Consider the following 70026-nt stretch of genomic DNA (forward strand, 5'->3'; position numbering starts at 1 on the left):
AGGGCAGCATGATGATGGCAGACCACTTCCTGGCACCCGTCTCTCCAATGATGAAAAAAAAAACCCAGTTAAAGGACAGCTTGAGTATTATTCTCAAATACCATTCAGATTGGGTGTATGAGCGGATGCAGAAGTAAATGTGGTTCTGTGACGTGATACTTTAACAGACCTTTAAATGCTTTATTCACCATCGTCATGCTTCAAAGCATTTAACAACGATCAAATAAAGTAGCCCACATCTTTCTTGTACTCTGGTGGATATAATGTTACCGAGGATATCTTTAAAAGTTGTTAAAGGGTTCTGATGAATTTCCTGGAGGGGTGGATGATGGAGGGCCAAAGATTATTCAAGGCCAATTTAACCATTCATTATTTTGATAACGGAGAGGGTTGCAGATGTGACACTTCCACCGACATGCAGATTTATACGACCTTTGTGTTTCTGTGGGAGTAAAAAAACCCAGATCCATTATAATGAGGATTTTTAACGAAATTGTGCTGATAATTCATAAAATACTTATGATAAATGCGTAACGTAAAAAGTTATGCGGTGTCAAGGATGAAGGAATTAGGTAGATTTACTTCTGTAAAGTTCTCCTTCTGGGTGATTTCACCAAGCATCAGTAACAAGAATGTCCAGGATCCAACTTCCCCCCCACCTGAGAACTTTTCTACTTGTGCAGACATCATTGGGCAAAGTCTTCAAACTGCATTTGTGGGTCCATTCTGTCTGTGAGGAAACTTGAGATGATTTTTTTTTTTCAAACCAAAGGGACCAACAGAAAACTTGATTCATATCCAACACAACCGTGAGAACAGACGATCGGACTAAAGGGTTGAAGCTTTGACGCACCACCCTCACTTCCCCACCACTTCCTTTTATTTCTATCTCGCAATGAGAAGTCATCTGCGGCGGAATTGTCTTGCATGATCCCCCCCTTCCCTCCAAATGCAGGCTATTTCTGTCTCCCAGCCTTCATCATATCCTGTAATCATTCTTCCCATCTCCTGCAAAGTGCAGTGGGATTGTAGTTGGACCTGCTTTGTTGTCTGTGTCACTTTTCCATTTTTATTTAAAATTGCATTTTGTTTGTGGCGTTGGAAGCAGGCCATTCATTTGTCTTGTCATCCATGTGGGCACATGAATCAGACGGTCCCAGGACGTGTTTATATATACATAGACGTGCGCAAACATGCGTGCAAGCATCAAGGCTGGGACAGGTTGACAGGACATGACTCACTCAGCCACAACACAACCCCAGCAACAATTATCTTCCAAAGCCTTGCTCACATCTTGAATTTCTTGCATGCGTGTCAGTCCAGTTTGCCCACTGCAGTCAGCACTAAAGGGTTCTGGATGTAGTTTGGATGCAGCAAAGTAGCTCAGTCCTTAACAGAATTAAAAATATTTCTGTGACACACTGGTGAAGCTGACAAAAATTTGCAAGTATGGGTAATATAATTGGAGCAGGCAGAAGAGGCGACAGGAGCAGTTTTCACCCATGTCTGTCACCAGGATAATGAAAAAGTCATTGGACAGAACTCCACAAAAAATGGAAAGGATGAGCCAGGAAAAACTTAAAGGAGAGGGTAAAAGCACAGATCCAAGATTTCTTTTTTCCCTACTGTCTTTAACGTTGCTAGAAATGGTCTATATTCGCAATGTTTTCCCAAATTAACCCCCCCCCCCCCCCAAAAAAAAATGACTGACTTGGTTTCCAAAAAAATAAGCTGTCAGGTGAGACAGGGGTCAGCAACATGAACAGACATGATTGTTTAGACTTGGTGGAAATATGAACTCCCACAGCATCCCATGACAATTTCAGAAACATTTTGTTCACGATGGTCTCCATGATTTTGGGAAAATGCGCGACTACAGCTGCTACAGGTTAAACCCTACATGCAAAACCGAAATGACATCTAATAAAAGCAAGGTACTGTGGGACACATCATACTATACATACTACGACACAATTCATGTTCAGTATGAAGGAACTTTCTTTTTTGTGGTCGGTTCCTAGACTCTTCCTGTCACGTTTCAAATGCTCACGTGTGAATCGATTTTAAACAGGATCTTGTTTCATTATATGAACACATTTTTTAGAATATTTCTTTCATGCAGCTGAACTGTTACTAAGTGGATGTTTAAATTATGTTGCCATTCTTTTTTAGTTAATTTCATCTTTAACTACTTATTTCGAAGTGTACCCACAACTTTAAGCCACTCATCGGAACCATTTCGCCTCAACTTTTGGCTCGACTATATCAATAATTTTAAGCTTGACGTAGACCAATGATAGGACAGATTTGAGGAAGCCTTTTTTTCCTCGCTTTAGACTGGTTTAATTCTTCTGGTCATGGTGTTTTTTGTGAATCGTCTTCAATCTGAAACAAAATTCTGACAATTATCCATGCTGCATTTATCCAAACACTTCCAGATGACCACACCCTAGTTAAATCAACCCACTTTTATACAATGCATGAAGATTGGGAGAAATCTGGAAAGATGAGTGAATATAAAGCAGCAATAATCACACCTCCCTGAACAACCATTAAAATCAAGAGTTTTCAAGAGTCACTAAACATAAAGACAAAACCCACTGACGGATATGGATACGGTTTATTCAGGTGTTTTGACCAACCATTTTCACGCGGGGTATAAAATCCCTCATTTAACATTTATTTTTCATTAAAAAATACAGATATAAAAAAAGAAAGCTGTTATGAAAAGTGATACAAACCCCATTACAATATTCAAATCATTAAGACGATCAAGGAGAATCTATACATGAATCCAGTCACCCCCGAGGGATGATTGCTGATGCAATCACACATTCTTCAACTTGAACTTCTGTGACTCTTCAGTCCAACCACGGCGTAGCATCGTGGTGAAAGCAGGGGATCGAAGAGTTGCACCAGCGCTGAGAATGATAAATCCTCCTGCAGCAAACAATGGGACATAAAAGAATGGAAATCAACACAGGATTCTTCTCCCCCGGTTTCACCTCGCGACCTCTGGCATCCTCCGCCGTGTGATGATCTCAGTATTAAAGATTTCTCTATTGAATCAACAGATAGAAGACATCTGTAAAAACACAGTTAGGTGGTCTCTAGATTTGACTTCCTTTGATGGACCAGCCGTTTCCTCGTAGGTCATTCTGAGAGAGAAAGGGGACGACGGGCCGTGTTCAACAAAGATGTCGGGGCTAATTTTAAATCAGTAGTAATATCCGCCGGCGTTGGTTGACTATTAACACCTGAGCCAGAAGACTCTTCTGAAACATTCAGAAATTAACGATGGTGTGTGCGCTGAAATCAGTCTGCAAGACTGAACTTGCCTCAGCTCACTTATCATCATATGGATCATATTCACATACATCCATCACCTCTCTCTCTCTGCTTCCTCCTCGAGGGAGGCCACTCAAAGCAGCGCTCTCCATGTTATCCAGTCTGATTACACGACCCTATTAAAGAAATCCATCTGACACGTGTAATCACATCTTCAAAGCGCCGGCCTCGGACGTATCTGATCGCAGCGACTCACACCAGAGATTTGTGTGTTGTGTTTGGCCGCAGACGTTAAAATGAGGACTGGCTTTCATTTTGTCGGAGCCTATATCGTTATGTTGGTGGGGAAACCAAAAAAAATCTGGATTTCACATGAGATTTCCATCTTCACTTTTCATCTGGGGAACAAACAATAAGCTGTACGAGCAAATTATGTAAATGAATCCAGCTGAAAAATAAATGTGTCATATGTAGTTTGTTAACTTCGGATTTATTTTCAAGCACGAGTTTGAGGACTTTGGTTGTAAAACTTAATTCCATCGTATTTTTATTTGTTTTTTGAGTGAATGTAGTTTATTCAATTTTTTTGAAATGTAATGAATATTTGCTAGTTTTATTCATCTTGATGAAAACAAATCATCCATTAAAGCTCAATATTAACTTATTTTTAACAATTTGCAGGTGTTTTATAGACAAATACTTCTAAATATCAAGAAAACAAATTGTAGATGAATAGAAATTAAAATAAATGTTACATTCCCTATTTTCTTCCTTCGGTTTGGGTGTGCATCTATTTAAATGTACTATAACATAAGTATAACCATAAAAAATACTTTCTGAAGCATCGTGGGAGCAGTTTACATTGGGATGAATGAGATGGAAATGATTTTACCTGTTCTTTCAGGTAGCAGAGGCGATCGAGGAGAATTAACCCTTCGATACATGGAGCCAGAGCCACCTTCAACTACACAGAGAAATGAGAGAAGAAAGAGGTTTTTGATGGGTTCTCATGTCTGTCTGGTGCAAAGCAGGTCTCTTTTTACAAGTTGTCTCTTTAGGGATAGTCCCTATACTAAAACTACACACAAACCACAGTGACTAGTGTCTTCCCAGTAGCTGAATGATCCCCCAAAAACACTTTCACTGCTTTATGTCATGAAGGAAAATTGGTGTATTTGGGTGACGCCACAATTAGTGGCCTGGGCTAAAAACCAGAAGAGTGGTTTTCTTCTCCAATCTGTCCATTCATTCCTGCAATCCTTCCACGAAGAACACAGTGATCTCACTTAATGGCCTTTATTGGTGTCTCATTTTACAAGAATGAGTTAAAACAGGTTGTTGTGGCTTGGAAACATTCCCGCAAAAGCTTAGGATATTGCCTCACCATGTTAAAGGCATGCATCTCTGCCATCCGTGGTAAGTACGTGTCGTGGTAAGCCTGGATATCGCTGTCGGAGAGCTGGGAAAGAGAGCAAAGTGTTTTGATTATGCCACAGTGTGACGGATAAAAGTTTAAAGATGGAGGAAGATTAAAAAGGGAATTGTGGATGATGCAGAAAAGATGCCACCTTTATCACCATGGATACCAGCTTCTCAACATCCCACACAACCAAAGCGAGCATCTCAAGCAAGCCTGTATACTTTATTAACCTGACATGAATTGGAATATTACATAAAAATCAAATAAGACTACAGTTTCCCTCCAGTTGAGCCAGAATCAGGAACATTTTTCCTGCGGTGTTTTCCCCCTGTATTTCCCATGTTTTGTTTCTGGAAGGTGTTCTGTACATCGATCCCAGTCCCAACCTTTGATTCATCCAGTTCCAGCTTGCGCAAACCTCGCCGAACATAATCCACAAATGATTTCGCCTTGGAGTAGACTTTCCCGATTCGTTTTTCACTGCAAAGCAAACATATACAGGACATCCATCATTTCTCTGCCCCTGAACATTGTATTTCTGCACAATGAAATAAACATCATTCTTTCGCTCTCCAGTTCACCCTGTGTGTGTGTGTGTGTGTTTTTTTTTAAATCAAGCCTTAGCAACCCGAGCCAAACTGTGAAACACTTCTTAAAGACAAACCAGTGATGAATAGGTACTGCTTAGAAAAAGGAATGGATATTCAATACTGATCTAATGCTAGTGATTAAACTGAAGGTCGCAGAGCAGTGGGGTTCAGGCATAGCTCAGCTTGTTTACCGGCGTCTGCATGGAGTACATTCAATAAAGGCTAATACGTGACTTAGTTCTATAATTTGGTTTATTAGTGTAGAAGACAGTGATGATCATCATCCATCAAAGATCTGGATCACCAGGATCAGCAGCTATTCGTTTGGAAAAGTAAAGTAAGACAAGCTGAACTAAGGTCACATAAATGCTTATTTGTTTTTCTTTGTGTTCTTCAGTATAATAAGATGGAGACAAAGTTAGATTAGATTCCAATGGTTTGGTCATGTTCAGAGGAGAGATTGTGAGTACTATTCGTAACAGGGTGATGGAGCTGCAAGAGGGCAGTTGGCTGACAGGAAAGAGGATGACACAATATGGCGATCCCTAAAAGTACAAGCCAAAAGGAGGAGAAGAAGAAGTATAATACAACCAAGAATTGTTTGTTTCCACAAAAAAATGACGACAAACATAAAACAACTCCATAAAGTTTGCAAGGTGCCCTCCAGAACTCCAGAAGCTGGAAGATCTGGAAACTGTAAAACTTCTATTTATGACCTTTTTGAAGCTGAAATCATCACCATAGCCTCAGGTGGTGCAGCCCTGCTGAGGCGCTCTGCTATACATTCATTCTAAAAGACTAAAAATGTAGCATTAAATCCAAAAGTGAGGGATGCATCTTGCTGGGTTAATGCAGAGATTGCAAGTCCTTGTTATCACATGCTAACGTTTTTGCGAAAATGCATATTTTACCTCCAAAAAGTGACATGAGGGAAGTATTTTTACATTAATTTAATGTCTCTGACTAATTTTTATCTTTATAAACCACTTTGTTCTCATCTTACATACAAAATCTGGTCTGTTAGTGAGTGTATTTAACATTTGTTTGCAATATTTGGGTCATCTGTAACCTAAATAAACCACAAACAAAAACTTTTTTTTGGTTCAGAGAAAATTAGTGATTTTTTTTTTTTAAATCCTTTCTCCTGCTACTGAAGTGCCTGCAAAACACATGTTGCTGTATGTGGATGCTGTGACATAATGAGCAATTAAAGAACAAAAGGTTCCACGTGCTTGTGGTCATTTCTCATATTAAATGGATGCCAGATGTAAACTGCCGTGCGTTACCTTTTAAAGGAGCCGTAGTGATCTCTCAGAATAACGTGAAAGACCGCCCGGAAAAACAGAGACTCCATCTGAATCTGAAGGAAACATCAAGCTTAACTTGGTTTAACATAATGCAAATTAACCGTGTTTCTCTTTTATTCCCCTATGAATTAGTCGAGCATATGTGCGAACAGTCGGCGAATATTTCTGACACTTTTCAGACCCGATGCAAGATTACCAAGCAATCAAGCAGGACCCAGATCTAAAGAGTGATCAATCTCACTCCAACTGCATTAATATGTATAAGCATTCCATATTAATGGATGGTGGTATCGTGTATCAGCTTAGGGCCGGAGACTCAACCGCTGAATTTCAAAATAAATAATCTGCAGTCAATCACAGATTTACTGTATGACAACAGCAGCATTAATTTAATGGGTGGATTAATTTTTTTAATGAATATGATGCAATGACGACAATTTATTTATTTGTGTTGTTTACAATTAGCATGCATGCTTTACTTACCCCCTGGCCGACTGAAAATCTCTCAAGGGCCTGTATTAATAGGAAAATGGTTTTCAGTATTTATTTAAAAGAAACTATTTGCAGAGATAAAAACTTGTAGAATTCATTGAAGCTGAAACAGCAGACAGGACGTTGTGCACATTTATCACAGCTTTGTTCAAACTCACCAAACATGCAGACATCCTGGCGTTTCTGCCGCAGAACCAGGACCGGTGGCGGAGGTACTGGCTCAGAGGGAAACCACACGAACTGTGCAAGCTCTCTGTGAGGGAACACACAAAGCTGATGTTGACTGATCTGTTTATAGCTGCACTCAGTGGGTTCACATTTGAACCATTTCTCAATGAAACTCTTGGAGGACACATTTTGATTTTGATTCATGACGATGGAAAATTCGCCTTTTTGGCGATGTAGATCATCTGAACCAAGTTTGAAAGAGCTGCTTATGTGTTAAACATTCACCTAAATGTTTGACATTTTTTGAAAATGCTTATTTGCTTTTTTTTTTTTTTTTGCCCAGAGTTAGATGAGAAGATTCATTCCGCTCTGGTAACCGTTGGTGAAATCTGAAGCTACAGGCACGGAGGTATTGCACTAAGACTGAAGGCAAATTATAGCTCTTTTCTTTTTCTGAATAAAACTGCATCTTTAAAAAAGTCATTTTCCTATTTCCTAGTCATATTCCTTCCTTGCAGGTGTATAAAAATAATTTAAATAAATATATTTTACCATAAAAAGGGAGGATTGCTGAAGTGGAGGAGCAAAAAGTAGCTCGCACTCCCAACCACAGCAGAGCATACACACACACACATGCACACGCATGCACGCACACACAGACACACACACACACACACACACACACACACACACACACACACAGATTCCCTGTGGGAGGGTACTGTGTATGACTAGCTGACAGCCTGCCATCCTTTCCATGTAATTTCTAAAAGGGTCAATGACTGGGGCCAAGGCGCAGCGAATCCAGAGGGAAGCAGTCAAAAGAAGCAGTAATAGCATGTGCAGCTGCAGCCAAAACACGCTAACATGTTGGCAGCTGCCTTAGCTTCCATTCTGCCCAGCGCATGGCCTGCTGACAGAGGCCCTCTGAGGCTATTGAAGTGGACAAGCCTTTCCTCCATCTGAAGGGTGGATTACAGTACGTACATAGAGCTGTTTATAGTAGCTAACCTCACGCCAGCCACAGACGTCACATCAGAAGTGGCCACGTACCCTGAAGACAAATATTCCTGATATTCCCATGAGCGATCCGGCCAACAGTTTGTTAAGAGAAAGGTCGCAGACACCCTAAATGTGATGGTCTTGAAGCAATTGGTGCTGCAAGGTTGTAAAAAATGGAGGATGGGTTTGAGAAATTGCTCCTTTTTAGGGTGAAGTAGGCCACCGCAGGAGCTGGCCCACATCCCAGACCCTACCGTAAGGCCCAACAATGGAGAGTCTATGTGTGTGTCTGTGTCTGTTTTTATTCATTTCTGCGAAAGAAAGTTGGAGGAACAAACATATAAAAAGGGAGGGTTTTGAACCAGCTGTCGCCACATCATATCCCGATCTTAGCTGACACCACGGTGGTTTTCGTGATGCCAAAGATGGTTTGTTAACAACAGATATTGCATTGCCTGCAGTGAGGCCTCTTTCCTGAGGAGACTCAAAGGCTGGAGTCACAGCATGAGGACACAAGTCGAGGATTTCACACTTCGTAAACGGGAAAAAAAGGAGCATGAAACGAGGACGACATCCTGCTTTTAGCACCTAAATTTTAGCACCTTTGGGGCGGCAGTGGCTCAGCGGTAGAGCAGAGGTCTTGAAGACAGATCGCCCAGCCATCGGTGGATCGATTCCCGCTCCCGCCAGAACATCTCCGGAGTGTGAGCTGACGGTGGGAGGCGTCAGCTCACCTCCCAGCCACTGCCGAGGCACCCTTGAGCAAGGTGCCGTCCCCCTTACAAGCTGCTCTATTGGGGCGCACTCCAGGAAGCTGCTGCCCGTCACTCTGCCTCCCAATGTACAGCTTGATGTTGTGTTGTGTTGTGTTTGTATACTAACTGCATGATTACAGGCCCCTTTGTGTGCTGTGGTTGTTTCAGGGGCCTGTACATACATAGTGTGAAAAACTAACACAAAAAATGTAACAAACACCTGAGTGACAAATGTAATTTCCCCTAGGGGATCAATAAAGTGTATCTTCTTCTTCTTCTTCTTCTAAATTTGCCTCAAAGGAATGACTGACATGAGGCCGCTTCTGTGTGGAAATCAAGACAGACTTAATTACAGTATTACAACACTCCACACTAATTGCAGAATCAATCGCTCTCATTGTGTTCCCAGCAGCAACAACAACAACAACAAAAAAATGGCCTTACTTATTCATCCTAAATCCATAAATCCACTCCAATGGCTCAAACAGTGGCAATCTGAGCTTAACTCAATATCCAGAAGGGCTGGCCGGGTTTTCCCAAGTCTCAATAGGTCCTCTAACTTGTTTACTTACTATAAATTATACATATATATGCATATAAATATAAAGGCGATTGTGGTTTTATGTGAGATGGTGGAGGATGAGGGTGATGAAGTGACCGCTGCAGGTGTCTGAGGTTGGATTATGAGACGTGTGACAGTGAAAAACGAGAGTCGAGAATAGAAACACAGACTGGGAGCTTTTTAGACTATAGAAACCATATGTTTCCTAAAAAAAAGAAAAGAAAAAAAAAAAGAGGGAATTGTGTTTGTGTGTGTGTGTGTGTTGGAGGGTGTGTATGTATGTGTGGTTACCGTGTCCAGCAGGGTCAAACTCCTCAGACAGCAGGTGATAGCAGCAGCCCACACTGCAGACAGCGGCCAGCTCCGGTTTAGCCACAAACATCCTCAGGGTGCTGGGAGCCAAGTCGCCGCATGTGTGCAGGCCAACCATGACCGCATCCTGGAATTCGAAGAAAGGCGTGCAGGGAAAGGAGAGAGCAGAAAGAAGAGGGGGGTGGGGGTGGGGGGGTGGAGATCAATGGTAAAATTTATTGATGATGACGCACTCCAGATTTGGCGCCGCAGCAGCATCCAGCACTTGCTCCACTAATGTGAACTCCAGCTGCTGTGACAGACTTTCAGGAGCTGCTGTGGGAATCACGCTTCGCTGGAGTGTTTTTGGGTTTTTGTTTTTTTTTTAAACTCTGGATTTGCTCACCTGCAGCTCATTGATGAGTTCTCTGAGCTCGGTTTCCGCGGTAACATAAGACGTGAGGGGTGAAAACACAGCACGAGTGATGTCGGTTCTGTTCTGAGCTTTCTTTTCCAGATTCTCCCTCTTTCTCCTCTCCTTTTCCTCGGGGCTCAGCTGGTTGGGAGGGACTCTGGGGGATGTAGTCTGTATCACATCCACGGATAGAGCACTCAGGAAGAGCTCCTCCGTTTCAGGTGTTTCTTCTGAATGCGTTTCCACATCTGAAATGGGGATTAGCAGCTCCTCCTGCGGCGCCATGCCTGCCACGCCGTCATATGAAGCATCGCAGTCTCCTTTCAACGCAGTCTTGATTTCAAACAACTCCTCTGGAGGTGAATTTGGAGCCTCCCCCTGAGTCCTCGCTACGTTTTTGTGTTTCTGGTACGCCCTCGAGAACTTCTTTAGCTTCCTGTTCCTCTCCTGCGCGCCATGGGTGTTGGTGTTGGATGAGTCAATGCCGTAGACCTGAAGACCGTACTGCAGAGACAAAAAAGAACTCAGGTAGCCCTTCCCTGAGCCAACGTCAATCACCTGGAGGGGGAAAAAACGTGAGGAATTATCAAAACAATACTGTGATTAACCACAAAATCACAACTGTTCTTCTACCTGTTTGACTCCACAGTGCTGGGCCAGACAGGCCACCACCTCTGACATGGACCGGACCTCATGAGATTTCTTGGAGTTCATAAATTCATCCGGTTCAAGCTGAGCGTCTGAGTCAGACAGAACAAAAACGAGCATGAAATATTGAGATGGACATCTCTGGACAATCTTTGACTGCTTTCCAACTATCAGCATGACAGAATGCCTTGAAACCCTGCCCACCTGTGTCTTCTCTGCTCTCCCCAAGAATCTCCAATAGCTCATCCCTGCTCAAACTCACTCCAAGGTCAGGGAGGGAGTGGGATTTGGCTGCTTGAAGCAATTCATGGGTATCAATCAGTCGATGTGTGTCACTGCAAAACCCAAAAAGGGTTGTAGATCTCTCTGTTTAGGGAGACGGACATGGAGTCGATGATGATGACAAAAGAGAGTTTAGTCTGCATAAAAAAATCTATTCTGTATTCATTCTTTCCATTTAATTCTTATTTAGAAAGTAATCAGTTCTGGTTATCCATTATTAAGTGTTGTTAATATTTTTTGGACCAAATCCTCAGCAGCTTTTTTTTTTTTTTTTTAAATTTACTATGCTTATTTTTTTTTGTCAGGGACTCAAATTGTCTTGCCAACTGAGAAACATTAAACGGCTATGTTCTAACAGCTATGAAGCTATAAGCATTAATAAATAATGTCCCATACATTGAGAAAGGGGCACGCACTGTACAATTTCCATGTTCTCATTCTCCTGAAAACGCTCAATGTATTTACCTTTTACTCTGCGCTCTGGCGCCCTCTTCTGGTTATTATACGAGCTAACAGATGACAGGACATCTTGAGGAGGGACGGCCATGAATCGGTTCCACACGTCGCGTGTGTAAAACTCCACCGTGTGAGCATTTGCTATACTCAGTGTTATAGACAAAAACTGCTTGACTTCATCGATCCGACGTTGAATTTCTACGAGGCTGTACGAGACGGAGGCCATTCCAAAGACTTCCTAAGAGCTCATGAGAAAGAAACACGGCGAGTCTCGGTGATGTATGCCAAGACATTAGCAGTCGAGTGTACTATTCGATGAGTTCACTAGATTTTCTGCAGTTAAATTGTCGAATTTACATCTACATACATATGTTAAAATATATTTAGGTAGAATCAACATTATAACAAGCCTAAACAAGCGTTACACGCACACACAAATACACGCAAATTTGTGCGACTAATATGCTAGTTGTTGCGTTATTAATTATAACATACGTTAGAAAATTACGATACTTCAATTTTTTTTCAAATTACTGAAACAGTTGTTGTCGTATTCCGATGTAGAAAATCGTGTTATTTTAGAAATGGCCTGCATATAATTAAATGATCTAGAAATTAAAATATATATTTTTGGTGGCGCTATTCTGTAATCGACTTGTAAGGGCTGCCTAATACGTCATCAGTCTGCGACTATCGGGAAAGTCAACCCTCGCGTGGTGTAAACATAAAATTTAGCTCAAAATGGCACCAACCGATGGAAAAATGAAGAATAAGAAGTTTACAGGAAAAGGTGATGACTGGAAAAAATCCAAAGCGAATACACAAGGTGTCTTTAAAAAGAAAAAATGGATTCCAGACAATAAAGTATACCAAGGCAGTGTGAAGGAAGGTACGTTTTTGTTAAAACACAACAGTGTCTGCGTTGGAATGGAAAAAGAACTGCATTTACATTAATTTCACTGAATAGTCTACGTAATATCTTATGTCATGGTTTCACTTTCAGGTCAGGGGTTTGCTCTAAACAGGAAACAAAAAGTCAAACATGAGTACAACAAACTACTTCGGAAGGAGAGAAAGAAGACGCATGAGTCGAAGTCTTTGTACCAGGAGGAGTACCCAGAGCACCTCAGACATCTGTACATGGCAGAGGCAGAGAAACTGAAGAAAGAGGCTTGGACGAATAGAATGAACAGGAGCAAGATGAGGATGCAGGGACAGAAGAAGGATGAGGAGATGTGTGGAAATGATGATGCTACACAACGGAGTGAAGCCATTGATCCAGACCCGGAGGTGAATGTTGTATCCCAGATGACAGAGTGTGTCACTGGGAGCGAAGAACCGACAACAGCAGCAGAGAAAGAATGGTGAGGGAACACATATCGGCAGCAGTTTGGAAGATTTAGTGACTTAAAGTGAGAAATGTGAAGATAAATGATTACACAAAACCCTTATTAAAGCCTGAACACACTTAAAACATTGGAAGCATCGAAGGAGAGTTGAAAAAACTTTTACTTCCACAGTTGGATAACTAAGTGTAAACCAGTTCATGCATCTTAAAGTCTGTTTACTCTTTTTGGAAACACTTCTGCTATTGCTGCTACTACTACGTACTACTACTACTATTACATGCTACTACTACTACAGCTGTGTTAGTGAAAAGAAATTTTACACGTGATTAACACATTTAGCGATAGAGCGACAAACTATCTTATTATTTATGGTAATATAAACATTTATGAACCCTCCCCATACTGATATTATACCATCATTTATTTATTACCTTTTCCCACTCTTATTGACTGTTTAAAGCAATTCTGTGTCTCATGGAAGTCCAACACTCGCAGAACGTAGCGCACTTCTGGATGCCGTCAGCCAATAGAATGTGCCTATGGTATCACATGACCACCTTCCAAAAATCCGCGATGAATATAAAAGTTGAAATTTGACTTTGACCCAGTTTTCTGAAGGCCGAGGTCATCAACTCATTTTCATCCCCTTTTCCACCCGAGTAATGTGCTTTTTCTTTCATCTTTCTATCTGCAACGGATATGAAGATATTTGGTGGACGAATGGACGGACAGACGGATGGAAGAACACACAAACTCTGACAATTATAATACTGTACATCACCGCTTCGCGGGATATAAAGATACCAGAGGAAGAGACGTAAAGTAAATCTATTCTCACGATGTTTTCTTGCAGTCTTCCAATGAGCAACCGAATGAGGAAGAAAATGCTGAAGAAGACATCCTATCAGAAGACCAAAGAGGAGTTTGAAGCAGTCAGAGAAAAGCGGAGAAAAAAGAAAGAGGTGATTTTTTTTTCTCTGTTATCCTTTTTGTAAAAAAAAAAAAACAATCTGTATTTGTTCTGGTAGGTTGTCTGGTTCTTTACATTAATTTTTTTCTGAAATTGTCAGGAGTACATGAAGAAACAGCAGCAGAAAGAAGAAGCTATTCAGAAGTACAAACAGAAAAAAATGGAGGCGTTTCAGATGCTGGGCAAGAAAACAAAGAAAGGACAGCCCAATCTAAACCTCCAGATGGAGTATTTACTTCAAAAGATTCAAGGAACTGGAAAATGAACTAACGCCACCGGAGAGTACAGTAATAGGAATCATGTGGTCCTTGCAAACTGTTTGGGATTGGGTGTTTCACACAGAAAACACGCTTTTGTCATGCTTTTTATTAAAAGTGTTAATATAAAATAAAAGTTTGTGTCTTTTTGTATAAACTCTTGTCCAGTATTTGATTTCTGAAAACTAGAAATTGTGGCACGTAATAATCTCAGGCCACTAGAGGGCGTTGTGAGACATGAGTAGATGGTGGGAAAAGTCCTCATGAAAGACATTTTTTTAAAATTCTGTGATGCAGCAATAATAAATTTTACTTCTAACGACCATTTAAAATTTATCCAAAATCTGTTATTTACAAAAACCAGCATTGCTGATGCCAAACAGCCACTTCTAAGTTCCTTATAAACCCCCTTCAGTAACACGTCACTGTTAAACTTGGGGCTGCTGTTGGCATAAATGCAGGTTATGTAAATGTCTTCCAAGGAGAGCTCACCCTACATCCCTCCCTCTCTCAGCGCGGGGATCAGCGTGCAGACAGCCTGCAGAGCCTCAGGCTGCTTCCTCATGGCATCACATGGTTGCAGAGTGACTAACATTCATCAGTGAGGCAAGACTTCCTAAACAGAAGAGGAAAAAAAGGTTTCAGCGTCTTGCACTTGTCACTTTCTGAAGGTAGGAAGTTTCCTTCCGTGTTTGGTGTATTAAAATGAATTATCTAACTAATTGTAAAGCATATTAAAGTTGTGTTTTAGTGTAGGATTAACTTTTTGATGCAGAAAGTGCGATCATTTGTTGTAAATGATTTTTGTCATCTTCCATGCTTGAAATTTAGAGTGTAGCAGTTTCTGATAATGTTGAAGGGAAACTTTGTGCTGCAAGTCATTTGAGGTTATTGAAGGGAGTGTTACTGTGTGATTTTTAAACATTTGATTTGCTAGAAACAAGGGTAGCTGAAGCTCCATGACATGAAAATCACATGTCTCCCTCTTTTGAAAAAAAACCCCAACTTTTTCCTGCTTCATAATCTGACAAATGGATCGCAGCTCTTAAAATTCCAAAGACCTTGTCTGAGTTATGAAGTTGTGCTGAAAGTAGGATCCGTTTGAGCAGAGAGGGACATCTAACATCTTACAGACATTCCGTCGTCATGTGTTCAGCACGGCGGGGTATTATGATAATCCTTTACACTGTGTTTACATACCTTTGTAAGCAGCTTGTTCTTGGCTTATAAAAAAAAAAAGAGGGAAGTGATGTGGCAACAAACACGGAACTGTTGCATTAATCACCTTTACCAAATGTTTTTAACGTTCGTACGATTTCCGTCCCTGACAGGAGCCTGGAACCAGTTTTGAGAGATTATATAAACCACAAAGTTACCAGGGATCTCATCAGGGACGCTGCATCTGGTTTTTTTGGTCACTATGGCAACTTTGGGAATCCCTGAGCACTGGTAGCAAGGCCAGCCAGGAAGCCTGATGTCTGATTCCACGTCTGACTGTCAGTGAAATACACACTACTTCCTCTCCGAGGTGTCTGAGTGTCCCAAAGGTAGTGTCCCAGTCATGGAGAAGGAGGAGGACAGGGTGAATGGTTTTGTGAGCCCCGTGAGGAGGGGCTCAGACTGGGGTCCGATCGCCCTGCTGGCCAAGACCAAGGAGTTCTTCCGGACCTGTGATGTAGAGGACAAAGGCTTCATCACCCGCAGAGATATGAGGGTCAGAGAAGGTGTCTGTGTCCTCAAAGTGTGTGTGTGTGTGTGTGTGTGTGTTTGTGTGTGTGTGTGTTTGATCATATCTTTTAAACACCTCTTCACTGCATCTTTTAAACAAGTTTCACACAAAATGTCAAATATCACAATTGTCCTTGAGAGAGGGCTTTGTAGTGAAACCAGCGATTCGACATCACTATGTCATGAGCACATGCAAAAACATGAGTCGACAAATGTAAATCTTTCAAAATGAATGTGTAAAAGGATTATAACTGAAAAAACAATCCACAAGATAGTCTCAAACACTTAATTCTGTGCAAAGACTGTAACATTTGAGTTGTTACTTCTTGTTACCTTTCAAAGCCCGTAAGTAAAAACTGCACACCAGAGATGGAGATCAGAAGAGATGATTCCAAAGTTTTTAGAGGATTTTGTTAGAATAATTCTCTTCATGTTTGGATATTTTAGCAAAGATGTACAGTAATGTACAGTAATTTGGCGTTTAAATATCACACACGGTGAAATATGCTTACCACAGCTTCATTTAATGGCTTTATTGTCCAAACCAAAACCAGCAACATCACATAAGTCAAGAATAGGTACACATTTTTCACATTTTATTAGATGAAACCTGCCAATTTTGGGCATTTTTTCCTCAAAGCACATGATATGATTGTTGAATTTACTAATCAATCATTTTATATATTTAAATTTCATATATTTTTAGACAATACATGTTCTACAAATGAATGATCCTGGACAAAGGATGATAAGCACATGTTTTTATTTGTGGTGGACTGTAGCAACATGTGAGGCTGTAATGAACAACAAGCACAGAACACTTGAATCTCAGATTTCTTTTTGTGCTCATTGTCATTGAAGAAGCACTTCTGCACTCGAAGCACTCAACCGCTTGGTGAAGTGGCGGAGCAGCGCCATTGATGGAAATGTTTATGAGTATGAGTTCGGATCATGCACGGGTGCATCTCACTGGCTTAAACAGGAAAAACAGGCCTTTTGTTGCTGTTATTTGGGTTCAGTTTCTGAGAAACGTTGTGAGCAGTGACACCAGAAAACACACGAAACAAACATTTTATGATGGTGTTTATGCTGAGCCAGAATTATATAAATACAGAGCCAGATTTTAGGCTCAACAGTTTCATTTGCAGTTTCCTGGTCGTTAACCCCTATCCACATCCACAGTGAATAACGTGCCATGTTTCATATTGCTGATAGTTTATTTTTAGCACAGCTCAGCACAAAAACTTGTGGGGTTTTTTTTTTTTCCTTGGCAGAGGCTGCACAGAGAGCTGCCTCTGTCTGCAGAGGAGCTGGAGGACGTGTTCGACTCTCTGGATACGGAACACAGCGGTTACCTCACGCTGGAGGCATTCTCCTCTGGATTCAGTAGGTGTCAGCGTTCACATGGATGTAAACTTTGAACAGGATTCAGGAATGAAAGACAATCAGATGTGGTGTTAAGAAAGACTAATTCACCTCTTTCTTCAAATTTTGATTTCCTCATAATAACAACTCATAATAGTGCTCATAATAGTGCTTTTGAAGTCAATTTTAGGCATGTGACCTTAACAAATATTGATGTGTTAGCAACCTCGGGAGAATCTAAAACGCCCCACCAGCAAGTTAAAACTGAAATTTCTTCAAATCTTAAATATAGTGGAGGTTCAACTGCTTCAGATTCAACCTCCAGGGATTTAAAACACTTAAACGACATCAAGAAGAGCAAAAAACAGATCAGCTGGACTTACTTTGGGTTAGTTAAAGATGTGTTCAACCAACCTAAAGCAGTCCAGTTGATTGTTTTTTTTTCTCTTCTTGATTCATCTGGACCTGGATGACTGACAACCTACACAGACACTCAAAACTGCCTTATGTAATTTTGGCTAAATCCGAGACCTGTTTGGCTAATTACAGAACAGATTCAGTAGAACAGAAACTCAGATAAGATTCTTTAATGGTACACGGACCTTGAGACCAGCTATATTCATGGCACATCTGTCTTTGAATTTTGGATCAAGGTTTAATTTAATGAAAAGGGAAGGCTGGCAAGATATGTAGTCTACTTACATTATTAATGCTAGTTCATTTAAAAAAGTCTTCTGCCACTGTTCTTTTGTGTCTTAGGTGAGTTCCTGCATGGCAGAAGGATCTCTGTGGCTGACGACCAATATCAGGCTCCCAGTCCAGTGCTTATTGCCAAGGAAGCCCTCTATCAGAGCCAATGGGAAGCCAAGCTGTCAGCAGCTGAGGATGAAGAGGAGAGGCACTTCTGTATGCTGCTGGACAGCCTGGGGGCCAGCAACGTGTTTGAGGAGTGAGTCTTATCACCGCAAATCCACAAGTATCTGTTTTCTCTTTTTGTTTTTTTGTGTTTTGCTTAGACTAAAGGCGCTTTGTGAATGCTTCGATCAACATCTGACATGTGGTTTAATGTGACTAATCTTTTCTCTGCATCTCCTGCTCCGTCTCCCCAGCCCGGACGAGGTGCGCTGCCTTTGGACGCAGCTCCGGCGAGACGAGCCTCACCTCCTGTCCAATTTCGAGGAGTTCCTGGCCAGGGTCACCCACCAGATCAAGGAGGCCCACCAAGAGAAGAAGGAGATGGAGAGCGCCCTCCAGAGGTAGTGGGGCAGGATGCACATAAACTCTCGTAATATTTTTATCAGATTGGTGGGATGAAAAGAAAAATGAAGGATACAGCAGAAGAAGAGATGGACTGAAAATATGGGAACGTTAGCATATGGCGCACGCCAAGAAATACAGGGATTAAAGGAATGTGCTGTTTACTAGCAGGAGCAGCAAATGTGGTTCCTGGATTGAAACAGCCACATTTCTCAAAGGATTCTCACGCTTTAAGTGTTTGAGGATCGTATCCTATGCAGCGCATAAAGCAGACATTCTTCTTTCTAGCCGCCTAATGAACCAGTAACACAACAGTACGTTTGCATGTGTGTGGGTGTTTGCATTGCTGCGCCACGCTGGGCCCGCAGCCTCCAAGCTTTTGCATGGATTTTCCTGTAATTCTCTATAGAACAACCTCTTTATCCGTGTCAGATGACCGCTAATCTGAAGGCACACTGTGGAGTCTGACCACCCTCTGCTAATGTAAAAATATTCATAATATCGAGCAGTAAGAAATAAAAAAATAGTGCATTTCAGTGTAATAACTTTACTTAATGATACATAGAGAAATGTGTTTGAGGATGAGGCCATTACATCTGAAACCAGTGTGATTTAGTGAGTCTGGATGTTTTCCCATGGTGCTGCTTGGTACTGTACAGCAGCTTGTTATCCCTCCAGTCTGTACTAATTGGCTGTTTGGGTCTTAACAATTTTTCAGAAGGAATTTAAATACAAATCAGCATTCTGTGTGTGTGTATGTGTGTGTGTGTGTGTGTGAGTGTGTGTGTGTGTGTGCGTGTGTGTGTGTGTGTGTGTGTGTGTGTGTGTGTGTTTGTTAAAGTATTTACATGTAATAACAGGTACAGAGGGAATAGCACAACTTTAATCTAAACTTAGACAACAATGCTGACTTCTGTCACTGATCTATCCATCCATCCATCCATCCATCCATCCATCCATTTTCTTGAAGAAAATGACACCTTCATTCTCTATTCTGCCTTGAGGGTCACCAGTGTTGTTGACTATTATCAAGAGGCGGGGTACACCCCATATGTGTCGCCAGCACATCGCGGGGCCACACAAAATGACAAACACTCACACACACACTCACACCTATGGTCAGTTTGGAGTTAACAATTCACCTAAAGAGCATGTTTTTGGATGTGGGAAGAGGCCGGAAAACCAGGAGAGAGCTGACGCAGATGCGGGGAGAACATACAAACTCCACACAGAAAGGAATCAAACCCAGAATTTGCCATTTATAATACTGTTCCCTCTTTGCAGGAAAGCTGCAACACACGACAGTGAGATCCGTCATTTATATGAAGAGATGGAGGCTCAGATCAACAACGAGAAGGACAGGCTGCTCCTAAAGGTGCCAGAACTCCAGCATAAAGAGTTAGAGGAGTGATTTTTTTTTTCTTTCAAAATATGTACTTTGCTTATTGTCAATTTGTTTTGATGTATTAACTTTTTTAAGCAAGTTAGAGGACTATTTTTACCTTGAATCATGTGCTAACTTCTTATATGTTTCACCTTCACTTTTTTTTTTTTTTCCTTATGCCCGTTCAGGATTCTGAGCGTCTTCAACTGCGCAGCCACGATCTGGAACACCAACTTTCATCAAAGGAAAAAGAGCTGGAACATCTTTTCCAGAAGCAGAAAAAGGTCAGTGCGTATTCACAACATGTCACATGACCTGATTAAAACACGACCAAGAGTGCAATTTCCCTTTTGAAATGATTTCCACCGTAGTTAATTTAGAAATAGCTCAGTACAACTCCTGCATTTATTTATAATGATGCAACCCCTAATGGATAATTCATAATGTGTGCTCATATGGTAAAAGCAATAGATGGGACTTTTCTGGGGAGAGTTTAAAACAGTTTCTTTCATTCTCCAAGTTGGAACTCCAGTGTCACGAACTCAGCAGCGACAAGCAGGAGAGTTACGTGGAAAACGTTAAGCTGAAGATGACCAACGATGAGCTGTCCCGAGCGCTGGAGAGCACCAGCCAGGAGCTGGGGCTAGCCCAGGAACAGCTGGCTATGCTGCAGGAGCAGGCTGCCAGACTGCAGCAGGAGAAAGAGATGTGGGTACCGAGAGCACGTATTAGTATTGTTTCCCTTACCACAGCCTATTTATGTCCAAGAAGGATTTACCTTGAGAAAGCACTCTTAAAGAAATGAACATACTACCAACATGCATGTGTAATTTCAGGGAAATGTATAGAGTAACTGAAGGATTGCAAAGAGAGAAGCAAAGTCTCATGAAGCAGCTCGACCTCCTCAGGTACTATAAGAGCATCAAACATTGTTGTTCTCAAAGCATTTGACCTTTGATTCATTTATTTGTAAAATAATTTCCTTTCTTGATCTTCTCAGAGAAATGAACAAGCACTTAAAAGATGAGAGAGACATATCCTGTGGTGTAGTGAGTATATGTTTGATCTGGCATCTGTCAGGGTCTAACCTAACTGATAAAACAATCAGAGTAACCTAATCGTGCTCTCCTGTTCATACAAGCCCCGGACCTCACTCAGAAAGAAGCAGAAGCAGAGAACGGGCCTTGCCAACTTATTCGATGATGCCAGCCAGCCGGCAAAAAGGTGATTCATTTATTTCCGCCTCGTTCTTTGACTCAGATCACCTCTGCCATTGTTAAATGTAACACAAGAAGGATTCCAGTCTGAGTGTGACGCGAAAATCAAGTATCAAAGGAGGAAAAACAGAGGATCTGATTCCATACATACAATACAATCAACTAAACTAGTATATTTGAGATTTTTCAGACTATAATCTGAGAAAATATTTGGCGACTAGATTTTCATCTCAGCCAAATGAACTGATCCAGTGTATCCTCTGTTTCTCCTCTGTTTTTTTAAAGAGCTCCATTGTTGGTGGATGGGTCCTACCAGTCTCTGGAGGCCTTGCCTATAGAGCACCTTCAAATCGTGTTTGTTGCTTCCTCCTCCTGCAGTGAGGACGACACCAACACAGCACCCTCCTCTACCACTACTGGGAGTTCACAACGTCCTGTGGTGAAGAAAAGCTTAGCCAATGGTTACGCCAATCCCATTCCGCCCAAAGTGCAGGACGTGAAGGCAAAGGCCAAAAAAACCCCCAGCAAGATTCCTGTTAATAAAAAAGTGTCAAGCAAAGACAGAGTACGCACAAAGAAACTGGAAATTGAGAAGAAGAAGGCCGTAGAAGAGGACGTGTTGGATGCCCCTCCAGATGGGTGGCCCCTCCGACGGGTCATCTCCATCGAGGAGGATCACCTACCCCACCTGCTCCAAGGAGGGCCTCAACCTTTGCTGCACCAGCTCAGTGAAGAGGAGGATGAAGTGTATGATGAGGATGTCGAGGAAGCTCTGAGTGACATCGAAACAAGTGTTGCCGCGGCTGCCGCTCCCACTCCTGTGTCAGGAGAAGCTGTTCCAGGGAGAAAATCCCGCCTTAAGATTTCCCGAAGAGGACAGCCTGTCGGGAAGGAGACCCAGCAGGTACGTCTACAACTCTGGGGTTTGTTTTTTTAAATAGATCCTACAAAAATCTGGCAGAACATGCTGAGATGTTACAGCTGAGGTAATGAACCAGATGAAATTATCAGGATTAGCTGGAACTAATCTTAGCTGGGGTTTTATCTTCAGAAAGTAAATGAAGCAGCGCTGTTTGCCCCAGACCGACTATTCAAAGTGGTCCTGGTGGGAAACTCCAGTGTGGGCAAGACATCCCTGCTACGTTCTTTCTGCGAGGGCCGTTTCCACCCTGCCACGACCGCCACTGTGGGTGAGAAGAGAAATATTGTAATGCTGTTGTTTGCTGTTTTGAATGGATTCAGATGGCACGTGTGTGTGTGTGTGAGTTTGTGCGTGTCTTTGTGTATGCTAAAACAGAAGATGGGAGGGTGACTTAGCATCACATGAGAGGGCTAGTGAAGTCACACTGCATGTCTCAGAGTCCTGGCACTCATTGTACTGCAGATTATATCCCTTTGATATATTTTGATCCTCACTTTCATCTCTCCCGACCCTCAATGAAGCCTTGTTATCTCCACCATGTTGCCTCATTAAGAGTAATCAGTATCACACTTTGCCCCCTGGTGGTCATTTTTTGTCCTTGTCACTGTCAAACAAGCTCAATAACATTAATATGACCACTGTGTTCACATCTAGCTAATATCAAAATCCTTTACATGTCCTTGGTATATAAAGTTGCTTTTATGAAATGCAACTGTTCTTATTCAGGTATTGACTACAGTGTGAAGACACTAACCATGGATAATATGCAAATAGCCATGCAGCTTTGGGACACAGCAGGTCAAGAAAGGTGACTTTCTATTTGTTTTCATTCATTTTAATTTCACTGAAAAAAAATAGACATGAGTATGCAACCAACAGAAAATGTAATACTGTATATTCATTTCTATATATCAATAAAAAGTATTATAATACTGTATAGTTTATTATCCCTCCTGCAGTACTTGTACTAACTATAAAATCATATGCTAATAAACAATACTAATCTCTTTTGTTGCCACAGGTACCGCAGCATAACTAAGCAGTTCTTTCGTAAGGCTGATGGTGTGGTGGTGATTTATGATGTCACCCAGGAGGACAGCTTCAGGGCTGTGAAATCGTGGCTCAACAATGTTCAGGTCTGACCTTTGACCTAATGAAATCCTCCACAGGCCTGTTTGAGTTTTGTTTTTTTAAATTGACATTGGGTGACAGGTTTACATAATCTGTAATGCAGTTTTTCTATCCTTTTAAGTGTTAATGGAGATTGAAAACAGATTTTGCCGTGTCACAGTTGGACAATGTCCCATTGTCCCAGGTCTATTAATGAAAAGATTCTCCTGCTGTTTTTCAGGAAGCAGCAGGAGAAGGGATCCCCATCCTCCTTTTGGGCAATAAAATGGACATTGGCGGAGACAGGCAGGTGTCATTCAAAGAAGCTGACCATCTGGCTTATGTGAGTATAATTCAGACCTAGAGGTATTTTTTCTATTTTAATACAATGAGCAGCTCCATTGTTCTTTTAGTAAAGTGTAGCTGAGTCCAACACCATTTAAACTGCTAGTAGTTTTGATATGCTCTCAATATCCTATGTAGGAAAACAACGTGATATTTTTTGAAGTCAGTGCCTACACGGGTAAGAATGTGACTGAGTCTCTGATGCACCTGGCCAGGTAAGAACAATGTTGTGAAATAAGTAAAGTAATAAAGATGCACTCTGCACCAGATCTAATTGGCTGACATATTTTTTTCTACGTTTACTCAGAGTGTTAATGGAGCAGGAAGACAGGGTGAGAGACCCGACAACACTCGTCCTCAGCACCCAACCCCTAAAGAAGAAAGCCTGCTGCAAGTGAAGAGTACACTCGTATCAGTTTGACTCAGGCGTTTTGGTGTTTTAGTCAACATCATTCTCGGACCTTTATCATAAAATGAAACTGTGTCTTTCCACCAACAGTCTTCATTTTGGTCATTTGTTGAGGATGATGTGAAGGTACAGTATGTATCGCCCGCATGAATATAACCCTAACGGTCAAACTTAAATGATGGGGCCATATGGAAGAAATTGGAGTAAAAAGGTAACATGCTATTTTCTGTAAATAACAGCAGCTCTGTCAGTAAGGTTTAAAGTAGAAATTGTACTATAATTACTTTAAATAACCTCATGATAAATCATAAACATACTGTAGCTTTTTCATAACTGAATGCTAACTTTCTAGTTTTAATTTATCCGTTTTTGTTTGTTGTATTATCTGTTAGTGTATTCAAATTCTGTGCTGAAACGAAAAAGTGGAGTAAATTTAAAATATGTGATAAGAATCAGACTTCATTCATTCCCATTTTATTCATCATTGCGTTCAGCGTTTTTTTTCATAATAATCATTTGTCTTCAAAACCTCTACAAACAAAGTCATACATCACGTTTTGCATCTGTGTTTTGTCGCTTTTCTAAGGCTCTGTTTTATTCTGGCACCAAAGTAGTGTTGTTCTGAATTATCCTCATTCAAAGAAATAAATTCATTTACATGTCACATCTTTCTAAGATCAACAAAGCAAAAAAAAAACAAAAAACCTTTACATGCAAATAATAAATAAATAAAATGACTGATTACTGTACCATCTATACAATTACAAGGTGTATAATAAATCTAAACAAATGACTAAAGGAATAAACAGATAATGACTGTGCTTTAACCATCTAAACATCACACAGATCTTTTCAGTTAGCTGCACCGTTAAAATAGAGACTCATTATAGCCTTGTTTTTTATACTTAAAATAGATGAAATTTCAGAAACCGGTCAGAGGAAAAGAAATCATATTTGTTAGGATGATACATTCAGTGATTTGCCGACTCACTCAAGTTGGAACAGGTAATGGCACTATTGCTGATAGATGCTTTCTTTTCTGATGACGTCACTTAGCTGCTGGCATGATGGCATCCAATCAGATGCATGTGGCCGCCTTCGCTGACCAACCAGAATTCATCAGCGAGCCCGGGCCCCTCCTCTTCTACAAGTGGATCTGGAGGGGCTGAGAAGAGTTGGCTGATTGATTGCTTTTCCTAACGCATTTTGTAGTCGTGGGAAATGGCAGCTTCACACAGCTGCCCTTTAAAGTCTAACTCCAGGGTGAACTCCAGGTCACGCTACAAAATAAACAAAAAAACCCAACATTTTTATTTATTAGGTAATGAAATTAATGGCAGATGTTTTTCTTTTTTTCTTTTTTTTACTGCACAGCATTTACTGAAGAGCTTTAGATATTGATGTATAACTGATTAAATGAACTGTAAAATTGTTAGAACTGACTCTACTTTAAGCGGTTACAACAGTACCCGTTTGAAATGGAGATTTCTCTATCAGTAATAATAATATATAATGTATAACATGTGACTTACCTAATTTTTTAAATTTATCTTTTAAATTGTGTGAGTGAAGGAAAATATAATCAAATATATTCTCAGGTTTTGTATTTACTTTGTATTTCACTTAAAAATGTTATAGCTAAATATATTGTGTAATGGGTGTCCACCGCATGGCGGCGGACGTCAGTTGTGTAACTTGTTCGACTCTTTGTTTAGATGGAGACCGGAAGGAGAACCAACCAACCAGAGAACGACACGGTGTGCCCGAATTGACCAATCGGAGAACAACACGATGTATATGAGCTAATGTATAGTGGTCCATCCTTAAGGTGGAGCCTAGTGACGTGCAAAATAAATATCTGAGATTCTCTAGAATGTGTTGTTCCTGCCCCCTGTCACGGTTCATACAACACAAGATTTTGTAATAGGGACAGAGAAATCAGATATGTTTAAAATTATTGTTATCAGGACAAATACATTAGACCAACAAAACGGTTTGTTTCTTGTTTCTCCTTCCGTTTTTGAACACGCACAACTGCTCTGGGTGGACTTCGGGATAAAAGCCCGTTTACCTAACAGTGAGCTAAAAGAATAAGTCAGTGAGCAGGAAAAGGGGAACCTGCAAAGTGTTGTGAGAACACTTTGCCTGTGTTCACATAACACTGGGAATGACAATTATCTTTGGCTACACGTTCCGCTTTGGACTGAAATTCTCTCAGTACTACAGAGCTAATGGTGGTAGCAATAAGTAAACAGATTTATCTCATAAATTGTTGCTTGTTCAAGTTTATATGCATGAGAGGAAAAAATGTTTTCGCACGTTAAGTTGTAAAAATTTTTATTTTTTTGGCGACAGAATAGTCACGTCCTCTGTGTGCTAACTGTTGGCTGCCTCGTTTTTATTAAATATGTAGATCGGAGGTCATGTCAGTTTTCTTGTTTAACTCTTCACCATAGAATGAATAAACATAGTTCTCAAAAATGTCAAACTTTTCCACTATTTTTCACATTTTAATTACTGGCAGTTTCACACATATTTCTTTGAAGTCTTACCACATTCTTCTCATTGGGCCTGACAGAAATACTGCCAAAGATCTCTTCTCCCTTCTTGACAGTTAAGTAGTCTTCTAAGTAAAACACCGTCTGCTTCCAGTGCGTGCTGGCAGCATCTGGAGCTGAGGTAAAGGAGGATGGAATAGTGTAGAGCGAAAAGGGAAAAAAAGAATAAAACAAGGTGAGGGAAGAAAGTGAGAATGAAAGTGGTAAAGCAGAAACAGGAAAGGGAAGATAAGGAGAGTGAGAGAAATCTTCAAATTTACAGAACACACTGGATCCAATGGGCACACAGCTCCATTAGGTGTGCCAGCATGGCTGAAATTTCACAGGAGCATGGCTGAAACTCACTTTCCAGTGGGAGAAATACAGAGGCTGATATTAGACAACTCTGTCAGCGATGCTGAGCCTCAGGCCCAACAGACTTGGCCAAACATAGAACCTCCTCTACACAACATTATGTAAGCTCCGAATGCATGAATGTATTAACATAAGCTTACATAACGGCTCAGCTCTATAATAATCGGAGCCGTGTAACCAGAAGTGGCGATTCCGCTGGCGTAAAGAGCAGCTAAGTTCACAGAACACCAGCACAGTGTAGCCAAGAGTCGAGATGTTTGATATTGATTGGAGAAAATAAAACAAAGCTTAAAGATTTCAAGAGAAATTCTCGCTAGATATTTCAGTATACAGAGCAAGTGAAGTTTAAAAAACTTGTATACTTAAATTTTAGTTCCTTACATTGAATTCACATTTTTGAAGGTTTCTACTGTGAAACGCTGTTTAAAAACTGTGACCATTTAGTCCTTTTTGTGATTTTGTGATCTAGTATCTGGCAAGAATTTTGAGATACAAGAATTTCCCATTTATGTCTCGCTTTTCCTCACTTTCTTATGTTAGTAATATTCCATATGTGTATTTGTATGTGAGTAGGTGAATGAGTTAAGAGTCAAACCGGTGGAGAAGCCAGTTTTCTTGTGACACTTGGTGAACTCGATGTTAAAATACGTGACGAGAGCGTGGACGTAATCGTTGCGTTGGATCTGCAGACAGAAGGCTGAGGTAAAGGACAGGTCCTCTGGTTTCACGGTGTAGATGTCCACTTCCTGTATTCAAAAAAAAAAAAAAAAAGCAGAATATTCTTTTTGAAATTATGCTTTGGCTTCTCTTGAAACCATAAAAGGTGTGAAGAGCAGTACGGTAAAGGAGTGCACAAAGCATAGAGCCACGGAAGTTGTCATCCACACTTTCCTATTCTTTCACACACTTGCGTTACATTTATATTTGAATCCCTCTCGATTATTCACCATGATTATGGTGGATGTGTGAGTGTATGTGTGTGAAAGCCCACAGGTTGAATCATGCCTGGCAAGCGAAGCCTGCTCACAGTACACATGCTGAGTGGGTGTCCTCCTTGAAGTCTACAAGAGAGGGAGGCTGGTTATGTGTGTGTGTATGTGTGTATGCCCCTTACGATCATGACCATAAATTCAAGTATCACATTTTGTTACCTAGCTGGGTCCCACAACTGAACTGGAGCAGGTGTCTCTGCTTTGCATGTAGATGATGTTTGTATTTAAGAGGATGTGGGGGGGATTTGTTCATCTTGCCCTCCCTATGGGTTGTGGATTGCTTGGCCATGTGGCGTCAGCATGACAGATTGTGATTTAACACCTCTGTCCTCTCCAGTGATACAAGACCAGTATCATATACAGCAAATTGTGGGAGGAGAGAGAAAAAGAAAGTCCTTGGGAGCGACTGTAATTTTAGCAAGTGAGGAATGAATGGCAGTTTGAATTAAGGAAGTGTTGGCGGTGAGGGAATGGGTGAATAAGCCCTAAATACATACATGTGAAACAGATACAGAGAGCGAGAAATAATCTCCAGACCGGCATGTCAGTAACTACTAACCACCCCCGAACCTCACACATAAATCACCTTCTTGAACACAAAAGAAGGGCTGGTGCTCATCCAAGTGATGGGAGCCCACTTCATCCCCACTGGTGACTCAATGCCGGCTCCTGCGTGACATTTCACTATCGCACAGAGGGAGACACGGAGCGAGACCTCCCTATTTGTTCAGACTAGTGAGGCCTGACATTGCTTAAATCAGAGAATGTCGCGGAAGAAGAAGGGTGAGAAAAAGTAAGCGGGAAGGAGTGAGAAAACAAAAAAAAAGATGAGGGAGCAATGAAGACATTTGATATTGGAAATAGAAAAAAAAAACAGGATAAGACGTGAAGAAATGGAACAGTGAATGAGGAAAAGTGATGAAAAGAAAGGTTGTTGTGGAGGGCACAAAGAAAATAGGCTTTTGCCTCTCTGAATGCTCTTATCCCCTGTTCATTTGTGAGATGAAAGACAAGCCGCTGATGCATTTTCAAGAATAAAAACAGGATCTGCAGCTCTCCAGAAATCTATATGATCTACACGAAAACAACCTCGGCTTACTTGAAATCCCCAGGGACTTGGATACCGATGGCTGTCTCAGACTTTTCATCAAGGAGGTGATGCTTTACTGATTTGATTTGTTTCTGGGACAGTTTGGGATTGGTCAAAAGAACAATGCATTTGATTTGGGCGACGATCCCAAATAATGAAATATGAGATAATAATACCTACAATATCAAACTAATAATCATACCATGGTGATTTCATAGTGGGGCGGCACGATGGTGCAGTGGTTAGCACTGCTGTCTTATAGTAAGAAGGTTCTGGGTTCAAGTTCTTTCTGTTGCGATTTTGTATGTTCTCCCCGTGTCTGCATGGGTTATCTCTTGGTTCTTTGCCTTCTTCCGACCTCCAACAACTGATTGACCTTAGGTGAAAGTGTGTGCATGAGTGGTTGTTTGTCTTTCAAGTGGACCCGTGAGGACCCTCAGTTTTGTCATTAGTTGCAATGACAAAATGGGGAAACGCTGCTGGTGGTAGAGCACAACAGATCAAATCCTTTGCTATTTTTGGAGCGTATTGAAGTTACATTCTTACAAGTTATAGAACAACATAGATTGAAAGTCAATGATTCATCAAGACCGACCTTTAGGAGGCAGGCGTTAGTCACCACCTGCTTGGGATCCACCACATCGACCAGAGGCTCTTTGATAGCCACGTTACGAATGCAGCTCATGTCGAACCCATACACGTTTTCCCACCCTGCTCAGGCACACAACATAAACATGTGAAGTGCAGCACACACACACACACACACGTGTACACATGAATCCTAGAATGCAGGTTTGTTAGTTTTGTGAATTTTCATACAAATCCGAGGCTCTGATCTCTGTTCCTGTGAGGATGTCATCAGATAAAGAGATAGAAAATAAAAGAAAACAAAGAAATCAACCCTGCCAGGAAATGGTGACAAAATCTGACACTGTCTCTCCGTCTATCTAGCGTGCCTTCTTGAAAATAGACAGCGTCCTCCTCCACCTCCTCCACCATGTCTGGCAAGCTTTTTTTTTTCTTTTCTTTTTTAATCATAATTTGGACTGAAAACACACACCAAGCAGTCCTTCCCTCCCCCATTCCCTCTGCCACTCTGCTCCACCTTACTCTGTCTTTGGGCCAAACACTAAATCTGAACAATGAGAAGGTGGAACATGCCACCGACGAGGCAAGGCCCTAAAAATAAGAGTGTGAGGGTTTGGGTTGATGGAGTACTTTGGGGATTTATGAGAAAGTCAGCATGTAATAGAACAGAGAAGGCCACCTGTGCAGTAAAAGGAAACTCAGCGGGAGCTATTAACCCAGAATCAAGTGTTGAATGGCACCTTTAATATTGGTGGTTTATCTGGATTGCAATGTTAATCTCAACCCACCTACTGTGATAGCTTTGGAGCAGAGAATGCACCTTCTGAAAAGGACACATGCATTATTAGAAAGCTAGGCTTCCTAATAACGCATTTTGCACACAGGGTTTCAAAAATGGAACTGCTCACTATATTAATTTATAATCAGTTTAGAAAAGTCTAAAAATGAGGCCGTATTGAACATGCTATTTGGATTACCAAGTTGTAGTCCTTGCTCTGTCTTTGCATCAAATATTAGTGAAGTTAGCTCAGTTTGACATTTATGAAAGAGTAAAATCAATTTATCCAAATGGTAAAAGTTAAAAACCCAAATTTGAGGGGCTTTCTGCTGGACACATTCTTTATTATGGGCTTTGCAATATTAACTACAACCACAATGACTCATTAAAGCATGACAAACCCATGACCTTTATTTCTGACCAACTCATTTCTCACAGTCTACAATAACACACCAGCCAACAGATTTCTCACAACCTGGCAACCCACATGTTATCCTTATTAATGGCATACTGCTGGTCAGCAAAGCCTTAAAGCTGCTCTAATTAATATTTTTGTATTAACATGGGATCAAATGACTGCGTGTTACTTCGTCGGTCTTTCATAGGAATGAATCATTCCCCTCTGTGAAGCATTCCAGTCTTCCAGTTCTGAAGCTTCACATCTTGGAACTTTAATGTTTTAAAATAGTCTCTTACAAAAACAGATCACATAATTTAGCGATTATCTGACAGAGCACGCAGAGTATTTAGAGGATAAACAGCCTGCTTTTTTTGCAGGATTTGGTAGAGAGAGTTAGAATGGGGGTAATTTTAAATAAAGGCTAAAGTCTTTATCTGTTTTCTAAAATGTATATTTGCCACGTTAAATGTTATTAATAAATAAGAAATGTCTTATATTTAACGAATCTTTTAGCCAAAGCTTTGATTAACAATGTCTTCGACAGTGGAAAAACACAATTTTTACACCTTGTGTGATTTAGATTTTTTTTTCATCTGCAATATGGTCATTAATTTTGCATTATGCCACTGAGAGTGAGACAGAAAGGGGCAAGGGGAAGCAGTGGCTGGGAGGAAGAGCTAACAAGCCTGCTGTAATTACTCACAGTGAATCTTGAAGTCCTTGTACTGCCTGTCTTCAATGGCGACCACATACAGTGCTGCTCTGTCAGGAAACATCAGGCCTCCCGGTTTCTGAACATAAAAAGAAGCTTCAGGAATCACCGCGTACACAAGCGGACAATTACCTTCACTATTCATACACCTAGGATGTAATTTAAGATCAGGTGTGAGGCGTGTAAAGCCCCACAGGCGGCCGCCGATTGGGAATTCAGATTTCATGTACACCTGCTGCAGAAAAACTGTGCAGTAAATCCTCTACTTAGTCAGCCTCTGGTTGTTTCACAGCGTTATTTGTCCAGCCAGCTACACACAGGCACACACAACCTTCTCATAGCACTGTCTCATACCAGCCACTTGTCCCTGGCGAAGATGACGGTGTTGAGCATAGACTCATAGAACAGGCAATAGCCCATCCACTCTGAGATGATAATGTCCACCTTCTCCACAGGCAGCTCCACCTCCTCCACCTTGCCCTTGAAGATGGTAATGACTGTGGTGTAGACAGAGAGACATAAAACAGCAGGCAACAAATGACTTCACCGCGTCTTATAGAAAAATCAAACAATAAGTCTCTTCACAGAATGTGCTGTGTTTTTTTAATATCTTTGGGATTGCTTTAAATTAGTGTCACATAATTACAATGTTTATCATACGTCTCAGTGTCTTTTGTGTGAATTTGAATTCGGGCCACTTTGATCCATCATACAAAGGTATGAGAAGATAAACGCGGTATAAATGAAATAGATATAATAGGGAGTTTTGCACCATAATAACCAGTAATTACAGAGAAATGCTCCAATTTTTCATTCAGTTAAATAAATGGATCCAAGGCTTCTTCTTGAAGCCACAGAAAATAAGTGAAAGCAAATTATGAACTGGCTCTAAAAGGAAAAATATGTCTATTATTCTCTACAGGATTCTATGGGGTTGTATAATCTTATTTCTTCTGCCTGATGGGTTTTCCAGGCCAACTTGGTTAAACCAATTTTCTTACTTTATGTTATCTGAATGAAAAAAAGTGTTTACTACAGATTCACTAATAAATAATACAAAAAGAAGATAAGATTAAATGCATTTAGTGCTTTATAAGTATGCTTTGAAGATGCAGTAATTGTATTTTTAGTACAATCACTGACTATTCATGAACAGTTGGGTTAATTCTTGACAGCTTTAAGTGCCTGAAACAGCAGATGAGACCAAAAAAAAGCCGATATGAAACCCACCACCTCGTGCCAGTCCCCCCCCCATCTGTGCGGTTCAGGGTGGCATTTTACAATAGCAATCAGTAACAGTGAGGGGTTTGTGATTAATGCTGAAGATTATGGTTATTTGACATTAGAGGTGAAGCCCCAATGTTAGCCATCAGAACTGTGACTAACACTGTCAGGTGTGACGCTAATGATAGAAATAAGCAGATTTTACACACAGCTTCAAATCCAAATATCATCACCCTGATGCAGACAGATGGGTGAGAGGTGTTTGGTAGGGATGGAAAACCGCTCCGTCTTACCGTTGTGTAAGTGATTTGACTTGATGATCGTCTCTGAATATTCTGATATGCTCGAACATTCGATCTGTAGATGCAAGGAAAATAACCACCGGTAAAAAAAACCCCTCATAAAACAAATTTACTTTTCATTAATTGGATAAAAATAGATGATCGGCAGTGGCATTAGCTTCCATTTACCCTGCCCATATACTGTGTGGCAGATTAACCTTTTGGTTATCATCAGAAGGACATGTTTAATAAAAAAGCATTAGCCATCCAAACAGAATTGTCCCTCATGGCTTTCCAAAGACCTTTTGCAGCATGAAAACGAATACGTCAAGCGTTCCTCCATCCATAAGTGTGTAATACAGCATATTAATCACATATAACTGTTGGAGACACCTTCACTAATGTAGCGTGTGACTTACAGTGCTGCCAAGCATCTCTTACTGTATCTGACTTGCAATTGTCTGAGAGAGATCTCCCATTTCTGGATAAAACCCGATATCAGCACTTGAGGAATTTTATAACGGTAGGGAATGCTGCATAATTTTGTGGGAAGGAAAGGCCACGGATGAGAGATAACATGACGGCAGAGGGAGATATGATATTAAATTGGGAGAGGGCATGTAGCACTGCGCTCTCATTCCCTCGTTTTAACCGATTAAAGTCTGTTAGATGATTATAATGAAGAATTTAAATTGTTCAGCGTTTATTCGTAGTCAGAGGGCGTGCCTATCTATCTCACCCCATACACGTGTTTGGCACCGGCATTGGCGGCAAACATAGACAGGATCCCCGTGCCGCTGCCGACATCCAGGACGATTTTATCTTTGAACACATGCTTGTTGTGGTACATGGCGTTCCTGTAGGTCAGCGTCCGCACCTCATCTTTCAGCATCTCCTGTTTGAAATTAAGGCAAGAAAAAACCAAAGAGATTACAGCTTCTTCTTTTTCCTTTGCAGGAGAACATGTCATTCACAATACTTTCCAAATATGTTCAAAAGAACACAAGAAGAAGGTCATGTTCCATAATTCATATGCCAGTATGGATACGTCATTATAAAAGTAAGTGACTGTAGATTTTTCCCAGCCTATGAATGCATAATTTTTTCATGCAAAGTGAAGCATCTGTGGTGGTTTTTAGGCCAAACCCTCTACGCCAGTGGCAGAGCTTCTTGAAATAGACAGGAGTACAACATAAAGCCTTTGGGGACCACCTGATATCCATCTCCTAAGCCTATTCGCACATCCCACTTTTCATTTTCCTTGCTTTGCACTCCTTTAATCAGGACACCCATTGTCTGCCAGCCCGACCCACATCCTAAATATGGATATCTGAAAAGGTGTTAATGTCCCCAAACGTTCCCACCACTGTCGCTGCCGCTTCTGATGAAGGTCATCAGCAGGGATGTAGCATTTTCCTGTAGACGACTGTAAAAGTCAGTCTTCCAGTGTCGTTACCATACATTTGGTGTCGCTTTTACCAGCTGGTAATTGAACAGTCTGTTCTTTAGTAAAGGGGACGCTCTCCACCATATGTGGATTATTCAGCAACTTTATATTTCCTGGCTAGATCCAATCATCCATTGTCTTGAACTGCTTTTTATTCTGTGGGGCTAAAACAGACCTAGATTTGAACTCAGATCTTTCTGATTCTGAGGTACCAGCACTAAACACCACCATAACATCACTTCACAATGAGATCTCAGTCCTAACACTTAATCTGACTGCATGACTCTGAGGTTTATGTTTGGATAAGATTTTTTTTTTTTTTTGACACATCCCTCCTACAGAAATCCACACTGTTGAAACACCTTGACAAGTTCAGGCTAAATAAAACAGGAGGCCTCCAATGGAATTCTTTCTCACCAAGCTGCTGTTTGTCAGCTTGGCCAGCCTACCTCATGGATGCCAAAGTGGGCATAGGAGTCAAAGTAGTAGTCCCGAGATGTCATTTCTTCAGGGCTGAGGAACTTGGCAATTTTCCCCCGACCAGGACAGGTGGTCAGAGCCGCTACGTGAGGTGTATGCGGGATGCACGGCACATGGTGGGTGGTAGGCACTGGTTTAGGCAGTGGGGAGGGCTGGGCTGACTGGGAGAGGGAGGACGTGATGGGTTGCTGCCGCTGTTAAAGAGACATAAAATACTACGGTCAGGTTTATATATGATAGACAATTTCATTCTTACTAAAACTTCAAATATAGTTTCCAGGCTATGCCAAAAGAAGATCCATGGATGGATCATTAAAAATAAATCGTATATTTTAATAATTTAAGTGAAATATAATCTACACATATTAAATGCACTCTTTTATACAGAAAAGTTAAACATGGCTTTTGAAGAACAGCCTAATAGATTTTAAAATTCCTTGTTTATATACATTCTACTATTGATTATGTGAATTTATTATCTGTTTAATATCCAGTTTTAAAATAAATACAAGGTGGACTTTCTTTATTTTAATTGGTGTAATATTGTTTTTGATTTCTTTAGAAAGTGTGTATTAGTTGAAGAAAATCGAAAATGATTAAGAATTTGCATCTCCATCCGGATCCACCTCAAAATGTAATCCACCCGTGCATAAAATGTGGTAATTTTTTTTACTTGGAACCTTTTTTAAAGCCATATTACGGATTATTAGATGATGTAACAACCGTGGGTGATCACTTAACCTCCTACAACTTTTATTGGTTTAACTAATGAGTCAAAATGCAAAGTGGATTTAGGAATTTAGGGGGAGTAAAAGAGCTTCGGAACTGCGTTATATAATTACGCACAAGCAGCGGATGAATGGGACCACATAGTGTTTGTAGTGACACGCTAATTTACCACGCCAGCGGACTTGTCGACGTTTCAACATGGATCCAAGAGAGGCGGCATAAATGACTTCCAGAGGGAAACCTAATGAGCAGCCATTCATTCATAAAACATTTAATGATCACACAAACACGGGACCGAGAACGGCAGAAGACGCTGATTCCGTTTCAGCACCAAGGACAGTGCGCATAGTATCCACAGCTGCTCCCCACGAAACCCAAGGGTGAACATTTAGTGCAAGACTACACCATCTGCGTGCATGATCACTATGATCACTACAATTATCGATCCACCTGGATCTTCCAAAACATCTGCAGGACACCGGGAAATGTACTTTTTTCTTGCATGCGCGCCATCACAGTGATTATAAACGAGATGCTGCTGCTGATATTGGAGATGATGATGATGATGATGATAATGATATGGAGAGCAGCGATAGTATTTAAGTGAAATGTGCTGTCATCATAAAAAAAAAGAAGAACAGACCACACCGAGAGGGTCCCGGTCCCTCTGTGACCGGGTTCAGGACACCACAAGGTCCCTACCTCCGAGCTGTCCGCCTCCGCCATCTTCCGCCGTAGCAGCAAACAACGCGACGAATGCCTCAGTCCCATGAGAGTAGGCGAGATTTTGGATTCAACTCTTTTAAGTGTAGGAAGGCTCGTATTTCTCAGCAGAAACGTGTCACAAATGACACTAAACCGCCGGATACATGACAAGAACACGTGTCAATGTGATTGCCGCGGTGATTGCTGTCCCCGTTTCGACTCATTAAATCCATTCCACGCGAAAAGTTGTTAAATTGATTTGCGCAAAGCGCCCGGTGGTCCCCACGGTAGATATGATAACAGGTTGTTTCAGTGGCGGACACCGGACTGCGACCGGGAAGGATGGAGGTTTGTTCCCGGTAGAAGTGTCCATCAATAGTCCGGGCGACCCGCTCAGGTGTCCCCGCTGCTCGCTCCTTTTAAATAATGTGGCCAAGAGCATCCGAGGAAAAAAAAAAAGGCACCGGATGAACAAGATAAATTTAAAAAAAAAACAACCCAAGGATTTAAAAAAAAAAAAGAGAATAAAACAAAAAAAGCTTCTTTGCTCTTCTTCTCTTGGAAGCACTTTCAGCTCTGATCTCAAGTCCGCTGTTCTCGCCTCCGTGCGCCGCGGAAAAGTCCTTTGCGTAATCCTGACGGGTTTCCCCGCAGACAAAGTTAAAAGGGGGTTCAAATTGAGGATGGTGATGATGATGATGAAAGAAAAAAAAATTGTAATAACAGTCACGCAAAAGGCTTCGACTCTGCCACAGAAAGATTTAAAAGAAAAAATCCAGCTCTGAGGCAACCAGTCAGTTTGTCGCTTACGTAACATAGGTGTTTTATGAGCTGTACACTTTCTTGAGTTACATGCAGTAGCCTATTGGTTGTGATATTCAGGGCTTCCGTAGCTAATAAACATGACCATATTAGGATAATATTTAAATTTAATCCGCATATAATTCTGGTAAATTCAAACAGTTGCATTTTCATTGGCTGTGCGTAAATCAAGAAGGTACCAGTTTTTTGCCCTAATAACAGCATTTATTTTTTCTAGTTTCAATTATTATATTATACTGTATATTCCAACCAATCGGGCAGGTTTGTGATAACTCAGTCCAAAAATATCCACTTTTAAAATATGGCTATATTCGACTCATCTCTTCTTAACCCATGAAATTCCACATCTGGGGCAACATGACCAGGATTGTGCCGTTGGCGTGCCTGAGGTGGGGCAGTCCATTACAGCAGTAATCAGGGCAGTGAATGCTCATCATTCCATAAAAAGTTCATTCACTCCTTCTGTAGCCAGGGAAATGATGACAGATTGTCTGCACCCTGGTCAACCATGTATAGCAACCCAGAATCAGGATCGACACCATCTGCCTGCTGCACCTTAGAAATATGACTTGACTGGCCAATGAAATGACAGCAACGACCAGTGGTATCACCAACAGGCTTGTACATGCTAAACAATAAAGCCTGGTGGTCCTCCAGCCTCTAAAACCCTGTGCTGATGCTACACCTAGGAGTGTCACATTTCACGGCTCGCCAAGGACAAGTCTTAACCTGAACCTTGTTAGAAACGTGTGGGGATGGTTGAGTGAGAGAATGCATTGTGTGAAAATCAACCAAAGAGTCAGCGGCAGCCTTGGGCAGCTCTGACCGATCAGTGGGTTTCTCTCCTACGAGGCAGAGGTTGTGATCACTGCTACAATCAATAATGAACGGGGACTCATTGCTGATTGTGTGAAACATTGTCTCCTCCAGTTGTGTCAAAAATTTTTGTGCCTAGATTTGACATTCATCTTAATTTTTTTAAACAATTTAAGTAAGATAAACATGGAAATGTAAAAAGGAGTAAAATACAATTTATTTTCATATAACTCAAACTTCCTCAGCAAAATAGCTGTTAAAGACAAATGTGTGTCAAACAGCATACATACTACCAGTTTTTAGTTTTTGCTTTTTTGCTAATATCCATCCATACATCCGTTTTCTTGTAGACAAGATGATCGCATTTATTTCATCTACAGCTGCCTATCTGCTCTGCAGGTCAGTGGTGTGCTGGAGCCTATCCCAGTGCGCTACTAATGGTGGGGTACACCCTGGATAAAACCAGCTCATCATGGGGCCACATGAAAGACAAACAACTTCTCACAGTCACACCTATAGACAATTTTTAGTGTGACCAATTCACCTAAACTGCATGTTTCTGTAGGTGGGAGGAAGCCGGAGAACCTGGAGAGAACCCACGTAGACACGGGGAGAACATACAAACTCTGCACAGAAAGGAATCGAACCCAGAATCTTCTTGCTGTGAGGTTACTGAGTTACCCACTGAGCCACCTTGCCACCCTGGGGCAAATATTTTTAATTGAGTTGAATACATTTTAGTTTGGGAAATTTCTGAGAAAATCCCAACTGTCTGGATTGTTCACTAATGAACAAAGATTCTCATGAGTGAAAACTTCCAAGAGCATCACGCTCTTCCTTCATCCCAATCAGTGAAGTCACAGCAGGGGCTTTTCAGCGGCCGATAACAACATAACACCTGCTGTGTCATCACTGATTGGAATGAAGAAAAAAATACAATGTGTTTGAAAGTTTAAATTCAAGAGAGAGAGCTTTTATGTTTTGTTAGGTTCTAAGAACAACAGGCTTGAACTTTGAATCCATAAAGTGAGTTGTGATACTGTTGGTCATAATAATGCAGTCCATTAATCTTCCAATATCGACTATCCTTTCCTGGACCTTCTCATACAGGTACATACAGCAAAAGAGCAAATACAACATTGTTGTTGTCGCTCTTATTTTTCACAATTTGGAGCAGAATATTTAAGACTTTTTAAAAAACTGCATATTAATGACTTATTTCTATTTGATTTTGAGCATACATTTGTTGCAACATTAATTTCCCAATACATTTATACCCACTATCTTCCCCATGGAAAATTTTCAAAATCTATCCATTCTGTTAATGTCTACATCTTTATCCCTGTCTGTGCTGACATCCTCCCTTATCTTATATCCAATTCAGTGGAAGCCCTCTCTGCACTATCACAAGGCATCTGTCTTTAAAGAAAAATGGGCTCATACTCCATTAATTATATCCAAGTACAATGAAACACACCAGGTTTTAGTCACAGCTATGGATGAGCTCCATCAGTGGTGCTTAAGAACATCATCCCACGCATCACACTTGAGTTAATGCGTGCACCTACTCTATCGAACACACTTGCACACACACATAATCAGTGTGGGGGCAGGAGCATGTATATAGGCAGGAGTCAGGAGTGAAAGCAGTGGGCAGTGGCTATTGATAGATTTGCAAGTTTCACAAAGCAAATATCATGACAAAGACACAAGGAGATAAACTGCAGACGTTATTGACACTAATTTGTAGCCTAAAAGTCATAACTTGAAATGCACACAGATTTATTATACATAAGAAAGGGGTTGCAATCATACCTTGTAAATGACTTGAATAGTATAGATAAAAGAAAAAAGAATCAATTCATTCATTTTGTATTTTTCCTCATTTTTTCACAGTAAACCCTCAGGAGGTGCTGAAATGCTTTGCAGCGTCAGTCACAGTGCAATTGTGCAGGAATGTCATGAAAAATGACATTCGATCACATAAAACTTTTTCACATCAAGCGACTGAATTATTTAAAAAATTAATATCAGAATAGAAATAATACACATGCTGTTTGTTTTTACCCCCCAGCGCTATTCCTCTTTGTAAATTTAAATCGAAGTATTGCATGCATGAGACAGCAATGGAATATCACCATCCATGTTTCCAATGGACCGTTTAGAGTCACCAGTTCACCTATATATACACCTCAGTATGGACTGTAAGAGGAAGCCAGAGTGCTTGGAGGGATTCCATTCATCCAGAGCCCTCCCACCCCCGTATTACATTTAATCTTGATAAATAACGCATCACATAATGGTATCTAAAAAAAAATGTCATTGTGCTGCATCACTATCATCAGTTGTCACATAAGTGGAAAGAGAATGGAAAGAACTGCCACTCATGATGCTGCACCATGCTTTTTATTTTTACACATCTCTGCATGAAAAGAAAACATTTTAAATATTTAGTATGCTATTTTCATCATCAGTAATGCATCTTAAATTTTCTGTTGAGGAGATTTATATTAGAGGATGGATATCTCTGTCTCTTCATAAGCCACAAAGATGTCTACGTTCTCAATTATTATTTGAAGATGTTATATGCACTTCAAATTCCCCCCCTGTTGTCAAGACCAATTTTTTTTTATTCTGTCAGAATGTTTATCCATTAGTTCATCAGCTCTCCAGTTTTAAGCAATCAGAGTACCTCAGATTGCTTAAAAACAAAAGGTCATCAAATACCGAGACAAGTGCATTGATATTTACAGAAATAAAGATGCACTCATCAGTTATTAGTTGGTTATCCTACAGATTATATTCTAGATTTTTGAGGAGGTTTTGGATACAATTTATCCACAAGGAACTATTACAGCCAAGCTCTCAGTTTTATTTCGTCAGACTAAAGTTATGATAGCAGCTCTGAGGCTATTTAAACACAGGGGTGCTTTAAGATAAAATGCAATGATCCTAACAATAATATGCTCCAACAGAGCCAACACACTGTTTTTTTGCAAGTCAGTGTTCCACGTGCATTTTATAATACAACTGTCTCTCCTTTGTCAACAGGTCACTGCTTTTCCATAGTTACATCCATCACCTCAACAGGCTCAGTGAAGATCTGGCTTCTTTCTCTGCATTTGTCTGGATGACATTAACAGAATTTTCAATTTCAACTGTCGTGTCAGACTGTGATGGTATCATCCTTTGGATATCTGTCAATGTCACATCTCTTTCTGACCATCACAAATTCATATTCTTCCTGAAGTGAGATAACTACATCATCTGTTTCTGAACATGTGCTGGGTCAGTACTGCAGTGCAGTTGTGTGCACTTCTAGAAATACCCTGAGCTCATCAGGCAACATTTTACGGTCTTTACCTTAATCTTCAGCAAATATCACATGGTGCATCAGGAAATAGTATGTTTGATGTTGACAATTTGACTCAAGTTGACATCATTAAGTCAGCATTTAACTCAGAAATTATACTATTGAAATGTTCAGGTCAAATCTTGGAGAACATATCCTTTTTCAAAATGGACTTTGGCAAATGAAGCTGATGTCCCATTATTTACAGATAAATGATCTGCAGAAGCTGTGTCCACATGGTGTTTGTAGAGAGTGGCACAAGGAACACATCCAGACAGACATGGCACTTTCTCCAACAGACAGCTGGCAATTGCCAAAAATGGGAAAGAACTAACAAATAAAAATTGAGTAGTTGTTGCTCCACTTTATACACACATTTGATAATAGTTTTTGTTGAAATAATGGCACCTTATCTGCGGTTACAAGACACAGCATGCCTACTCTTAATACACGACACACCTGCTTTCTATCATGGCACACCTTCTTTACAATACAATACATCTCAGGCCGGTGTTTGTTTGCAAAAACATAATTTTACATGTTCTGTTACATTTTTGAACACTTTTGATGCACTTACAGTGTTTGAATAAGTATTCAGGTGCTTCGTTTTAGTAAAGGTGTTATTAACAAAACTAATAAATACTTTGCTGTAGGTAAAAGCCCTTGAAAATGTCATTATCTGTAAAATATACATGCAAGAAAAGGAAAAAGCAGTCATGCAATGTTGCTCATTCCAGACCAATACGTATTTTATCACTGGATCTTAATGGAAAATATAGTATAGAATCTAAAGTAGGTTTTTTAATAGTTTTGATTCAACATTCACAATCTGCTTGTGAACTGCTTACTTTCGGCATCATAGTTGTCATCTCTGTCAGTTTTAAAGTTTTTGTTTTGCTGCTCTGTTGTTGTTGGCTGATGACAATAGAGCTTGGTGCAACTTGTGTTCCAATTTGATGGTTCTCATTCAGCATGTAAGTGATTCAAATCTTACTGGAAATGATTCACACAGGCCTGAAATAAAATGTCAGGGTTTTGGAATGGAAGCTGTGGTTAACACTAAAGTCCTGTATTAACAACTTCACCAATAAAATGCCACAAAACAGTATAAATTATACACGCCACACAGCTTCAAATTCATCACTTGAGTTTTAAAAATATCAGTCAAGACAATTTTTCATCAATTCATTTACATTTTTTGCTCACTACGTCCACAAATTCACACCAGTTGTCATTCGATCTCTGCAAATTGCACCATGGAACAAACACCAGCTGTCTGCCCAACCAGACAGGCACTTATCCAAATAAACAGATGCCAAAACCTAAGAAGTATAATGAGAAATATAAGTGAACAGAAGCATAACACTGCAGTAGCATGTGTGCAATTTTGAAAGCCTTCCTGTCATTATTTCATGTTTTTTTGACATACTTTCTCTCGGTCAGTCATAAAATCACATGCATTCACCGATGCACATCATGCAAGCTTTCCCTTGATCAGTATCTGAAATGAATATTAGGTGCTGCAAAGTATGAGAGGTGATCAATTATACAGCAGAATGAAAGTGTGCATGGAGACACAAGCTATGGGAATGAAAATTAACTGATTTTCGGGGAAACTGCTTTTGTGTTTGTTCTGCCATGTGTCAACTACGCAAATATGAGGAAGAAGCAGAGAAGCAGAAAATCTTATGATTTCTTATATATATTCTTTAAAAAATTGCTGACTGAAAACCCTAAGTGATACTGTTTTGGTAGACTGACATCACTGGTACGGGTGACAGCAGCAGATTTCCTTCCCCCTGCAACCATTATCTGCTCCTAACCTCCAAGTATTGAATGAATTAGTTGGAGAAAGAGGTAAATACATAATGAGGATCTGTTTTGTAAGCGAGGACATTTTGACGATGCTCAGAAGCAGGCCAAGCTTTGCAAGCAGTGACCTGACCTTTAATGATTTTATTTTGAAGAAGTTATTGGCTTTTGTGTCATGAAAAGAAATCTGACGATGAGGTTCTTTCATTTTTTTTCTCTCTCTATTTTTCTCTTCCATAAAATTAATTCCTCTGAGTTTTTTTATGGAGATATCTGTACATTTCTGGTAATCAGAGGAAACCAGAGTATACAAATCAGACAAGTCTAGACAATCAAATCAATGCTGATCTGCTTACTACTGAAGTACCAATTACTGTCTCCCCCTTCGGATACCCAGATGTGATCAGTTTAGTCAATTTGTAGTCTTACATAACAAAGGGCAATTTAAAAAAGAATTGTTAGTGTTATTGACTCGAGTGGAATTCATAATGAGGTGTATCCAAGTGCACTGCAACGGATTCTACTGCCTGACATTCAATCCCTGTCATTGCAAACACAACCCTTTCACTAGGTTTGACGCTGTGCTCGCCGTTGCGTGTGTTGCCTCTGTTTATTCATGTACACCTCATTGACAAATTCTTCAGGGGGTATGTGGTTACATTGTAACTAAGGCTCGCCACCATTCAGCTTTGAGTAACAACTCCACTTCCTCCCGTCGATTGTGACCCTTTCCACAAGTTAACACTATGCTGCGTTCAAGAGCTCGCGGAAATATTTTACATTAAAAAAAACATTAGGTATCGTCAGCATTTGAAAAAAACCCTAATAATCGTATGTATTATGCCAAATGTACATACATTGAAATCAAAATACTATATTAATTAGTTACGTTAGTTAATTAATGAAACAGTTTATTACGCGCAATATTTTCCTAGATATTTCTACATCAGCACAAGACACACATCTATACCGTAGGTTGCATTCTGTCCTAAATTTGGTGAGAAAGTTAGCATTGAGTCGGGACATTTTCAAAATAATGAATCTTGAAACTATATGTACATTCGTTGTATTTTTTAAAGTGGATATTCTCAAAGAGACTACAGATAAAGCTGATAATGTTAAAAATACGGTTACTCATGTTAAAATATTTATTCTATACCATATTGGACTAGTTAGTGTGTGTTTGTTAAGCCATTATCTGTGAGTAGATTGCGTTCGTCATGAAGTACGTCCCGTAAGTTAAAAAAAAAACGAGCTGCACCTAAAAGCACCATCTGCACAGACCTGCGGTCGGACACCCTGAGAGCAACAAGCTTGACTGGACGAAACGCTCGCTGCTGCAGTACTGTACGCTGTGAACTGACAGGATTAGCATCCAAACGAGGTAAATATTTCCACTAAACGCTTGTCTGGTGAGTATGTTCCTGGGTATGACGCGAAAACATCAGTATGTCGATGTAAGGGCGAGAAAATCCGCTTAAACTTTTGTCCTGTGCATCAACGACGCAGGTGTTTTTTTTTTGTTTTGTTTTTTTACAGGATGCTCTAGCCTGAAGCTACACCCTATCCCGACAAAGATGAAGCTACAAAGTTTGTCGTAAACCATGAAACACGTATAATCTGATCGATTTATGACTCGTCTCTGTCGTTAAAACGACGTCTGGGTCAAAGTCCGACGAGCTCATCCCGAGAAGAAACCACATTAGCATGTTAACAGCTGTCCCCCCCCCCCCGGCGACATATTGGCCAACGTTGAGGAGTAATTTACAGCCTTTTGGGTAAAATTAAATCATCACATCCGTAAGATTAAGAAGAACCTGCTTGCGTTATATATGTGCCTCAAACAGGCCAACTATAATATTATCAGTGTGTGGTATAAATAGGCCACATAGTCAAAATCCTGTAGCAATAGTTCAACAACTTTAAAAAAGGTTGGTGCACCTGCACCGTTAGCTCTGATGCTCTCCGCTGAGAGACACTGCAGATCAATTTTATGGATCTGTTTTGCTCTCCACCAAAAAAAAGGCCTTTTATTTACAGAACTAGAACTGGATGCAGATCAATTAATGACTCGGAGGTTTATGGTCTTTTCAGTCCCCATGAATAATTTAAAGATGTGGTTTGTGGATAAAATAAGTGGAGGTGATATTCTGATGTCAAAGCTGCATCATTTAAGTTAGTCAAGCCATACAAAAATGAAATATAGCAGACTCTCAGTTAGAAAAGTCAACTCAACTTTATTTATACAGCGCTGATTCACACCAGAGGCGTCTTGAAGCACTTTACACAGAATAAAGAAGGAACCTACTGAACCCCTGAGAGCAAGCATTAAACGACAGTGGCCAGGAAAAACTCCCTATTGGAAGGAAACAACGAGCAGCTCCTGACTCTCTGGGGGACGATCCTCTGCTTTGACTGGTTGGGTTGAAAAGGAAATACAAAATTGAAGAGATACACAGATAATACTAGAGTGGCTGAACTTCTGCTTTGTCAAAAGCTTTGGACGCACTACAAGTGTTAAAAGTCGCAGTCTTGTAATAGAAATGTGATTGGAACTTGCTAGTAGTTTGAAATAATTTTTGCAGTCAAAATTTATTTTCCATATCTTCTTATTCCATCGAGGAAAACCCTATCCTGTCAGGACTGAATTGGAGGAAGCAAAATGTCTACAGCTTGTAAAGATGACCAGGATGACTGGCTGACGGTGTGTCTCAAGTACCTCCTCTTTGTTTTCAACTTTTTCTTCTGGGTAAGTTACATCTGTGAATGCAGTACTTGTCGGACCCCTACTCTCGTTAAAACCGTTTACACACATATATTCCAAAGCTTTCTATAAGTACTAGTTTATAGCCAGATGGTTGAACAATCAGGCATTATCATTGACAAGTCACATCACGTTATATTTTTGGATCCTGGTTATTTTCACCAAAACTCCATCTAACTAGAATATAGATTTTAGTCATGTCACATCTGGATGTTAACCCCCCCACCGTTATGTGTTTCCACAGAGCATTAGGGAGACATTTATTCATTCTGTTTTAATTGGTCTTTAATTACTGGGTGACTTTGGAAAGGAATAACCCTCTTAAGATAATTTTGCATTTGGTTGATTCATGCTGAACAAATCCTGCAGCAAATCAACCTAAAGTGTAGGAAACTGGAATGAACGCCATTTTCCGATTAGGTAAATGAAAAATGAAGGCGGTGTTATTACTGTTTCAGAACTCCTGGTCCAAGGGAAGGTGTGAACACACCGTTAAATCTGAACCTCTTTGTCAGGTGGCGAATTGCATTGATTCACGATTAAGAACAAATAAGCCATAGTTTAAAAATCTACTTAGAATCATATGTTACTGCTTTCAGACGGTATAAAAAGGACTTCTTTTAAAAACTGCAGACATACTCAATCTCCGCAAGAAGAGAGAGCGGTCTGAGTTCTGATTCTGAAATATTTGACCCGTGGACTCAGCCCAAAGCGAGTCATGGATTATTTAGGGCTCGTGGGTGAGTGATGGGATACAGTGTCAGTCCTGCTCTTTGGCAACACACATTATGATACTGCAATTTACTGCTAAAAGTGTTTCCTATTAAGAATACTGTATAGCATCTGGAGTCAAGAAGCAAAGGGAATACTGAATGCAGAGGCATATTTTTCCTCACCTCAGGTTTTAGACTCACCATCATAACATGATTAGTCATCTGGGCATCTTTTACAAGGATTTCCCTTGGTTTTTGTCTTTCTAAATATTTATACGCTTAGATTGGATCATTGTAGCCTAGCGAGCAGATTCTGTCAGGGATTAGAGTTTAATAAATATTGATACCACCTTTGGATTTAACAGAATCCAAACTTACCCTAAAGTACTGGCTCAGCCCTTGGTTTATTTAAAACATTTTAAAGATATATTATTTTCTATTAACATTTTTGTGTTTTAATTCCTAAATACATGCTATAGCTTGCTAACAGTAATGTCTCTCTGAGGCCTGTGAATCTGGCTTTTGATGGAAATGAAACGGGGGGATGAACAGGAGACGCTCTCCGAGACATTTCCTATCTGTATGCTTGTGAAACCGATGACAGGAACAGATCTGGGCACCACCCTGGGTCTGTTACCCAGGAGTGTTTGAGAGGAAGTGGTCTTTATGTCCTGACTTGGCCTCTGAAATTCCATGGTCCTAATGCTGTGATGGAAGTTATGCTTGGCTGCTCCTCTATTTCTTTTTTCTCCTTTACTGCTTCTCTCTCTCTCTCTCTCTCTCTCTCTCTCTCTCTCTCTCTCCGTCTCTCTCTCTCTCTCTCGCTCTCTCTCTCTCTCTCCTCTTCCATTTTTTTAAATTCTCTCATTGTTTTCTCTTGTTGCCTTTCTGGGACTCATCTCATAGCATTAAACTTACTTCCTGTTTGTCACTTCCTGCCCTTGAAAGTGGTGGAATGTTTTTTCCTTTGTTTTTTCTGAACAGAGATGTCATAACACATTTACTGTTTCCCTGTGAAAGCCATCAATAAATTCCCTTTGAATGTTTTTTTCCCCACCATGCTTGTCGCTTGTCTTCTTTTCAGCATTTTTCTTACCTGCAAACTTTTATACCCCCCTTCCCCTAACACCACAACCGCTTCCCTTCCCCTCGTCTGTTCTTGTTTTCAGGCGGGTGGAGCAGCTGTTTTGGGTGTAGGAGTCTGGACTCTAGTGGAGAAGAGTGACTACTTGAGTCTGCTGGCATCCAGCACTTTTGCTGTCTCTGCATATATCCTCATCCTGGCCGGCAGCTTGGTGGTGGTTACGGGCTTCTTGGGCTGCTGTGCTGTCATCCGTGAGCAGAGAAGCTGTCTGTCCACGGTGAGGCCAGGGACCCACAGAGGGGTTTCTGCAAAGCCTGTTTGTTTTCCATGATTTAGCATACATTTTAACAAAGTTAGAAATTTCACACATTGGATGTTTTTTTACTGAGCTTGTTTTTATATTCCTATACAGTTTTAAGTTGGTTTCATGTCAGTTTGCCCATATTTTTTTTTCCAGTAGCAGGGGGCATCTGTGTTCCTTGTTATGGTCAGAGGAATCTGGATATCTAGGTCACCCTTGCTCCTCTGGAGGTATTGGGTGCACCTGCGACATTCTTCCCCAGTTGACGGCAGTCAGCCCGGCTTGGAGGTTATATAAGTAGGTTGGTGTTCCATGCTCAGTCTCCAGAGAGTCAGCACCATCAGTTCACTTTCTGTGTTTCTGTTTTCCAGCGGGAATTTGAACAGAGAGTGTGTTGGAAGGGTTTATTTTTTCTTTATTTAAACTAATGTGTGGGAATTCCTGTTTCAACCAGATTCCATTTCATATATTTTCTTTCTTCCATTTTCCGTTGACTCCCAGTTGAAATTTCTCTTGGTTCTGGGCCAGTTCTGTTGTTGTTCATTTTGATAGAATTAGTGGGTGGTTTTGGGGACTGGTAGTTCCCTCTCCCATCATTTTAGATCCTGAAAGGCCTGTTTGTTATTTGAGCATTTTATTTTGGTGACATGTGCACCTTTTTTTTAGTTTCCTCATCATTCAGACGAGAACTTCGGAGGAAATGCATCAGAATGTGAATCTGCTTTGTCTGTTGACTATTTTTTTTAATGTATTCAAACAGGACAGCTATAAATCTATACTTACTATATAATTCAAGATTGTGAGGAAACTAGGTTTTATTACAGATAGCTGCAAGCCAATTACTTTAGTCATGTGATATACTGCTCCAATAAGTTTAGAAGAGCTCTTTGAACAAGTGCGACAGATGTTATCAGACCAGAACTGCTCTTCCTGCAAGTGGGCGACCATGATTTGTGCCATGTCAAACATTTATTGCATTTATCAGGAGCCTGTTCATCAAGCCTGTGGTGCATTGATCAAATTTTGATCAGTAAGCCTTGGCTCTCTGATTGACATCTCTACAATGCTACTGATCGAGGGTGCTTGTTATATTTCACAGGTTATGTCCACAATGAGAAGATACAGTAGTTGCTTGCCAATGTGAATGCAAGCATTTGCTTCCTGTGTAAAACTGCATGCAACAAAATGTCATGTAACTCATCCGTTCTCATCCTGGGGTGAGGTTCAATGACTGGATGGTGACATGTGGTTCTAACAGGACCCTTACTGTCCTCATTATTTTACAGACGCAAGGCCTGTTGGGAGAGAAGCAGGCGGGAGGTGAGCGTTCACTGCAGCAGGACTATTTATAGATCCATCCATCTACTGTTGATGGATGGAGCAAGAGGAGTCAGGGTGGCAGGGGTGATGTGGATTTAGATTCTAGTACATTTTGATTGATTATAACTGCTGATCTGGTAATTACTAAATTAGTTTTGGGTGATCAGTTTGTGATTTGAGCATATGCGTATCAAGGATGGGTGAAGTTTGGTCCTGATCACACAGACACTTATATCTACAGACGCAACCTTTGGAAAAGCACGTCTGCCGAAACAGCATGATGTCCTGCTGGAGGGGCTGCGTGTGCAGCCGGGCAATAAAATGTGTCGGAAGGAGCGTTGCAAATCCTGCATTGGAAAGTGAATACATTAGGTCGTTAATGTTTGCCTGAACGCAAGTAGAAATGTGGTGCGGTGCACATTAGGGGGTTCACACCAGGCTCTTTGCCTTTCCTCTCTCTGATTGGGTGCCTTTATTTGTTCTTGTGACGAACAGGGCAGACTCTGCTGCTGTACGACATGATTCCTGTTATCACTGCAAGACAGAGTGAACCTTTGCTTATGTGTCATATTCCCTCTCTGAGATTGTCGCTCCCCTGTGGCTGTTTGACCACTCACTTTCTTGTTTCCCACGTCCCATAGGATAGTAGAGCATCCACCGAGCTCGGGTGAAGGGAAACCAGTGAAGCAACATTTTGTCTAATATAAACCATCAAAAGATTTGTTCCTGCATCATTTTAAACTGCGGTGTGAGGGTTTTTCTTTTTTTTATCCCACAGCTGTCAGTCTAGCACTCTAAAGGTGAAGCTGTTCATTTCTGTTTGTGCAATGGAACTCATTAAAGCGGAAGCCTGCAATTAGAGCTAATAGAGTTTATTTTTCATTGATATTTTTTTGTTTAAAGCCACTCATGTATTGATTTGCTTTGTAGTCAATTACACTTGATGTCTGATTCATCATCCTCCGTGTTTTCTGTAGTAATACAAATGAACTTTCAGGATGCAGTGATGATTGATGTTTCAATGATTTTTGCACAGTTTAATGACAAGATGCTGTTTTGATTTTGATGATCATGCATCATTTAGCTGCTTGTAAAGCAGCTCTTAGTGCGTTTTAAAAGATGCCGGAGAGAAATATGATTCTACACTCTGTCAAGTTGATTTTTTATTTTTCTGTGCTTTTGTGTGGCTTTGCCATCTGTGTTACGAGTAGCAGATGCAGCAGAATGACAGTTGATGGAAGTCTTTATTGAGCTGCTAAGAGTGTGAGAAAGTTTTTACCTCAGCATATTTCTGCGTCTTCTTTTTCGCCCACAGTATTTCTTCTGCCTGCTGTTGGTCTTCCTGATCGAACTGGTGGCTGGAGTTCTGGCTTATGTCTATTACCATAGGGTAAGTGATCAGTGCTGAAATATAACCACTACTTCATTCAACCCATAAGAACCCACTGTGACACAAGTGTCACCCATCCTTAAAATATCCTGAAATGTTCATTTTAGTGGTTTATTCTTGATTTTTAACTCATGAAGTTCTTACAGGATGCCTCCTGAAACCTTCCTGCGGTTTGTCCTTATACCCTACACTGCATGAGAATTAAAAACCTTCATTTTGTGATTCCATATCAAAACTATCAAACCGATCTGTTGTATAATCTTCGTTTTATTTAACAAACAGAATTTTGGATGCAAACGGCTGCTGGGTGAGGGTGTTTTGCAAGAGAGAAAGTTTGAATAGCTTTTTTTAGGTTCGAGTGTTAGAGATTGTTGTTGCACCAAGAGGAGAACTTTCTGCCAAAAAGAGAACGTTCAAAAGTGCTGTGAAGACACTTCTGAACAAACTCGGCTGTCGAGATGGCGAAAAGTAGAAAAATAAGGCAAAGAAAAAATGAGTCATCCTTGAATGCATTATAGATAAATAAATCTTTGCTAGAAAATCATTTGACTTGTTTATTTATGACATTTGTGTCCATTGGCTTGAAATTTGTGGCATTGCTCCAATATTGATTTAGGTACATTTTTCTAATGTTCACTTGAGTTGATGGTGAGCTTTATAGTGTTAGCTCCTTTTCAGTCAGTGGATCTTTGCACTTTTTGAAAGGAATATGGTTATATAGGTTTCTCGTAGTCTCTATTTTATCTCGTAGGGCTTGGATGAAGATGAGTCACAGGAGAATCCACAGCACGTCTTTTGGCTTTGCTGTTCATTTTTCTCTGTCGGTACACCTGGTTCTCTAAGTGTTTTGTTCTGCATCTGGACTTTATCTAAACTTGCTGTTCTTCAGATCTTGTTTCTGCCTGTCAGTCAGCTAGAACAGCAGACAGCACTGTGCTATCTGAAAACAAGCTCACAGGTTTATTATAATAGAAAAGGATTTATCGCTTTAAGGATAAGACCTGTCATCCTCTCTGTTTCCCGTTGTCTCTCCTGTGTGTGCACACCTATACACTTATGAAAGGCTATGTTGTGAGTCTTCAATGTCTTTTTTTTTTCCAATCGTAAGACTCACAGATGCATGGGAGTTTTGTGTCTTTGCTTAATCCTCCCACTCATTCACTTTCTCCTCCTATCGTCCTTGATCCCGTACATGTGATGTATCCCATATACATCAAATGAGGCTGTGGATACAAAATAAATTGTTACCTCCCATAAATATGCCACCACCTTGTGTCTCATGCTGTTTTCCTCTCTCTCTATGTGTGTCTGTTGTATCTCTTTGTTCCACACTTTCAGCTCAGTGAGGAACTGAAGCAGCATCTCAACCAGACTATGACGGACAACTACGCCCAACCGGGAAAGGAGGGCATCACACTGGCTGTGGACAGACTACAACAGGATGTATAATCTATATTTACAAAGTTTTGTTCATTCACCTAACACAGTTTTCCACATTTTTCTTCAAATAGGATGATTATGTGTAGTTACTTCTTCCCTCAGCTGTATGTCAGGGTTCACACAGTGAATCTGACCCCAAAAAACATAGTTATGATGAAAAAGATGAGGAATTTGGGTTTTAAAACCGACATCTTGAAACAGAACCTTCTTTTTTTGATTCCAGTTCAAGTGCTGCGGCAGTAACAACTCGCATGACTGGATGACAAGTGTGTACATTTCGTCAAACCTGGCGGAAGGTAGGTTGGTGCCAGACAGCTGCTGCAAAACCATCACCCCCTACTGTGGCAAGAGAGACCACCCTTCAAACATCTACAAGGTGGAGGTAGGTGGACTACATGCTGCTGAGAAGTGGAGGTGCTAAATGATTGTCAGTGTAATAATCAAAGTAAATATCGCTAGCATTTACGGAATCCACTGTTGATACATACAAATTATACATTGAATTTGAACTAATCTTAATGTCAAGATGAGAAAAATCAATATAGCTCTTGTCCATTGTATGATTATATTTCATTATGTGCCTTTGCTGCTGCAGGGCGGTTGCATCACTAAATTGGAGCAGTTTCTGGCCGACCATCTGTTGGTCATTGGAGCTGTGGGAATAGGGGTGGCTTGTTTGCAGGTAAACAAAACTCTGCTCTGTTCATCGTCAGTAAGCCTTATATCAACACATTTAAAAAATTTTCTCCAAATTAAAATTCTCCTTTTAAAAGGAGATGTTGTTCTTTATTAAACGAAACCTTACAAAACCCCTGATAAATGCAGCACTATTTTCATTACAGAAAATCTACCAATGCAGCATGTCAACAACTTCTAAATGAACACTTTTTTCTCTCACCCTAGACTTTATCATTATCTGGTTTAGTTCAGTCCTATTATTTGATTTGTCTGAGATCGACTGGAGATTTTAGGCTTTTCAGAGTGGTGTGTTTTTACAATTCCGTGTTGGCTTACAGTCCTTTTTATTGCTCTTTGTACATAAACTTGAGACAAAACAAACCTGCACTGATTCTACCCCTGTGGTTTTCATAAGCCACATACCCTTTTTAATGGCCAACATTTTACATACTATTTAGGTTGAACAGTTTTCATCAGGCACATGGGAACCGGCAAGAAGGCGGGACACCCTGCTGACATGGATCTAGAAATTCTCAATTGTAATAATTAAAATGTGCAAAATCAGCTAAAGAAAACACCAGTCTGTGAGTTTTTGTAAATCTCAAAATAATGAGAAGGGATAGCGACCATAAAGATAAGTTACATTTTATGACACTTCTGGTAAATCTGACATAAAATCCAAAATGCAATGCAAGCTGTTTTGTATTTATTTATTTATTTGTTTGTTTGTTTACGTTGTATTAATCAAAGCCAGTCACATAAAATATGTTATCAAAAGTAGATCATGGATGCTTTTTCATTTTGTCTTAAATTATTAGATAACACACCTGAAATTCAAACATATGTTGCTTTTAAATGGTCCTTTCTCCAGTTTCACTGAAATACCGTGGATCCTTAACTCAGACCATCTGTAGTTCTCATCTTTAAAATTTACGGTACACACAACATGTGTGCCTTGTGTACCGTCCTAACCTGTCTATGGTGACTTGCACTCTTTGTCTTTATGTGTGTATTTCTGTGTGCGGTGTCGCTGTAGCTGGCCGGGGCAGTCTTGACAGCCTGCTTTATTTATCTGCTCTATAAAGAAGAGGAGGAGGACTTCGGTACATTGTGATTTAGCTCTAAAGCAGCTTTGTGGTTTAATCAACTGGAGAGAAAAGGTTGGGGTGCAGCTGTAGAAATTTATATCTGACTGCATGTTTGTTTGCTCCGTGTTAATTGTGAATTCTGTGGCCACACGTCTTGCATGATCTTCTGCCTGATGTGACACATTCCACTGCCTGGCTTTGGCTGTACATCGTAGATTACTTGTCCATAACTGTATGTAAGAGACCGGTATATTTATGTTGGAGCATGATGTGAACTACAGGATAAATCACCGTGGTGAAATAGGCTTTTACAGTTTTTACTCTATAATTCTGTATTAAGATTTTATATATATATATATATATATATATATATATATTTTCAAAATTGATGATTGACTGAAGAAATAATGGCTTCTTCTTTCTTTCTACTTTCAATATAAACAATAAGAAGTAATAGAAACAATGCAGTTTTCTACTTCTGTATAATCGTCACTGCGGTGGTGAAGGAGGGGAAAAAACCCATTTGCCTGCAGATGAGTCGATTCACAATAGCTCGTCCAGGCTTTCTCAGAGGGCTTTTAGAGACTCCATGATTGAATCTGAGCTCTTGCCTCTCAATCCATCAAGCCGGGCAGACGCAGGGGTTTAGGTCAATACTGTATCTGTTCCTGCTCTCTGTACCTTTTCTATAGCAGATTATAGCATAATTCTTCTGTAAATCATGTCTTATGACCTCTTTAGGTTCGTGCATACATCTGTGAACCTATCCTGGTGTAGAGACTGAACAGACTCGGATTGTACATCTTTATCAGAATAAAAACTTCCAGATGACTTTAAAACATTTTCTATATTCATGTGAGGCAGTTTTCTTTTACCATTTAGGTGTTTTTTGTTTTGTTTTTATTAAATGTACCTTTTATTGTACGAGTATTAGCTGAAACATTTAGTTATATTGTTTGGAGATTGAATAGTTAAAGTACATATGTTTCCTGTGTTGAAGCTACTGTGCAGGCACTATATTGATACACACTTACAAGTTAAAATGTAAAAGAAATGTGGAAGTTGCACCCAGTTTGTATGATCGACATTTGTGCATAGCTCTTTTTTTTTGGAGTCTTCGTTTTGCATCTGCTTGCCTGCGCGCACTCTCGTCACCGCCGTAACAGCTGATCGATTCCTGACATCGCCATAGTTACCAGCTGCATACCTTCCTCAATTGTCTTTGTCACCTTTAACCCCTCTCCACCCCTACTGCTTTCATAACTTCTCTCTGTGGGGAATGAGAAGCACCTTCTGACCTAAAGCTTCCTGTTTTCAGGTCTGTGGGATGGTCTTCACCAGCTGCTTGTACAGAAGGATAAAAATGGACCCTTACTAAGCTCTCCGAACCTCCGACACACCACCGGTCTGGAACGATGACCTACTGACGTCCAAACATCAAACTTTAAATCTTGAACCACTCTTACATGGCGATGGAGGCGATGTGCACAAATGTTTCGGAGCTATAGTAGTCAGAAATCAATTGCGCCGTTGACCTCTTGTTCAGTATTTATCCGTTATGCATTTTACTTTAATCCAGTTTCATACATTTCTGACACCCACCTGACTGTGACCTCCTGGATCTACTTGCCCATTTGAGTCATGATTGCATCGGTTTGCATGCATGCTGGACGTCAAAAGAGGATTTATTGAGGTGCACTCATAAAGCATTCTGTCCATAGAATTACAGATGATGCAAATGGTCACGTGTTTTCTTTGTGCATTTATCTGGTAGTGGTTTTGAACATTCCAGCAGTAAGCTTAAGGAAGCTGAGTCAGGGCAACCTGTGCACTTGTGTAACTTTTAATGCAGAGAAGTCATTTTTGGTTGTATCTTTAGCCAACAAAATTCTGTCTGTATCACAATTCTGTTCGTAAATTTTTATTATATTTTATAAAATTCTCTACGTGAATCGTTTGAAAGAGAGCTGAACAAGACAAGAGGCACCATAAGAAAATCTACTTTGCTATAATTATATTTGTAGTTATATTAAATTTCTAAAAGTAGCAGCACCGAATGTTGAAAAGTAGGTTGATTATTTAACCAGTGGTAACACAGGCGTCGGGCTACAAATCAAACTGTTACCAGACCAAGAGATTGGCCTTAAACCATACTGTGTGCTATTATAACTACTTCTGATTGCACTGAATTACACACTAAACATATAAATGTCAAATGGTAGATTTAAACAGTAACATCCATTACCTTTTGTGAATTGCTGACATATTTTTATACTTCCCTTGACACACTGGGCCCCTTCTGTGAGAGCCAAAGGACCTGGATTAGGACCTAATCCATCACTTGCCGTACACTTTCCATTAGATGTAAACACTGTAGAGATGACAGCTCTTGGCTCGACTTTTGTGGTTTATTGAATAAGAAATACAAACAGTTGATTCTGTTTCAAACATTAAAAATGGAAATATCCATTTCACATGTTTGCATGTTCCTTAAAACACCGCATGCAAAGACCCGAGGGCCCCCCCAGAACAAACCATGGTATCACTCATTAGCTTATTTAATGATGGGTGCTAACATATGTCAATGGTTGTCAAGAAGATATGGATGTAACATTTGCATATGCCCCATGCTACTGTTTGATATTCCAAACGTTGGCTTGAACTTCCATAAATAAATGTTTGAATATTGTTGCATCAAGAAAGTTTCATTGTGGGAAGCAAACATTTATTTTTTACAGGCAGTTAATGTGACGTGTTTCCTTTCCAGTGGCGTTCTAGTTGGAATCGTGCATGATTTCTACCATCTGATGTTTCTGTACAGCACAAAGAATGAACCACCAGAGGGAGACAAAGTTGTTTCCTCCTCAGTTGAAATCCAATCAATAGGAAAGCGAAGATGATGATAGAGGATGATGCCTGAGTGGTTTTACTGTCAGATCACAAAGACTTATTTGATTTAATTTGAATGCATCTTCCTGTGATTCACTTGTCTGTTCTTTATAACCTCGTGATTACACACATGTCAAATCCAGTTTGCTGTTTACATTAGTCCTAACTACTCTCAGCCTTTTATTCTTTTTACAGCTGTTTTCATGTAATTTTTTTGAAGCCGTCTGTATTCACACAGACACAAGCAGCCTCAATGTCCAAACAAAGGATGTAAGCTAAAGTAAAATCTCGTGTCGTGGTAGAAAATCTTGTAGCCATTGCAGTTGAGACCATGTCATTTATGATTTTGTGGAATTTCAGGACAGTTTTCTCAAGCTTATGTATTACTATTCATGCCATATTGTTGACCTATAACCTCACCATTACCTAGGAAGGACAGCTTTTTTCCTGTTCCTTTGTTTCCCCACAGCTCGAAGGTTTCTTACAAGACAATGTGTCGGTTCAGGGCAATTTATCAAGTTTTCTGACTAATTTGGACCTTCTCCAATATTCTGGCTTTAGGAGTCTGTCAGTTCCTTTGTCTTCATCAGCTATAGGAAGATGGCTCTCATTTCCTCTGGATGTCAAATGTACTCGGATGCAGAAAATGGGCACGCTGACAGTGACAAGATAGAAACAAAGAGCACTTGTACAAATGAGGTTGTGTTTATTGGTCTCTGCCAGGAGAAACCAATGAGGGAGAATCAGGAGAAGCTGGAGAGTCAGTGTTCCCATGTGCTGTGGCCTCTTTGCGCAACACACACACACTGCTGAAAACCCTGCATCCTCATCTCGCTGTAGGGGCATTATGTCAAAAGGGCAGCGCAAGAAGTTGCAAAACAACACATTTTGCGGTTCCATATATCAATCTTCCTCCATTGTGTGTTTGTGTGTTTAGGAAAGAAGAGATTTACGCAACAGATTCCAAGGATGAGCAGAAACAAACATCTTTGAGCCATCTGTAAATCAAAATGAGAAATTTTACGTCTGTGTTAAGTTCAGTTTATGCTCCCTTGAATGTCAGCGTGGCATTACAAACTTGGATTGTGTCTTTTCTGTGTTCACAAGGTAGATCCTGAGCTCTTGTAAAACTACTTCTGTCATGATACCACAACTTTAAGGACACCTGTGTTTGATATGTGGAAGAATTACTCAAGACCTTGTAATCAGAAACATTGTGTAATTCATGTGTTGGACTGGACATTTTGTGTTCAGAGTTGCACAAGTATGGTTGAGGAATTATTGCGTTAGAGGCTTTTCAGAAACAACACTGTCAGGAAGACGGTTGGACTGAAATCACACTGCAGGAAAAAGTGACCCAAATGTGATGCTTTATGAGTCGACTGAGTTTGGCCAGGACAGAACAATGTGTCCGTGTGTGTTATTACATCGACTGTCAGTGAGTCCTGCTAATGTGATGGCTGTGAATGGTCAGATCAGAACTCATGTGGACTTTCTCCCTCAGAAAAACTCCACCAACGTCTGCACGATGTCAAGCATGGACTTACTCGCCAACGAAAATCAAAAACTACAGTTTTTAATTGATTAGAAATCATTATTTGCATCTATTCATGTGCTTCTCCCCAGCATGTTGGTTTTATTGCATATTTACTTGTTGGCCTTGAAGTCGTCCAACTTTTATTTTATGGCATTCTGCGAATTTCAAAGTAGATTTAGGCGGGTTCAAGAAAGTAAATCCAACTGAAGTTTATGTCTTCTGTTGTGTCTTGCTAGTGGTTTAAAGAGAAGATAGATTTTAGGTTTCATGATAAATCTGACCAGAGAACATCAAGAACAGGTTAGGAAAACAAAAAATAACTTCATGTCTGCTCCAGAAACGTGTATTTTTTTTTCTGTAAAATTAAACTCTTCCCTTTGACCAATCAAACTGTTTTATCTTTTATTGATATTGGCACAGATTAGAAGCGCAATGTCACGCCCTGATGTCCATATAATCTGGTAGGAAGACATTGCAGTTTAGGGTTGTGCGGTTCTCTTGTTCTTGATTAGCCATGTTAGAACTGACACATGTGAAACATTTTCCAATGGATTACCATGAAACAAACACACATGTATGTTCTCCTCTGACTTTGATGGTTGCTAAACATCTGGCCCCCATCATCCTTTGCAAGTGTCAGCATTCCAGCATGGTAATATCAAGAAATGATATGCAGTATATGGTCATTTTAAAAAATGATCCCAGTCGTGACGGGGTGTTCAAACAGATCTATATCATGACATGGGGGTGTGACCACATACCCCTCCACCTTGTTTCTCATCTGCGTCCCAGAAACCCTCACAATTGAGAAATCTGTGCCTCTTGAGGTGAATGCGTGCGGGATTGGTCTTTGTCCATGCGAGAATGAGTTAAGATGGAAACAAACTTCAGAAGGCGCCATTCAAAAGAATGCTTTCTGATAATGATGATGAGGGTCATGTTGATGTGTGCGGTGACTGATGCCGAACAGATGCTCGGGTATTTGCGGGGTTCCCCAACCATATTCGGATGTGCAGGTACCACAGGGTCAACAAAGACCTCTGACTTCAACGCCTTATGAAAAGTCACAATTCGCTTTGATGAATACTGACAGTTAAATTAGCCACATGCTTACATGACGTGGGTACATCAGTGTGTTTGTGTAACACCCAGCCTCTGCACTGATAGATTGTGATTTGCTGCACTTGTGATCGTGAATCCAAGAAAAGTGTTTGTCAGGGTCAAAAGCATGTGTTCCGGTGTGATGGATGTGGTGTTGCTCGTGTGTGGTAAAACACAGACCGATGAGGGGGGGGATTCATGCTTCGAGTTTGTCAGGGTTGCTGGACTTTAGCGTGGCTTTTAAGGCATTCTCTGATGGCGTCGTTGCACTGTAATTTATATGGGCTGTTTCTGTTTAAAGTGACTGTTTGAGTCTGTAAACTTTTACAAGCTGGCTGCACTCTGTCTCTGCACCCTATGGATAGTTCTGTCATTTGGTTACTATTTACACAGACGACTGTACTCTTGCTTTGGTTTTGTGCATCAAAAGCTTGTCAGGGGAGGGGAGGCGAGGGAGGAAGCTGCAACATCCTGTTTGCAAAAATGGTTTTATTGCAAAAGAAAAGTATTTACGTCTACGTTTTACTGTATGTGTTAAATGTGCAGTTTTGCAGTCGTGCAACCGACGCGCACGGATACAAACACTCCCGTCTTCTTGAGAGTTCTGTAGATCAATACCTTTCTGGCTAATGAAAAACAATGCATGACATGTTTGTCTGCAATGAAAAACGGTGGCGTAGGTTTGAAACACTGAGCTGTGAACCAGAAACGATGCAACTTTTGTATAAAAAACAGATTAGTCTGTCAACCTGTGTTTGTTTGCTCTGCAAGATACATAGGCAAGGGAGGGGAGGCTGTGATATTTGGAGGGAAAGTATATTAAGAAATAGCGTGATCCATGTTTTTGTTTCTCCTGAGATTGATGGCATGGAGGAGGGAGCATGGGAGCGACCTTGCCTTGCTCGCGAGGGGTGGGACTTCGAAGAAAGAAACCAAGAAGGAGAGTATATAATCAGTAAACAGGCTCTGAAGTTCCCCTTTTGGGAAGTAAACACCTAAACTACAAGGCCCCGTGCCATTACAGCTCATGGCCTGAGGAAATGAGATTGAGGAAATAAAGACAGATGGCAAATTGGTTGAAAGGGAGGAGACAGATGTGGGGAGTTTAAAATGTGTTAAATGGAAAATATGTTTGACTGGATCATCGGCGTCAAACTGTGATGCATATTCTCTGCTTCAAAAAACAGACTCATTTGCTCAATTGCATCTTTGCAAAACTCCGTTCCAGATTCTTGCTATAGACACACTTTAAAACCTTTATTACCGACAACAGTCGGAGCGGATGAAGTGATACCAATGTTTTCAGTTGTTTGTCTGTTTGTTTTGACATCTTCAAAAGTTGTCAACAGATCTTGATCGCATTTTGTGTACTGATGGATCTGGGCCCAAGACGTTTAATAAATTTTGAAGCAAAATTAGCTAAAATCACTATTTCCCTTTCCTTAAAAAAATTATGAAAATAATAACAACAGGCCAGTCACAATGACAGTCAAAGGGATGGACAAACTGGCTGTGCAGATTTAAATGTTATTCAAATGGATCTTGAATAAGTTTCCAGGTTTGTGGAATTATGTGTTACTAATTTGGTGTGAAGCAAATCTGAGTGAAGAGAATTTATCATGGAAAGATCAGCATGGCGTGAGCTTTGCTATGCCAAAATGTGATTTTTGACCAGGCAGGGATTTCTAAAAAAAAAAAAAAAACTATCAGCAGAGGTTTCAAATTAGTTTCTGTATGAAGACGGCAGGAGAGGAAACATCTCTCACCCCAAATTTGTCTCATCGCAGGAAAATGCAGACGGCGCTCTTGGCGATCCACTTTGAAAATGTCCTCTTTGAACAGCTGCTCAAAATTTTACGCAAACTCGTCTCCTGCCCTGTAATTATAAGTTGATGTCGTCTAGGTGTGATGTCATGTCAACCAGTGAGGCCATTATGTCCGTTACCCTTCATCTTCAAAAACTGGACCGTGCGTCTGTGCCGTCCTCATGTTTGTGCCATTTGTGTTTTATTTTTAATTAACCAAATAGATGCTAATTTCCTAAAGCACCCTGCAGTTTCTAAAGCAATGCAAGGTGCTGTGAGGATATGAGACATGAACCAGTCTGGGTGGCTGCCCTGACCTCATTTCTTTGTGTAGCTTCATGTTGAAAACAGCGTCTTTCCTACATATCCCAGTGCTAAACATGCACCTGTATTAAAAGGATTCATGATTAAGTTTGAAGTGCCTTGCAAGTGTAGCTGTAGCCTCTGCATCACAGGACTGTTTCCCAACCTCCAGCTTCTCCATCGTCCACCATCTCTCACTTCAAACACTAAATTCATGAATTATCCTGCAGCCGTTTGCTTAAAATGCTACTTGATACAGTCAGGAAAATCTAACTCCCAAGCATGTGGAAGTATTCAATTTTGTATTTAAAACAACTAATATTCTAATTGACAGCCTCATGGTGGCGGCGTACTTGTGGTATTTATCTCTGGCTCAGCCTTGATGTGAGTGCTGTGTTGATATTTTTGAAGCTGCCATGTAGGTTTGGGAACATAAACAGCGTCTGGTATTTCATGGGAGTGTGAGACTGTTTACACGGCTGTTGAAGCTTCGACCGTAAGTTCGTTCTCTGCCGACTGGAAGGTGCGTGTCGGGCCTTAAGGTGTCCAGCTGTGGAGGCTTTGCAGTCTTAACGTCTGGATTTCCTTCCTGCGGGAAACATTTCTCAATGAATTGGCTCCCATCCAGTGAACATGATTTGTAAATGTTTTACCTGTTGTCTGAGAATAACATTATGATGTAGCTGAAGTCCTTCACAAGCAAAGCTTTCATGTCAAATACCACTCGAGTGTGGCAAACACCTTCCAGCATCCGCGTATGAAGAAGCTCTATAATGCTTCACATTTGTAGTGTAATAAAATATGAAATATAGACTGAGGTGTCATTCCTCTCAGTTTCAAAGCAAATCTTTCCTTCTGATTTTTCCCCCCAAAGGTTTTGAGATATAAAGTATGACAGACTTACTTTGTTTGCGGTTGGGTGTTCGGCCAGTTCAGCGCTATTTGTGCAGAGTGTCAAGGAAAATCTCACCGGTGGCGTGACCTCAGGTGTGTGTTTTTTTTGTCTGCGTGAGTCGAGGGTGTAATGAAAACTCTTGCTGACTCTAAACCATCATCACATCGACCCTCAAACACATACATACCTCTGTCAGAATGGGGTCTGTGTCAGAGACGGCCTCTGACACACATGCCTCACATTATACTCCGTGGTTTACGTAGTGAGTTACACATTTTTCTCTTTCCAGATTTATCTGTCCACGTGTCCTTCCTTCCATGAGAAATCTACCTCACGGGAGTCTGAGTTTATTTGCTACTTGCTGAAATTCTGTTTAGAATCTGTGTTTGACATTAAAATAACGTTTCTGGGACGTAAACCGGAGCAGAAGGCTGAACAGACCTTTTTATGCAATTCTCTTTTTATCCACCAGATGGACTCGGTGATTTAACTGACCACTGAGGCCTTGAGCAGGCAGTGCCTTCCTTATTGAGTGTGTAAACCCTCAGCCTTGACTGATGGCTGTGATGATGGTGTGCAAACATAGGAAATATATATTCAACAATTCTCGATAAAGTAAGAATATGCTTTGACAAAATAAATTGTGCTTCTAAAGTGATTAGGAGCTGTTGGCTCTTGTAATTATTTCAAAGTTGTGCTTTCTTGCCAATGGTATTTATGGTGCTCATTTATGGTGCTCTGGAAAAGCTCTGTAGAGAATAATCATGGTTATGAATAAGTAATTTTCTGTGTGTGTGTGTGTGTGTGTGTGTGTGTGTGTGTGTGTGTGTATGTGTGTGTGTGTGTCTGTGTGTGCGCATGTGTGTTGGGGGGAGTATCACATGGGGAACAGAAGAAACAGATGCAGGGGGCAAGTTCTCATGGGCACTAAAACAATTTCCATGGAGACCATGATTTAAGTGTGTGTGTGTGTGTGTGTGTGTGTGTGTGTGTGTGTGTGTGTGTGTGTGTGTGTGTGTGTGTGTGTGCGGTGATGGCATTCGTGTGGAGGCTCATATGTGATGCTTCATGAAAGCTGACCTGAAATCAAGTACAGTAGTGTCTCTCTGCGTGAGGACAAACATGCCTCCATTTGGCGAGCCAAATCAACCATGGCCGTCTCTGGCCAACTGCTGTTGTGTGATGATGGAGGAACACTAGTGAGGAGAAAAACAGGGTAGGTGTTAGCGATCATCACAGAAGTCTAGCAATGAGATCTGATGGCAGAATTTGCCTTTGTGCAAAGAAACACCCTGGAATGAATGAATGAATGAATTGCTTATTCTTTCCATTTGACCATTATATAAGTTGATTCTACTTAGTGATAATTATTCAACAAGCAAGAAGCAAAGACATGCTTATTGACGCACTTCCAAATTAATTCAATATAACCACAGTGTCCCTCCTGAGACAAAGAGTGTCACGGTTGCTGCAGATTTCTGCCGGTGCTCATTATGCAATCCTAAGCTTTGATAATTCCTCCACCGCACCGTTTAATTAGAAACACATGGCCCTGAGATCGTAGTGGAGTACAGAGCTTCTAATGTCTGTGCAGCCTGCGCCATGAGTAATTGTTTCTCCCTCGCTGGTGCCGAGCCATTTTTTAACCTGCTGACAGCCAGAAAGCAGGAGGAGGAGGAGAATGGATAGATGGAGAGAGAGAGAGAGATGAAGACCAAAGACATAAGACCGATTAATCCATATCTGGAGTTTTTTATTATTATTTGCTATTGTTATTATTATTTGCTATTATTTGCAAAGTTGGGAGAAAAATAGGTGAGCAAGGAAGCTTTGGATGAAGAGACCAGAGACATCCTCATTTTTTTTCTCCTTTTCTTTTTAAAGCATTTTCTTCCCTTGGCCAGGAGTTGTTAAGAGTGAAGTAGGTCCCAGGTGAGCTGCAGAACGATGGAGGCTGACATCATGACAGGACACTTCATCAAAGCCCGCAGAGGCTGTTTGGATACCTGCCCCAGCTGAAGAAGATCTGTTATAGCTTCTCCTACATACTGCCAGGCAGTGCATGAACTCTCATCACTCCGCCGGATGTCAAGATCCTGATAGGTCGTGTAATGTTCGTGTGCAAGAGGAAGACAAAGTGAAGCCGTTTTTTATTTTATTTTTACCCCGGCCAATTGACGACGTCTTGCAGACATTTAGTCTTTTTCCGTTACTTGTCACCTCATTTGCTCTTCATCTAGGATAATTGATTTGTTGCCATGGACACATTACATTCTGTCCTTTCTTACGTTCCCTCAAGAGGCTCCTTGAGTCACAAGCACATCATACACACACACACACACACACACACACACACACACACACACACACACACACACACACACACACACACATGCACACACACAGAGCAAAGGATGGCTTTTGTAAGTGGATGAGGACTCACTTTCGTCAATTTGAGCTCGAGAAGTGCATAAACAGTTTTGATCCTACTCTATATTTCTGGTGTGGTAATAAATTTAGAGACCATCATAAAATATTGATCAATTGCCCAACTGATCATTTGATGACATTTAATCATCTTTTCAGTTTATCCACATGCAGCCCCTCTCTACCCCCCCCCCCCAAAAAAAAAGGAAAGGTTCCTCAAGACCCCAAGATGTCCCTGCCTCCAGATTCCAGCTTTGAAAAATTGAGGATTTTCTGTTGTGAAAGGAATACATTTGGGTTTTTGGCTTTGATTTTTAGGCAAAAAAAGCAACTTGCATCTCATTAACCATTTTATAGACTCAATGAATTATCAATTAATCCTAGTCCATAGTCCATATTTTATAATTTCGCACAAGATTCTGTTCTTTGTGAGTGGATTTCTACATGCCATCCACTTTCATGTCCTTTAATACCCTAGTTCTACAACTGTCTCCTTTTTGTCAGATGCCAGTCATCCCTGGGGGGTGCGAGAGCTACCCTGTTGGGTGGTGTATAAATCAGATTCCTACAGCTGTTCACAGACCTTTAAGATGAAAAATGGAGCGAGATGAAAACAGGGAGGAGAGCAGAACTTAAACATTGACCTGCTCTTCAAAGGTCCCAGCAAAGCCTTCCTAAATAATAATGCTGGCTGCAATGAGCTAACAGTTTGGCACGTGTCACTTGTACAGTACGTTGGTGATGTCATGCATCTGGGTGGCGTTTCGTTGTCACCAGGAGCCGTTGCTGTGGTGATGTCACAAAATGGCCATTGTTGTGAGCTTGAGTTGTTGACGGACAGCATGGTGTGTTTGTATGGCGCAGATGGTTGGGGATGGGAGAGGTGGTGATGGGGTGGGGGTGGGTGTGGGGTGGGGGACTTGAGTGCCAGCATGTAAGGTGGCAAAGATGCGTCTTATCAAGTGTTGCCACATGCGGGCTCTGATGTGCTGTTGTGACAGGACTCTTTTCTCCCCTTCATCTAATTTAGTCTCTCATTGTCTATTTTTTCCCTATCGTACCTCGTTGCCTCGCTCTTTAGAGTCGTTTATGAATTTCTCTTTGGGCCCTGTCTGCTTTTTGCTCACTCTTGCTTGTTCTTTGTCTTTCTCTCTTTGTCATTCTCTTTCTGGCTTCGCTATCTATGTATTTCAATTTGCCAGCGTGTTGATTTGCGGTGGTTTATCTGAACCTCTCATCTGCGCTGTCCTTAGCTGTTTTCTGCGACTGTCTCTTCCATTTCTAATTGGGATGCTTTTTAATCCCTCCCTTTGTCGTCTCTCAGTTCCCTTCTCTCCTTCCCTCCATTTCTCCCTTTATCCTTTTCTGGGATTGTGTCTTTCCCCCCTTTGTGCGGTCTGACAGGCCTTTTCCCCTCATTGATAGTGATGGCAGGCTCAACCCCACTCCATAATGCCGCTGATATTTTTCCCACTGGAGACCCCACTGTTGGTGCTGCTGTACTCCCCTGCATATGTAAAAAAAAAAAGGACAGAGAGAACCCTCAATTCTCCCTTCCGATCCATACTTCTCTGTTTCCTGTGACTCTGCCAAACTTCCACTGTTCAGTAGGGGAGCAGTTCAACAAGACTGGTTTGTTTTGGAGAGTCACTGGGCCCCAGCCTCATAGAGATTAATGCTTAGACAGACTGGGATGACATTTATGAGGCATGGGCTGGAGTAGAGGATAGAAGAAGGGGAAATAGTTTGGGGTAGCAGTATTGTATCCAATGTGACCCTTTGTTGAAACACACCACCACATCAGAACGAAACCTTTGGAGCAGAACGAGGACCAAAGAAGCTGTGACTGTACGCTGAACAAAATCGCCATCACCATTCTTGCATTTGCTAATGGTCACTCTGATCGATGACAACAAACTCCTAGCCAGCCGAGTGTTAAAGTAACTTAATCAAATAATTCATTCTTCCGCTATTTGCCCAGAGTGACCATTAATACACGTATCGACATACCCTTCGGTTAGAAGTGATCACTGTGCGCTCGCAGCAGTCATGAATACATCCATAAATGTCTCCAATTATTTCCACCATGTACAGAATGATGAATTTGGCTCACTGGTCTTAAAAGAGTCCTTACCCTATTTTGCACCATAGCATGCACAACACATTGCTCCAAATGGTTCTAGGGGAGAATTTATCAATATAGAGCCAAATTAGAATGGATTATAGCATACAAACAGCAACCTTGTGCTGAGCTCCACGTGTGATCGATGAGGCTATGCAGCCGAGCTGCTGTCTATTCTCATTACTGACACAACTGACCACTGCTTTCTGCTTTTCCCAGAAAGAGAGAGAGAGGGGTGTGTGTGGATGGACGGATGGACAGATATGCTGTTGGAGTGGATATTGTTGTTCACAGTAGTGCTTTTAGAGCAGTTGTGTTTGCAGTAGCATCAAACTAAAAACTTTCTTTTTACTGCCCTAATTCTAGGTTGCATTCCCAGGGTCTGTCCATTTCTAAATTTTTGGTATCCACAAAGCTTTAACCTCAAGTTTATGTGCACATTTAGTTACAGTTTATAGCACTGCCTTCATCTTATTGCTTTGCAGGATTTGCAACATCATTGACATTTGAAGGAATTTTGAAAAACGAGTGCAAACCATGATGGACAGCGCATGTAATTCCACCTGATACATGTACGGCTCATGAATGGAACGGCATCAATGGTCTTTTGTGCTTCCACAACGAAGTTATGTATCGTTCTGATTATCTCCGTCCCCTTTATGACCAACATTCATTCATCTTCTTTGAAGTTGTCTAACGTAAGTAGAGTCACACTGATTAAATTCTGCTCAGCGATTCTGCAAAGTCACATATGTCACATCGTACGGTAATTACCCATGATGCATGCATTCTCGGTCAAACTGACACATGTTTGTATTTACTGTATGCTAGAACAAGCAACTAGACACAGATCAGAAACGCATGGGTATGCATTCAGAACACAAAAAGGTTTTGTACAATAATTCTATGTATTTCTGCTTATTTTCTAATATATCGATGAATGTCATGATGACGATAACACATGTCCTTCCATTATGTGGCCCTGTCTGTTGATTCTCAATAACTAGAGCTTCTGTAAGGGAATGTACCAGCATGCAAGATCTTGTCATGTCTTAATTCAATTATTATGGAATCCTAAATATCCATGGTTATTTGCCTTGGTTAGGTTACATATCCATCATAATTATGTCATTTATAATAAACCACTCAGCATTCTATAAACAGTTCCCTTGTGAATTGGAAGCCTTTGGGGTTGGGGGAATCTTGTGGTGATTAGACTGAAAGGATAAGTTATTTTTATCGGAGTACAGTTTTCATGCATGAACCTAATTTTACTGGGGGCAAGAGAGGTACTACTTTGGTACAAGAAGCCTTTTGTTTTACTGTGTTGTCTGTTACAGTCAACTATCAGGGTGTTTAAACAGCCAGAGACATTTGATTGGAGCTTAAAAGTACTCTTATGACATATGGTATGATCCTTAGGGCTTTGTAGGTAATTCCGACATGTCAAAGGCTATGAGAATTGCCAATCAGGAATGCTCTGCACTGACACATATTCAGTGTAGAACTTTTTTCTCGTTAGGGAAGCATACTGTTCGCAGCAGACATATATTTTAGAGTGACCTTTGAAGCACCACCAGTGTGGTGATTCATATCTTATCTGTAGTGCACCTGTGTGCAAGGCCAATATCATTACTCACCCAAGAGAAAAAGGAAGTAATGAAATCTCGCATCTGGACCATTCGAGCAAAACAAAGGACAGAGTCTCCTGCTTGTACATAATATCACATTGTGTTGTCATGTAAATATTTTTCATGTAATCCGACAGTATAACTCTTTTATTAATCCCAGGTGAGTTGTTATGACTGAGATTCGGCCACAGAGGCAGCGCTGAGAATGAAATGTGATATCGATTTTGATGAATGCCAAATGTGCGCCGCTGGAAATGGGAGTAATTTCACAAGAGCTGAGGGCTGCGTTAAGGTGTAGCGTCTCTGGTTTCAGCCGGCGTTCATTTGGGAAGCGCGGCATTCAATTCATTTGTCCCTGTATGTTGTTTCGCAGACAAGGAGGGTTACCGATGGCTGTGGTGGCGGAGCAATCCTCCATCATGACTGACGGGTCTGACAGTAATGCAGACCGTAGCTGCAAATGGGACCGCCGGGAATTACTGCTGCGTGTGACATCAATCAGGATCCTCGTTGGGCTCACTCAAATGGCCCCTCTCACTCACTCAACATATAGCAGATGTCCTGGTCTGATCCTCCAGCACATGGTATAAATAATGCCAAACGCATACCAATGACGTTCTGTCAAATCCCCATTATGGCTACAAAAAGCTGCAAGGTGTTAGGCGTGGCTTTTATATCCTGTCCAACACGGCTGAGGAAGAATTCAGTGTTTCCTCTGTAATATATCTTTTAAAATGGTGCCACTTCAGGATACTGGTGTTTATTTTTCCATTTGAAATATTATCTTCTTGAGAGTGTTAAGCATGCATTTGTGTTTGTCTGAAATGTACGGAACAGGTTTACCTACGCCTCTTCCAACAGCGTTCCCAGTCGATGTGATGTGAGCACACTGGAAATGTAGAAATAGAATGACATCTGAGATACCGTAGGTAAAACTGAAACTGGCAGGCTGACAAACTTGCAGGCTGCGTAACAGCCTGAAATGATTGAACATAAAGAACATCTTCATTTGTTCGGTACAATCAGCTGCATGCAATAAAAGCATGCCATGTGATCTGATTGTTCATGGGAATTGGGAGGTGAGTGACTTGGCGTAAAACCTTGATGTCCTTTTCCCAATTCTGCCTTGTAGCTTAGAGTAAAGAACAAACAAAAACATGTGAAAGGACATATTCATGTTTACTCATCCATCCCCAAAGGGTTTGAGTTATTTTTTTTTTGTGTGGCACAGCAAATTTCCCAGCATGGCTCACCTTCCTGCATTGTTCTATCAAAAAATGGGGGCCAGCCCCGTGGTCCCGAGGGTCCCCATAAGCACTAAAATGACTCACCTTCACAAAGGAGGCCACAACTTCTTTAGTTAGTTGAGATGTTGCTTTACTCTTTACTCTTTACCTTGTCCTTATGGC

The 70026-nt window shown here is 40.7% G+C and overlaps 5 protein-coding genes across 12 annotated transcripts; 3 read left to right on the forward strand and 2 right to left on the reverse strand.

Moving 5' to 3' along the window:
• Positions 1–2617: 2617 nt before the first annotated feature.
• mettl25 (methyltransferase like 25) lies at positions 2618–12027 on the reverse strand. Of its 2 annotated transcripts, none has more exons than XM_068306856.1 (12): positions 11686–12027; positions 11143–11304; positions 10924–11030; positions 10282–10794; positions 9876–10023; positions 7256–7350; positions 7089–7118; positions 6585–6658; positions 5095–5188; positions 4673–4747; positions 4181–4252; positions 2618–2940 (listed from the first exon to the last, which is right to left on the reverse strand). In XM_068306856.1, exons 1-12 carry the CDS (start codon positions 11900–11902, stop codon positions 2839–2841), a joined length of 1689 nt encoding a protein of 562 aa, XP_068162957.1. In that variant the 5' UTR covers positions 11903–12027; the 3' UTR covers positions 2618–2838. The 2 variants fall into 2 exon arrangements, with proteins under 2 accessions (XP_068162957.1, XP_068162956.1); XM_068306855.1 differs by having other exon boundaries at positions 2619–2940; positions 10282–10848.
• A 330-nt stretch (positions 12028–12357) lies between these two features.
• Positions 12358–14377, forward strand: ccdc59 (coiled-coil domain containing 59). Its single transcript, XM_068307249.1, has 4 exons — positions 12358–12565; positions 12680–13040; positions 13879–13987; positions 14096–14377. The coding sequence occupies exons 1-4, from the start codon at positions 12418–12420 to the stop codon at positions 14258–14260; spliced, it is 783 nt and encodes a 260-aa protein (XP_068163350.1). The 5' UTR covers positions 12358–12417; the 3' UTR covers positions 14261–14377.
• A 424-nt stretch (positions 14378–14801) lies between these two features.
• On the forward strand, positions 14802–24441 carry cracr2ab (calcium release activated channel regulator 2Ab). Of its 3 annotated transcripts, none has more exons than XM_068306853.1 (18): positions 14802–14923; positions 15584–15966; positions 17255–17366; positions 18105–18294; positions 18455–18601; positions 19887–19977; positions 20175–20270; positions 20507–20694; positions 20823–20894; positions 20987–21035; positions 21128–21210; positions 21489–22107; positions 22255–22393; positions 22852–22933; positions 23147–23261; positions 23477–23578; positions 23719–23795; positions 23888–24441. In XM_068306853.1, exons 2-18 carry the CDS (start codon positions 15814–15816, stop codon positions 23976–23978), a joined length of 2406 nt encoding a protein of 801 aa, XP_068162954.1. In that variant the 5' UTR covers positions 14802–14923; positions 15584–15813; the 3' UTR covers positions 23979–24441. The 3 variants fall into 3 exon arrangements, 2 of the variants coding, with proteins under 2 accessions (XP_068162954.1, XP_068162955.1); XM_068306854.1 differs by having other exon boundaries at positions 14803–14923; positions 21582–22107; XR_011034161.1 differs by lacking the exons at positions 23477–23578; positions 23719–23795; positions 23888–24441 and having other exon boundaries at positions 22255–22389.
• Positions 24442–24576: 135 nt separating this feature from the next.
• On the reverse strand, positions 24577–36393 carry prmt8b (protein arginine methyltransferase 8b). Of its 4 annotated transcripts, none has more exons than XM_068306859.1 (10): positions 36340–36393; positions 34863–35081; positions 33706–33861; positions 32979–33042; positions 31816–31958; positions 31453–31540; positions 29579–29694; positions 27497–27647; positions 26542–26663; positions 24577–25269 (listed from the first exon to the last, which is right to left on the reverse strand). In XM_068306859.1, exons 1-10 carry the CDS (start codon positions 36391–36393, stop codon positions 25186–25188), a joined length of 1197 nt encoding a protein of 398 aa, XP_068162960.1. In that variant the 3' UTR covers positions 24577–25185. The 4 variants fall into 4 exon arrangements, with proteins under 4 accessions (XP_068162960.1, XP_068162959.1, XP_068162958.1 ...); XM_068306858.1 differs by having other exon boundaries at positions 36325–36393; XM_068306857.1 differs by having other exon boundaries at positions 34863–35087; positions 36325–36393.
• An 8009-nt stretch (positions 36394–44402) lies between these two features.
• Positions 44403–58703, forward strand: tspan11 (tetraspanin 11). Of its 2 annotated transcripts, XM_068307456.1 has the most exons (9): positions 44403–44513; positions 45752–45878; positions 47776–47967; positions 50627–50701; positions 52040–52144; positions 52365–52523; positions 52737–52823; positions 53856–53979; positions 55226–58703. In XM_068307456.1, the coding sequence occupies exons 2-8, from the start codon at positions 45792–45794 to the stop codon at positions 53931–53933; spliced, it is 783 nt and encodes a 260-aa protein (XP_068163557.1). In that variant the 5' UTR covers positions 44403–44513; positions 45752–45791; the 3' UTR covers positions 53934–53979; positions 55226–58703. The 2 variants fall into 2 exon arrangements, with proteins under 2 accessions (XP_068163557.1, XP_068163559.1); XM_068307458.1 differs by lacking the exon at positions 53856–53979.
• Positions 58704–70026: the final 11323 nt, after the last annotated feature.

Source organism: Antennarius striatus, chromosome 22 (assembly GCF_040054535.1).
Source record: "Antennarius striatus isolate MH-2024 chromosome 22, ASM4005453v1, whole genome shotgun sequence".
Classification (NCBI taxonomy): Eukaryota; Metazoa; Chordata; class Actinopteri; order Lophiiformes; family Antennariidae; genus Antennarius; species Antennarius striatus.

What these genes read in the sequence shown, in the direction of transcription:
- mettl25 (XM_068306855.1), bottom strand. Translation starts at nt 11,902, where the DNA reads ATGGCCTCCGTCTCGTACAGCCTCGTAGAAATTCAACGTCGGATCGAT. An exon ending in AGCACTGTGGAGTCAAACAG is followed by an intron (nt 10,849 to 10,923) that starts GTAGAAGAACAG and finishes TTCCCCCTCCAG; the next exon opens with GTGATTGACGTTGGCTCAGG. An exon ending in TGGAACTGGATGAATCAAAG is followed by an intron (nt 4,748 to 5,094) that starts GTTGGGACTGGG and finishes TCTCTTTCCCAG; the next exon opens with CTCTCCGACAGCGATATCCA.
- ccdc59 (XM_068307249.1), top strand. Translation starts at nt 12,418, where the DNA reads ATGGCACCAACCGATGGAAAAATGAAGAATAAGAAGTTTACAGGAAAA. An exon ending in ACAGCAGCAGAGAAAGAATG is followed by an intron (nt 13,041 to 13,878) that starts GTGAGGGAACAC and finishes GTTTTCTTGCAG; the next exon opens with TCTTCCAATGAGCAACCGAA. An exon ending in AGCGGAGAAAAAAGAAAGAG is followed by an intron (nt 13,988 to 14,095) that starts GTGATTTTTTTT and finishes TGAAATTGTCAG; the next exon opens with GAGTACATGAAGAAACAGCA.
- cracr2ab (XM_068306853.1), top strand. Translation starts at nt 15,814, where the DNA reads ATGGAGAAGGAGGAGGACAGGGTGAATGGTTTTGTGAGCCCCGTGAGG. An exon ending in GCCAGCAACGTGTTTGAGGA is followed by an intron (nt 18,295 to 18,454) that starts GTGAGTCTTATC and finishes CCGTCTCCCCAG; the next exon opens with CCCGGACGAGGTGCGCTGCC. An exon ending in AAGCAGCTCGACCTCCTCAG is followed by an intron (nt 20,895 to 20,986) that starts GTACTATAAGAG and finishes TGATCTTCTCAG; the next exon opens with AGAAATGAACAAGCACTTAA.
- prmt8b (XM_068306857.1), bottom strand. Translation starts at nt 36,393, where the DNA reads ATGGGACTGAGGCATTCGTCGCGTTGTTTGCTGCTACGGCGGAAGATG. An exon ending in CGGAGGCGGACAGCTCGGAG is followed by an intron (nt 35,088 to 36,324) that starts GTAGGGACCTTG and finishes TCTCTTTAACAG; the next exon opens with CGGCAGCAACCCATCACGTC. An exon ending in GGCCCAATGAGAAGAATGTG is followed by an intron (nt 25,270 to 26,541) that starts GTAAGACTTCAA and finishes TTTATTTTGTAG; the next exon opens with CGTGACCTGGAGTTCACCCT.
- tspan11 (XM_068307456.1), top strand. Translation starts at nt 45,792, where the DNA reads ATGTCTACAGCTTGTAAAGATGACCAGGATGACTGGCTGACGGTGTGT. An exon ending in TTTTCAACTTTTTCTTCTGG is followed by an intron (nt 45,879 to 47,775) that starts GTAAGTTACATC and finishes TCTTGTTTTCAG; the next exon opens with GCGGGTGGAGCAGCTGTTTT. An exon ending in CAAACATCTACAAGGTGGAG is followed by an intron (nt 52,524 to 52,736) that starts GTAGGTGGACTA and finishes TTGCTGCTGCAG; the next exon opens with GGCGGTTGCATCACTAAATT.